The sequence below is a fragment of the Papio anubis genome, chromosome 12 (genome assembly GCF_008728515.1).
Source record: "Papio anubis isolate 15944 chromosome 12, Panubis1.0, whole genome shotgun sequence".
Lineage (NCBI taxonomy): Eukaryota > Metazoa > Chordata > Mammalia > Primates > Cercopithecidae > Papio > Papio anubis.
Genome location: NC_044987.1, coordinates 57,984,414 through 58,038,722, shown reverse-complemented (window position 1 = coordinate 58,038,722; position 54,309 = coordinate 57,984,414). Strand labels below are relative to the sequence as shown.

Here is a 54,309-nt window from a genome sequence, read left to right as displayed (position 1 = left end):
AGTGACCGAGGCTAGCTCCCATGGCCATGGCGTTATGGAGCCACCACCCTGGCCGAGGCTGGCTTCCTCCCCCAACCTCCACTCTAAGAGTCCCCTCAGGGCAGAGTGTCAGGGATCAAGCCCCTCCAAGTCTGGGCACTTGCCAGGCTGCGCACAGAACTGCAGGTCAATCATTAACTTCAGGACCCAGTCCGGGAAATGGAAAGCCACTCAAACTCCGTCCCAGTGGTAGGTTTCTCCTGCCCTGCGTCTCCCCAGAGCCACGGGGCTCCCCAGCCCCAGCCGCAGACACAGAAGATCATTCGTTCCTGTGTTTGGGTGGCCTCCGGCAGGGCTTTGACACTGGCCAACTTTCAGCTGGGCTGGAAGACTGGGGTTGGCTTCCCAGCCCCTCCATCATTCTGGGTGACCTTGAACAAGTCACTCAGGCTCTTGGAGCCAGTTTCCTCATCGGTAAAATGAGTGTAAAGGTAGCTGTCCAGAGGGAGGTTGTGAGCGGGGAAGGGAAGAAATGGAGGTGAAAGTATCTGTGAGCTTTCTGCTAACCCCTGAGCATCTTCATCCATGCGGTTCGGGCACAGGCTTGTTGTCTGTCTGGTCTCAGGGAGGCCATCCTTCCCTCTCCTCCACTCCTGAGGGGCAGATGTCACGGGAGGCGCGAGTGCACCAGCAGGGTCCTCACTCCACCACCTGCTGGCCTGCCGCTGCCCTCCCAGAGCTGTTGGGTTGTTGGTCATTGGGAAATGGTGAACTCATTCTTGGAAGCTGACAACAGCTTTCTCTGTTAAAATGAAAATCTGTTCTAGACTTCTCATGAGACCTCAGTTGAACTGGTGTCTTCACCTCTCAAGGGTTGGGATGGACAAATTGAATGGTCTCAAATTTTCTTTTAAAAAGCTATGGAATCTTTAAACGAATTTATTGAATGCAGCTGCACCAGTGGAAAAGGGAGAAAGGCATTTGCAGAACTGCCTGGCATCAGTGGTAGGCCTAGCAAGGCTTCAAGGAGTGGTGGCACCTGAACAGCCCTTAATGATGGCTGGGATTTGGCCAGGGGAGACGTAGAAGGGGCATTCTGGGTGGAGGGACATACTTGGCCAAAAGCATGGGAGCGAGAGGGCAGGTCTGTGGGGAGGGGACTCTGAGAGCCTGTGCGGAGGGAGATGTGCCTGGGGTGGTGGCTGGGCTGGAGCCAGGTTTAGTGGGTCCAACTCACCAAGCTGGAGAGGGCAGGGGTGGGGTGAGTCCTGGAGACATGGGGGTCTCCACCATCCAGGCATGTCCAGTCTAATGAAGGAGACAGATCTGCATCCACACAGGATGCTCAGGGGTCTAAACGGTCTCAGGCAAAGCACAGGGCGCTGAGCCCCATTTGGCTGGGGAGACCTGGACCAACTGGCGGTCAGGGAAGGCTTCCTGGGGAATCTGTGTGTGCCTGTGCTGCCTCCTAAAGTGGGTGTCTGAACCAGAGGCTGTGTACACTCAAAGGGAGGTTCTAAGCAGAGAAATGCGGTGCCCTGCCCTGCCCTGTCCTCCCCCTCCCAGCTGGGCCTCCATGTGTAGCCAGGCTCCCTCTACTCACTGCCTCCAGCCTCGCCCCTCCCAGTTCATTCTTGAAGCCCCTAGAATTACCTCTCTTAATTCCAGATGAGACCAGGCCCCACCCTGCTCCACCCTCCAGGTTCCCCACTGTCCCCAGGGTCAAGTCCAGGCCCTCCAGGCTCCCCACTGCTCCCAGGGTCAAGTCTGGGCCCTCCAGGCTCCCCATTGCCCCTAGGGTCAAGTCCAGGCTTCCCACAGGAGGAGGGGAGACCGAGGCCTGCAGGATCTGAGCCCTGTGAGCCCAGCTTCCAAAAGGAAAAGAAAGGTGAGGCCAGGGGCATGGGGGCCTAGCTGCCTCTTCCGGATGGGGCAGGCGGAACTTCCCGAGATAAGGGCAGCCCACAATGGGGGGCTGTGTGGTGCGGCCCATCTCCTGGCCACAGGAAATGAGTGGCCTCCGCACCATTAATCTGCCACTGCCCGCGGCATCCTCTGGAAGGGCGACTCAGGTTGGGGGGGTGATGTTCCTGTGCACCCCACCTGCCGTCTCAGCTGGAGGGACTGGCCCTGCCACTCCAGGCCTTCCTTCCAGGATCATACATACAAGAGGAGGCTGCCCGGAGGGGCGGGGCGCGGGGGCAGGCAACCTGGGCATGGGTACTAGTTCCTGGGTCTGCTGCCTGACTGAGCCCCAACCTGCTGTGGAACCTGGGCAAATGCCTCACCCTTTCTGGCCCCCTGGCCCCTCATGGGTCCCCAGGCTCCTTCCTTCTTGGCTGTTCTGGGAGCCTGAGGACAGCACATGCCTGTAATTCTTGTCTTTCTGCCCCTCTCATCACAAGGGCCCCTGGATACATGCTTTACCCAAATATGGGGGCTCTCATGGGATTTTAGGCGTCAAGTGAGGCTGCCGGGAAGAGGTTTGGGGCTTTGTCAGTTATCTGTGCAGTGCAGCTGAGGTCAGTGGGGAGAATGCACAGCCCTGCACCATTCTGGGCCTCAGTTTCCACTTTGCACTGGGAGGGGTGAGACCCAATGACCCTGTGCGGGGTGAGCTGCTACGGTCAATGACAAGAGACATGACACCATGGAATTCTCACAGTCCCTGAGTTCCACCTTAGCTACAGACCAGCTGTGTGAGTCTAGGCAGACCCCTTCTTGCCTTGGGCCTTGGTCTTCCTGTCTGTAAAATAGGGTTCCTGCCCAGCCAGCTCAGAGGAATTCTGTGACAATGGGTGGAGATGGGGCCCTGTCTGCTACACAGGGAGCGGTTGCTGCCTCTGAAGTGACTGAGCTGGGGATCCACTGTGAGGGGCCAGTCTACAGGCCAGGGAGCGCAGCTCTCCTGCCCCTCCCCTCACCATTTCCCACCTGTTGTGCCCCCAACTCTTGGATGACCAGCCTGAGGCTGGCCTTGGTTGGGAAAGAGGTCAAGCTTCCCCAACCCAGGTGACATTCAAAACAAAGGAGAGGACCTGGGGAGCCCCTTAGATACTAGGGCCAGCTCACTCATTGTTCAGATGGGGAAACTGAGGAAACAGGTGGCGAGTCTCCCAAAACCACAGGGGCTGCGAGTGGCAGAGAAAAGCCTGCACCACAGACCTCCTGCTTCCCACACCTTCCCTGCAGCTCTGGAATATTAGGGCTGGAGGGGCCTGTGGGGCTCAGGAAACTGAGTTCAGAAAATAGAAGGAGTTGCCCAGGGCCACCTGACTTGAAAGAGTTGAAGCAGCACTTCCCGCTCTGCCCATCCCAGAGGTGGCTCTACCTCCTGGTCTCTGATAGGCTGAGTGGCAGTGCAAGGGGAGAGCTTTCTCCTAAGCAGAGATAGGGATTCTCTTGGCATGAGGGAGTGAGCCCCCACCCCACTGGAGCTTCAAAATGGGAATGGCAACATTCCATGAAGGCCTGCAAGACCTGTGTGTGCATCTGAATCTGTCTCCAGCTTCAAACTCTGTCCACTCTAGAGCAGCTGTGCCAGGGGCAGCTGATGCAGGTGGACAGAGCCCAGGAGAGTGGGCCTGGCAGGAGAGAGGGCTAAGGGGCATCAGCACTTGGTTGCTGGCCATGTGAGGGCGAATGACGCGGAGCAGGCAGAATGAGAACAGCCAGGAGTCGAGGGAGGAGTAGGGACCCTACCACTTCTGAGCAGAAGAGGGGGATCCAGTGACCTGAGAGGCAGGAGGGAGCCAGGAGAAGGGGTGTCTGGAGAGGCACGGCAGTCGGGCATCAGGGTGCATGAGGGAGGGAGGGCTGGTGAGCCAGGCCTGAGGCTAGGGCAGAGGTGAGGCCAGGGGGAAAGGGGAAACGGATGGAAGGGGAGCACAGTGAATGTGTTTCCATGGAAATGGCGGGGAGTGAGGACCAAGAGAGGAGGTGTCAGGGTGGGGGGCGGGGACTGCCGGGTGGAGAGGGGCCTGAGACGGAAGAGGTGCCCAGGGATGGGGTGTTGGAAGTCTCTTCTGTGGGACAGGGCAAGAAGAGGACAGAGCTAGAATGAGAACAGCTGCAGGTGTGTGTAGGGGAGTGACACAGGACATTAGCACCTGCTCCCTGTTTAGCAAAGAGGGTACTGTCTGATAAGAGTGGTGAGCCGTGAGGGCCAAAGGTTTGCTGCTGGGGGAAGAGGGAGGGGCTTACCGGAGTACTTAGAAAATGTTACCCTGCAGACCAAACACAAGTGGGCCCACAGCGCCCATCATTGCTAACACTTAGCGGTTGTAGGAGTTCTGGTAGCCGGCCTCGAGTCCTAGCTGTTGCCCATCACACTGTCCTCCTGTACAATGGCTGCTCATGTTTATAGAGCTCTTACCACATGCCAGCAGCACCCAGCCTTTCATGAGTGTGAACTTGTTCAAGCCTCCTATAGCAACCCTATGAGGCAGGTACGACTACACACGCGTGTGAGCTTGCGGGCACACACACACAGATACACAGACACAGGGGGTTCCTATCCAGCCTGGGAAAGGAACAGGGCAGGGGAAGGTGGGAGCAGTCCCTGACTAAGAAATCCCTCGAGTTCTCCAGCTTCCACCATTCTTCCCCTCCCCACCCCCATTCTCCCATCTGTATCTCTCTCAGGTGAAGATTATTTGATGGTTTTCGGACTCTCCTCCCTTGCTCCCCAAGCCCCGACTTATCCACTGTGAGAGTTGGGAGGACTGAGAAACCAAAGTCCCAGGTCCATATGATAGAAGGTTCCAGGCCCCCACCCCACCCCACCGCAAGCTATCTTGGGTCACCCCCTCCCCGACGTGTCACCTGCAGCCCGAGCCTTCCTGGGTGAGTGTGGCCAGCTGAAGCAGAGTGAGATCTTCCAGTATTTGACTTGGTGGCTTGAGAGCCCTGGCAGATGCCACGTTCATCCCTGGGCAGTGCCTGACTAACCAGGAGAAAGGAGGCTTCTGCAGCACTGCTTTCTCCCATGGGGCCCTGGCTTATCATGGAGGCCCTTCCACCCCTTCTTGGACCCCAGAGATCACTGGCTGCCTCTCTTCCTACCCTGGGGCCACCCAACCGTGCAGACCAGAATCTGCTTCAGTGCCACCCCTACCCCCACTGGGCTGCACTGATTCTATCACATTTTCAAAATTTTCCTGGCCTCCATCCAGATCCAGTCCCTGCCCACCCAGCCAGCCATTCACCATCTACTCAGCTGCTGTGGTCTTAGTATGTCCCATAAATTCACATGTTGAAACCTAATCCCAGTGTGATGGTATTTGAAGGTGGGGCCTCTGGAAAGTGATTGGGTCATGAGGGTGGAGACCTCATGACAGGATTAGCACCCTCATAAAAGAGATCTCAGGGAGACCCCTCATCCCTTATGCCATGTGAGGACACAGCACAAAGGTAGCAGTCCCTGAATCGGATAGTGGGTCCTCACCAGACACCAACTCTGTCAGCACCTCGATCTTGGACTTCTTAGCCTCCAGAACCATGAGCAATACATTTCTGTTGTTTATAAGCCACCAAGTCTATGGTATTCTGCTATAGCAACCCGAAGGGACGAAGACATCATCGTATTGTCCTTTATAAGACCCAGCATCCATAAGAGGGGACCTTACCAGATGCCCAAATAAGTGGCATAGATGGAAAACTTCTGCCCTGTTCCCCTCCCAGAGCTGTGGTGAGGTTCAAATGAGCTAATGGTCATGAACATTCTGTGTAAACTGCTGGGATCTGTGATATTACTCATTTCTAGAGCACGAGAGCACTGTGAGGTGAGTAGCATGAAGGCTTGACACCACCTGGTGCCTTCTGGGAATGGAAGGATTTCCTCTGGCTGAAGCCCAGCGGGGAGGAGGAGAGGGAGTTGGGGTGAGGCTGGAAGTGAAGACAGGGCCAGGTGTGAGGGCCTTGGGGGGCTGGATTAATGACCTTCAACTGTGTTTTGAGGGTGATGGGGAGCAAAGAGAGGATCTCCAGTGGGGAGTTCAGGTGGTGTGGACAGCCCATGGCATCTCCATCAGGAATACAGAGACCTTCAAAGAAGAAGAGACCACTGGAAGTGTGGATGGCTGAGCCCCATCAGCAGGAGGAGAGGGAGCTCTGGTGCCCCTCAGAGTTGGAGACTGGAGCCATAGACAGGAGCTAAGCTGGAGAATTCTGGAAGGCACATAAACCTAGGCATGGTCCTTCTGCCTGCCCAAGCCCCACAGGCCCTCCTGACACAAGAGAGGATTCTGGGTTGGTCCTGAGAAGGGAAAAAGGGGTGCTGGGGAGAAGGTGCCTCCTGCCCAGTATGTCTAGGGAAGCCTCACATTAGAATGGGACTCAGCTGGGAGGGGAGAGCAGAGAAGGCTGGGCAGGGCCCAGTTGTGCAGGGTGTTCACTGCACAAGGGCACTGGTTGAGGGGGTGAAGGGGTGAAATCCTGGCACGGGGCTGTGACTGCCCAGGCGGCGCACCTTTTTCTAACTTTCACAAAGGCACCACAGAAGCTTGATGGGCCCTGTAGCCATGGGAGAGCAAAAGGGGCCCCAAAACAGATTCAACCACTGAGAAGGCAGGAGCCTAGTAGGGCCCAGCACAATCTCTCTGTCTCTTGCTCCCTCAAAACACAACCCGATTTTCCTCTGGGTGAGGAGAGGAGCTGAGCCTTCACCGAGCTCCCTGAGGACCCAGGCTGCGAAGATGGTGCCTTGCTAGAGGCCCTGGCCAATTTGGGCACTGGGAGGCCCTGTAGCAGAGCCATGTGGCTTGGCCAAGAGAGGGGAGGTCTGGCATGGCTGGCCCCCAAGCTCTGCTGCTGCTCTGCCAGGCGCTGTTCGGCAGTCCCCCAGGTGACCTGTTTGAAACAAGATGGTGACCGCACTGACGAGTGACTACAGGAGGCAGCAAGGAGTGGGGAAGGGGCCAGGCCTTGTTCGGCTCCCTCTGTGGCAGGTGGTGGCACATCACTGTCCTCCTCTGCAGCTCAGTGTCCTCCACACAGGGATCTGCTCCCAGAGTCTGGGGATATCTCCCGGCCCCCTGGTGCCTGGCGGCTGCTGTCAGTAGGGGCAGACATTTTCATGCCCTACACAGGAAAGCCAGTGGGGGGTGGGAAGCCAAGGTGAGACCCGAAGCTGGAGCAAGAAGGGGTTCGGGAGGCAAGGACCCATCACCCTAAGTGGGGATGCTTTCTCCTCCTTCTCCCATGACTTCCTGGGGTTCCTACCTCTCCCACACCTCTTTCCAGCCCCTGCGCACTCCCAGCCACTGTCCTCTGCACACCCCAGATTCCAGAGGGCCCAGTCTGTGTTGCCAGAGCCATGGCTGCTATCTGGAGAGCACTGGCCACCCCAGGCTCACTGTCAGCACCACACACACACCATCTCACCTAAGTCTCGTGACAGCTCCACAAGGGACAGAGACTGCTATTCCCAGCTTATAGATGCAAAAACAGAGACTCCAAGAGGTTAAGTCACTGCCTCATATCACAGTAAGCAGATGCTGCCACAGGAACACAGCCATTCCTAACAACTCTATCATCTATGCTGGCCATCTATAGCCAACAGGCTGCACTGGGCAGCCCGGTGTCTAACTCTCAGGGCAGATGGGCCAGCCCTGGGCCTGCAAGGACTCCCAGCACAGAGCCAACCTTGTGCTGTCTTCTGGAGCCACTCGGGATGCTGGCCCTCAGGCTGGAGGCACAGGAAGGTCACCCAACCGGCTTTCAGTCTGGGATGTTTTCTGCACTTCTATAGACCAAAAAGAAGCCACTGATGGCTGGGCATGGTGGCTCACGCCTGTAATCCTAGAACTTGGAAGGCCGAAGCAGGTGGATCACTTGAGGTCAGGAGTTTGAGACCATCCTGGCCAACATGGTGAAACCCAGTCTCTATTAAATAATACAAAAATTAGCTGGGCATGGTGGTGCGCACCTGTAGTCCCAGCTACTCAGGAGGCTGAGGCAGGAGAATCACTTGAACCCAGGAGGCGGAGGTTGCAGGGAGCTGAGATGGCGCCACTGCACTCCAGAGTGGGCGACAGAGCAAGGCTCTGTTTAAAAACAAAAAAAAGAAAAGAAAAGCCCCTGATGGATGTGGCGTAGAGCCTCAGCCTGGAAGGGCTGCAGACCCCAGACTGTCCCTGCGGACCCTGGAGTTTCCATTCCCCTGTTCTGTCCTGTCCCGAGGGAAACCCCATCTGCACACCTGGAGCTGCGTCCTCCTGCTCCCTGGGGACCAGCCTTTGCATGGACGGATACAAACAACTCCAATTACTGAGAGTGTCTAGTTCGGACTTCCCCTAGTCCTCCCTACCTCAGCCCTAGTCTCAAAGCCCTGTGATTTTTGGGGAAAATCAGTGCTTGAACGGCCTTGGGGACCCCTGAGTCCAACCCTACTATCAGAAAGAGAAGACTGGAGCTCTGTGAGAGGCCCAGCCTGGCCCAAAGTCACGTGGCTTGGGGACCTCTGTTCATTCCCTCACCCTGTGCCAAGTCCTGCTCCCTTAGCTCAGCCCTCAGAGGCTCCATGATGGGGCCCAGCATGGTTTTAATGCCCAAGAATGATGAGGCTCCCACCCCACCCCAGGATTTAAGTCCAAGTTCCTTGGCCTGGCATGTCAGGATCTGGGCCTGCCACCTGTTCCAAATGGGTCCCCCATGACTGCCACCCCTCACACCAGCTGGGCTTAAGCTACATGTGCATCTTCCACATCTCAGCTCCCCACTCCAGCACTACTGACCACCCATCAACAGGCCAGTGTCTCAGGTCCAAATGTACTTGAGTCACATGTCCTCCCAGGTCCAGTCACCTATGGCCATGTCACATGGTCACCATGATTGCCAGGACCACTAGGGGGCAGTTCTCAGAGGAGGGGTTAACATCGCAGTGAAGGCAGATGACTTCTGACAGGGCAGACCAGTGAGCACTGGATGGCAGAGCTCCTTGGCCTTCAGGGTTATCTAATCCAAATTCAGCCTTGTTAAAGCCAGGGGCTGGGACCAGAGAGGGCCAGGGACTCACCCGAGGCCACACAGCACATGGGTGATAATACTACACAAGTGGTGTATGGGGAGCCTTCATACCGGGTTCCACAATCGATGAGGCCCTGTCACCCCCAGTGCCTCATGTAATCCTCAGAATGACTATACGAAGTAGCCCCTAGAATCCTTATTTCCAGTTGGTGAGTAGGGAATTGGAGGGCATACTATGCAACTATGGAGTGAAAGAGCCAGGACTGAACCCAAGTCTCCATCTGAAGCCAAAATCTAGGGCTCTTATGGTTGTACAACATTGTGAATGTTATTAATGGTGTTGAATTATACACTTAAAATGGTTAAAATAGCAAACGTCATGTTTATATATATATATATATATATATATATATATTTTTTTTTTTTTTTTTTTTGAGACGGAGTCTCGCTGTATCACCCAGGCTGGAGTGCAGTGGCGCAGTCTCGGCTCACTGCAAGCTCCGCCTCCTGGGTTCACGCCATTCTCCTGCCTCAGCCTCCCAAGTAGCTGGGACTACAGGCGCCCACCACCACGCCCGGCTAATTTTTTTTTATTTCTAGTAGAGACAGGGTTTCACCGTGTTAGCCAGGATGGTCTCGATCTCCTGACCTCGTGATCCGCCCGCCTCGGCCTCCCAAAGTGCTGGGATTACAGGCATGAGCCACCGCGCCTGGCCATGTTATATATATTTTACCACAATTTAAAACAGTTAATAATGCAACATACCAAAAGCCATTAATTGTACACTTTAAATGGGAGACTTGTATGGCATGTGAAATATATCTCAATAAAGCTGGTTTAAAAAACAAAAAAAATGTCTTGGGCTTTTAACCAGGATGTTCTGCAGACTCTTGTGTCAAGGAGCTCAGAGAGTAGTGGGGCAGACATTCTCCAAATGGGGAGAAGGAGCTCTGATGGGGAGCACAGGCTGCTGGATCCCAAAGGGGTTCTCAGGGCAGGTTGCAAGCCACACCCACCTGTGGAGCTTTGTAGCTGCCCAAAGGTCCAGACTCCACCCCCTGGAGATTCTGCCACTGACTACACTAGGGTTGAGATCACTGCCCTTCCCATGCAGAGGTGACACTAAGAGGGTTTTGAAGGATGACTAGGAGCTACAGGATGGAGAGGTTTGAGGGAGAAAAAGGAGTCCAGATAGAGCACACAGTGTCTGCAAAGGCCAAGAGGTGTGAGCAGGAGGGGCTGGGTATGTGTAATCAAACCCTGCCTACCAGCTCTGGAGAACGGTGTCAACTTCTGCTCAGGGGCCAAAACCAACAGAGGTGTGGCTTGCGTCCTGTGCACCCTCCCTGCCACCTTCCTCCCTAACCCCCACCATCACCTGAGGCCTTTTCAGTCCATCAATCAACAGGCTAGATTTACAGGGTAACTGACCAAGACTAGCTCTGAACTGACAGCACACTCCCTTCCTTCACACATACTAAGGAAAGAAGCCCAGAGCCACTGGAGGGAGGCATCTGTCTCAGCCTTGAAGGTGCCAGTGATGGTGGCAGCAGCCCGTCTGGAGCAGCCACTGTGAGGACTCCAGCCGTAGCAGGGGAGGCACAGCCAGGGCTGCAGGTTCCATGGAGCCAGTGGGGCCAGGAACAGGTGGGGGCGCCGCACTCTACTGAGTTGGCAGAGTGGGAGCCCCATGCTCCCAGGCGCAGCTACAGCCACCCAGTCTTGGCTCCCAGCCTAGGCATCCCTGTGCTATCAGGGGCCTGCAGACTTGGAAGTGCCTGCTCCCAATGCCTGCTCTGATTTTGAAGCTTTTGCTGCAGGCACCAGTGTTTGGATAAGGGAAACATGATGGCACCTGAAAGCTCAGAGATGCCAGGAACCACAGAGCCCCAAAGAGGGTGTTACAACATGTCACAGCCCTGGCTCTGGGAGCCCCAAGTCTGGGCTCCTACAAGGGCCACAGCTTTTCTCTCCTTCTCATCACGTGCAATGTGGCAAGCGGGGGGTGTGTAGCCAAGCCCAGGCACTGTTGTGACCCAGCTGGGTGTGCACATGCTTGGGGTGGTACTGACACGCCAGCCCCCTGCCACCTCAAGCCCCCTCTGAACATTGGGTGAGGAGTGCTAGAGGAAGGCTGGGGGCCAAGGGCAGCTCAGCATGAACCTGCAGATGCCCTTTGGTGTGAATAGCATGGGCATTGTGAATGACATGTTGATGGCATCAGGAGGCAGACAGGTTCCTAGACAGGAAGGGACGGGTCCCTGTGAGGCCCCACCTTCAAGCCAGGGACAACCTGAAGGCTGGGGGCTGGGCTGCCAGCGACCGGGGAGGCCAACGTGGGGAGTGAGAACTTCATTGATGACTGTTCGGCCAGTAGGATGGTGCTTTTTCCAGACCCACCCATAGCCACCCATGGACCAATCACCACTTCCTTTACTCTGAGCACATAAAAGCCCCAGACTCAGCCAGACTCATACACCTGCTTGGATGACCTGCCCTCTACAGATCTCCTCTCCACTGAGAGCTGGATGCTCACTGGGATGACCTGCCTGCAGAATGGAGCTGCCTACCTGTTCTGTCACTCAATAAAGCTCCTCTCTGCTTTGCTCACCCTCCAGTTGTCCAAGTACCTTATTCTTCCTGGGTGCGGGACAAGAACTTGGGACTTGCTGAATGGCAGGACTGAAAGAGCTGTAACACAGACAGTGCTGAAACACACTCCTTGCTCACCATATTGTGGGCGATGAGGAGAGAAAAGCTGCAGCCCTTCTGGGAGCCCAGACTTTGGGGCTCCCTGAGCCAGAACTATGACATGTCATAACACCCTCTTTGGGGATCTGTGGTTCCTGGTGTCTCTGAGATTTCAGGTGCCATCATGTTTCCCTTTTCCAGACGCTGGTGCCTGCGGTGGAAGCTGCTTGATACATCTAGTCCAACTACAGCCTGGCACAGAGCTGACACCTGGAGCTGACCACCCCACCACAGCTGGCTTGGCTATGTGCAGTGGCGGGACTCTGCACTCACTTGCTCACACACCCCTCACTGCTCCATGCTTGGCTTGACCTTGGCAGGACCTGGGCCAGTAGCAGGAGTCAAGTGCAGCCTGTCAGGCTGAGTGGGTGGAACAAACTCAGCAGGCACAAGCAAAATCCAAGCAGAGGCGCCACCAGCCACAGAAGTTCCCAGCTGGTGAACCAACACCCTAAGGATCCTGTGACACCAGGAAAGGGCTTGCGGGGAGACCCAGGACACACCGCTCTGAAGGTGCTGCTCTGTGGGGAGTGGGTGGGGCCCAGCTGAAGCCAGCTGTGTATGCGTTGATGCACGCATGTGAGCACATATGCACAACCCTGTTTCTGCATCCGTGAATTGGGGATAAAGCATCTACCTCTTTTGTATTAGAATAATCACTGCAAAGCTGTGAAGAGACCAGTAGCTGCCAGGAACTGGGGGAATGGGGAAATGGGGGTTCCTTTTAGGATGATGAAATTGTTCTGGAATTAGACGGTAGTGATGGTTGCCCATTGTGAAATACTGAATGTTACTGATGGCACATTTTTTGTTTTTATTGTGTGTTTAACACACAATAATGAGTGGAAGAATGGAAAAAAGAGCCATGAGGACTACTGGGATGGAAAATGGGAGGCGGTAAGAGCTGTCATTCACTGAACACCCACTGAGTGCCAAATGTGGGATCTAGACGTGTGAAATGGTGGGTAGTGGAACCAGTGGCCTAGTCAGTAAACTCTAAGCCCTTAGGAGAAAGGGGTCTTCCTAGAACTGGCTGAAGGGCAGGGAGGTCCAAATATTAATTGATGGAATCCTGCTCACAGGCACAGGCCACACAGTATTTCAGGAGGACGTCAAGACATATGTCGTTTTGCTGCCCATCTAGCCCCATTCCTGTTTGGGGGTGTCTTGGCAGAAGGCAGGACTTCAGGTCTGCTACAGAAGCTGGAGGGTCTACCCGGCCCTTCTTCTCTCAACCCCACACCGCCCTGTACTGAGGGCATGATGTGAGATCCAGCTCAGCCAATCTGGCACCCTGGCCGGGGCTTTGCATCTTGAAGTGACCTCAGTGATACAGACACAGTGGGGAAATTTTTATGGGAGGTAGATGGGAAAAAGGTGGAAGGAAAGGTGGTGAGCAAATTCATTCATTCAGGAAATTTTTACTGAGTGCTTATTATACATGAAGTACAGAGTGAATCAATGAATGAGGGAGAGAATTAGTGGGTGGGTGTGTATGCGAGGGCCCGCCCTTGATAAACCTCAGGGGGCTTCCAGGTGGGGCTGAGGGGCTGGCAGGAGACCCGGGATGGGCATATTAGTGAGTGGGGCTGGCTTAGATCACAAGGATGTTCACTGGTATTCTCTTTCAGAGGCCAGGCAGGGGGTAGGGTCCCTGACAGGCCACCCGCCCCATAAAAGCCGTGATTTATGCTGCAGCCGCCTGCTGGCCATGATGTCGTCTGTGCCTTGTTTATTTATTTGTGAGACCCAGGTTGGGTTCTGGCTCCTCGGTTCTTCTGTCTCCATGTGTTCTAACCCCACATGGTGAAAAAGACGAATGCCTTGGAATTATTTTGCATGAAATTGCTGTGGAAAACTATTTGGCCCGCATTTGATTTCACCTCTTGTTACAGGATAATTTGTTATCCTGAAACGTGCAGCAGCTGGAGGCCTGGAGGAGCAGATGCTCCTGGGGAGACGCAGGCTCCCCAGGCAGGGGTGGTGGCTTCGTGGAGCAGGAGCAGAGCACTGCTTCTGCCAGGCAGGCCTGGTCCTGACCCCACCAGTGCCCCTTCAGACTGTGGGAAGCTCATGGAGCCCTAGCTGAGCCTTGGTTTCCCTGTCTATAAAATGGGGATAAAGCCACCTACCCACCAGAGGTAAGGACTGAATGAGGTGATTCACAGAAAGCACTTAGCACACAGTGCCTAGCCCGTGGGAAGCCGTCACAAAGGTTTGTTATTATTCCTGAAGAAAGGATTGTCCAAGAGAGGTGTTGAAGAATGAGCAAGATGTGAACTGGGTAAAGACTTGTTTTGTGGCACAGCATAAGCAAAGACATGGAGGAGAGAACCACAGCTATCATTTGGGGTTCCCAGAACCGAAAGAAGGCAGAGAGCAGTGCGAGAGGATGCCAGAGAAGGTGGTCAGATCAGCTATGAAGGGGCGCATGGAAGCCAGTGAAACAGGGAGCCAGAGAAGAGTGGTGAGCTGGGGAGGGACGTGCTTTGATTCCCCCACTACAGAGAGCACTCAGGCCAGGAGGGCAGCTGGGTGAAGTCTGCAGCCAGCTGTACAGTCTCGTATTACTTTCCAAGGGCTGCCATACACAGTGCCACACGCTGGATGGCTTAAAACAACAGAATGTATTCTGACAGTTCTGGAGGCTAGAAGTCCAACATCAAGGCGTTGGCCGCACCATACTGTCTCTGAAGGTTCTTGGGAAGAGCTCTCCTTGCATCTTTCCAGCTTCTGGTGGTAGTTAGCAATCTTTGGCACTCCTTGGCTTGCAGCTGGATGGCTCCAGTCTCTGCCTGTTGTCCCATGGCATTCTACCCTGTGTCTCTCTGTCTTCTCTTCTTAGAGCCCACCCTAAAGCAGTATGACCTCAACTTAGCTAATTATAGTTGCAACGATCCCATTTCCATGTATGGCCAAATTCACAGGTATTTGGAGTCAGGACTTCAACATATCTTTTGTGGGGGGTGGGGAGTAACACCAATTCAACCCCAATACTCCCTCTGACCTCTGCCCCACAGTCACTAAGGAACCCAAGAGCTCTAGAATCCCAGGACTCATTCACTGAGGAATGTTCCCTGCTTTTGGTTGGAAGCAGGGTGGGGAATCACCATCCTTGGGGGACATAACAAGCCCTAGGGGATAAGGAGAAGGTGAAGCCAAGACCAGGAAAGGAGGAACAGAAGGGCTGAGGTCATGGCCCACAGTGGAGATGCGAGGCCAGAGCTGGGGCAGGCTCTGGAGGTGGAGTGGAAGGTGGCTCTGAAGTCCTCGGGGAGGGAGGGTCTCACAGCCAGCCCTTCTGGGCACAGCAAAGCAGAGGTGGAGAGTGAAGGCTGGATCCTGGGGAGCTTAGGCAGGATAGAAGCCAAGTGAGCTGAAAAAGCTAGTAACGGAGGGACTCTTTGGAAGGTCCTCAGCCTCCTCTCTGCAGTTTTAAAGGCAGAGTCCTTTAGAACTGACTTCCATCTGTGCCACAGTAGAGGCCCAGAGAGGACAAAGACTTTCCCAAGGTCACACAGCGGGTCCACAGCAGGAAATGCCTGGGGCCCACACTTCCTGCTCCAACCACAGCTCCCACCACCCAGCTTACAGGTAGACCCTGCCCTGAACATCTTCGGAGTCTGCCCCATCCATAGCACAGGATGGGGAAGTGGTGACATCAGTGGGAGGGATGGTGGGAGGCTGGCCAGTGCCCCCATGCCCCAGAGGTGAGGGCATAAAACTGCCTGTGGAATGAAAAGAAATGTCCATTCTTCTAACCCTGGGCAAGGCAGGAATCCTGCAAAACCAGGCATTTCAAGGGATGCTGGGAGTTGGGGAGGGGAGTGGGAGGTGGTATTGGAGCTTGAGGCTCTCTGGAAGGGGGGGTGGCTCCAGATGGGGGTAGGAAGAGGGTACATCTGGAGGAAGGGCAAAGTGGTAGGTTTAGGGCATGGGAACAGGTGTGTGTGCAGGGGTGGGGGTGGGACAGGGCCCTGAAGGAACGGGGCACCTAGAAGAGAAGGTGGTTTCTACTTGTGGGAAAGACTGCTATGCCCCTCCAGAGAGGGGAGGCCTCAGGAACGACAAAGCTGAGGGCTGACTGATGCAGGAAATTCAGAGAGGAGGCTGTGGGATTCAGTGCTTCTCCCAGTGTGAAGTTGCAACGAATCAGCTGTTCTGTTAGACCCTCAGGTATGCTTAGGCCTAAAGAGCTCTATTCCCCTTCAGGACACAGTATGTCCCCTGGTACTCTTGATAGGATAAGGGCCAGCCTCAATCTCTTGGGGTCTAGAAAAGCAGCCAGGAACTGAAGTGGGCTGGATCAGGGCCACACAGCTGGCCTCCTGGACTCATGGTTGGAGGGCAGATGCCCCACAGCCCTTCCTGTCTGTTCCTTAATATCAGGCCCACTCGGAGACTGGCTGTGGCTGGGATTGACTCTAAACCCCAAACCCCAAATTCAGTAAGATAATTCAGCTGGACCAGCAAGACCTGGGCCAGCCCGGGTCACGTGTCCATATGTCGGTGGATCCTCAGGAGTCAGGCTCTCAATGAAGCTGCATGGCCTCACCCCTTGGCGGGGCTGCAAGGAGAGGTTCTGGGGACTAAGCTGGTCCCCAAAGGCATCTATGTACCAGTCAACATCAAGGATCGAGCAGATTAAAAGGGGAAAACAAGGCCGAGTGTGGTGGCACACACCTGTAGTCCCAGCTACTTAGGAGGCTCAGGTTGGAGGATCCCCTGAACCTAGGAGGTCCAGGCTGCAATGAGCTGAGATCATGCCACTGTACTTCAGCCTGGGAGATGGATCAAGACCCTGTCTCAAAAAAAAAAAAAAAAGTTCACAATGACAAAAGGAGTACACACATGACGTTAGAAAACCAGGCCAGGCGTGGAGGCTCATGCCTGTAATCCCAGCACTTTGGGAGGCTGGGGCAGGAGGATCACCTAAGGTCAGGAGTTCGAAACCAGCCTGGCAAACGTGGTGAAGCCCTGTCTTTACTAAAAATACAAAAATTAGCTGGGCATGGTGGTGGGTGCCTGTAATCCCAGCTACTCAGGGGGCTGAGGCTGGAGAATCTCTTGGACCTGGGAGGCAGAAGACTGCAATCTATATGTACCAGTCAACATCAAGGATCGAGCAGATTAAAAGGGGAAAACAAAGCTGGGTGTGGTGGCACTCGCCTGTAGCTCCAGCTACTCGGGAGGCTGAAGTGAGAGGATCCCCTGAACCTGGGAGGTCCAGGCTGCAATGAGCTGAGATTGCACCACTGCACTCCAGCCTGGGCAACAAGAGTGAAACTCCGTCTCAAAAAAAAAAAAAAAAGAAAAGAAAGAAAGAAAGAAAAATTTAAGCACCGAGGGAATACCAACTAGCATAAAGAAAAAGCAGCAGCCACGTTCTAAAGCCCCACCGCAAGCAGCCACGGAGGCCCGCAGCGAAGCCTACCAAAGGCTAGCCTTCTGCGCCAGTGGTCAAGGGAAAAGGAGCAGACAGCAGAAGCCCGGGCTGCCTGGCCTAGTGGGCCACACGTACAGCCCCTGGGCATGACCCCTGCCTGCAATCTGAGCATCTGTCAGAGCTACCACCTCTTCATCTGCCAAATGGGAGCCCTAGTCCGCATTGCCTCTGGGGCAGCGGGAAGGGTTCAATGAGGGGCTGGCCCAGGGTCCGAGGAACAACAGGCACACAGCGTTTGCCGGAACTCCATGCTTTCCTCCTACACCAGGGTCCCACAGGCCCCACAGGCACGAAGGACCTGCCCCTTTGGCAAAGATCAACCCTAAGGTGCTTCTTGGTACCCTCATCAATGTCACAGCCTGGTTTACCTTCAACTGCTAGTTCCCTTGGAAGCCATAAACACATCCAACTGTGAGCACAGGCGCCGGCCTAGAGTGCCCAGCTGAGCATTAGTTTTGCTGAAACCAGTGCCCTAGGAGGTGCCGGGGCCCTGCTACCATGGGTTCAATGTGTCCGCACCATTCCTGTCGCTAATCTGGAAGCAGTGGTGCTGGCCTGGCCCCCTCCCCGCCAGGGCCCCTGGGAGACAGCAACCCTCTGTGGATGTTTGTCTGACACATGTAAACACAGGCCCAGAGTTGCTCTCCCCCCGTGGCTGGTGCTGGCTCACAGGACAGAAATTCCATCGGCCTGGGTCTCCTAGGGAGAGCCGTTCAGCACCCGCCTGGGAACCACATGCCCCTGAGGATCCTGGAGCCCTGAGTTAACTGTCTGACCCCTCCTTCTTCCAGCCTAGCCTGGGGCTGCTTAGGACACCCAGTTCCTCCTGGAATCTCTGTTTGGGTTTGGTTTGGGGTTGGAGTTTGTTTCCATTCAGGGCAACTTGATCTCAGCCCAGCCTCCAACCCCTCACTGCCCCCGGCATCCTTGCCCCTCAGGAGGGGTCTTGACTTTGCCCACATGCTGACAGGGCAGGCTTCTCTAGACCTCCCACATGGGCACTGAGAGCTCTGGCTGTCTTTGATGTCCCAAAAGGAGATCCGCCAGCTTCCACAGCCTCAGCCCCCTCTCGCTCAGTGCTAAATAAGTCAGAGACTGTGAAGGCCAAATGCCACCCTATGGAGTGGAACAAAAAAGAACAGGTTTGGGGGACAGAAGACCTGGGGTCTAGATACCTGTTGATCAATTCCTTACTAGTGGCCTAGAAGAAGACATCCAACCTCTAGGGGAGGTGGCTGAAATGGCAGCATTAATAGCTCACCCGGATGAGCATGGTAGCTCATGCCTGTAATCCTAGCACTTTTGGAGACCGAGAAGGGAAGATTGCTTGAGGTCAGGAGTTTGAGACCAGCCTGGGCAACATCATGAGACACTATTTCTAAAAGAAAAAAATTTAGCCAGGTGTCATGATGTGCGCCTGTAGTCCTAGCTACTCTGGAGGCTAAGGCAGGAGGATTACTTGAGCCCAGGAGACCAAGGCTGCAGTGAACTATGATCCCTCCACTGCATTCTATGAGGTGACAGAGCAAGATCCTGTCTCTAAAAACAAACAAACAAACCAAACAAACAAAAAACCAAAACCAAAAACTTGATCTGTGAGCTGTGAGAAGGCTCACATGACAGATGGACTAGGTGACTGCTCCAGTCCCTTCCAACATACAGTTGATTTGGGGTTTTTTGGTCATTGGTTTTTGGTTTTGGGAGACATGGGGTCTCACTTTGCTGCCTAGGCTGGTCTCAAACTCTTAAGCTCAAGTGATCCTCCTGCTTCAGCCTCCCAAAGTGCAGAGATTACAGGCATGAGCCACCACGCACAGCCAACATTCTTTGTTTTTAACATGCATTGTGTGCCTCTAGCCCATTCTGGGCTATAGATGAAAAAGGGAATAAATTTTAGCCCTGCTCTCAGGAACCTATAGGCCTGGAGACTAAGGTTTAGATGAGTCGACTGAGCATCAGAGAAAAAGATGTGACATGCCTAGGGACTGATGGGACTGGACATCGAACCAAGAATGTTGCTGTCTGTACTTTACAGATGAGGAAACTGAGGCTCTAGCAATGACATGAACACCCCATTGTCAGGGAGGGTTTGCAGGGTGGAGACGGATGCCCAAGAAAGGCTTATCCAGAAGTCTCATTTGTGTCCTTCCCTGGCGGGCCTGAGACTCAGTATCCTCAGTGCCAGCTTTGTCCCAGACACTTGCTTTTCCTGCACCTCCGAGTCCTGTCAGGTCACCAGAGCTTTTCAGAGAGCCCAGCCCTGTTCAAGACCCTGCACGCCTCCTATCAGGAGAAAGATTAGAACACTGATAAGATACAAGCTAACAGTTTCTTGATCTCCTAAAATTATGATGCCCTTGCTGCGATGGAACTGGAGGTCAGAGAGGTAGGTGGCTTGTCCAGGATCGCACATGGAGGGACCGGCAGAGTTGGGACCAGGCTTGGGTCTGTTCACCCCTTGAGCCTCCCTCCCACTGAGGGGGAAGTTAGGCTCTGATGTCGGGCAGGAGCTCGGCTCTCACTCGACTGTGATCCTGGATGGAGGGGTTTTCACAGATACCATGGGAGGGGGGCCCTTGGGTGCAATCTGGCATTTTCAGCACCAAGATACTGGGGATTCTAGGATTCCATATGCAGAGATTCCATGCTGCAAATGGAACCTCTGGTTTTTACATAATACTAAGATATCATTATTGTGGCTCTCTGTGATTCAATAATTGTAGGATTCTAGGATGACATCAGTCTAAAGTTCCATTATCCTGTGATTCCATGATCCTAGAATTCTAAATTCCTCTGAGAGCTTGGGCTCCGAAGAATAGGAAAATCTGGCTTGGAGGGTAGAAAGGCAGCTTTTCCATCCTGTGGACTTTTCTAACAACGACAGGGCAATGTGTGATGTTTGATTTTCATTGTGTTTAAAGGAAAGCATGGGGCTTGGCCAAACCACATCAGAGTGAGTTCACCTGCCCCTGGCAGAACAGCCTATGGAGCTGGAAGAGGAGGAGGAGGAGCAGGAAGAGGAGAAGAAGGAAGACATGAAGAGTAGGAGGAGAGGAGGAGGAGGAGAGGAGGAGGAGGAGAGAAAGAGGAGGAAGAGCAGAGGGGGAGGAAGGAAGATGGAAGGAGAGGAGGAAGAGAGGGAGGAGGAGGAGGAAGGAGGAGGAGAGGGAGAAGAAACGAGTAGGAGGAGAGGAGGAGGAGGAAGACAGCCAGATAAGGGGCAGAGGAGGAGGGACAGACAAGGCAGATAAGAACAGGAGTGGGCAGCACAAAGTAGCTGCTGGAATACGAGGATGGGAAAGGCTTCCTGCATGAGGAGTTGAGGGCAGCAGATCAGCCAGGGAACGTTGCCCCAGGAGCTGGTTCCACATTGGTGGAGCCTAAGGAGGGCGGTGGGAAGTGACAAGAGATTGCAAACGCAACAGGGACCAATTCATGCAGGGTCTTGAATACCTTGATGAAGAGATTGAACTTAATTCTGATTGCAATGAGCAATGAGGGAAGGTTTTTGTTGGTGCAGGGAGGTCCCTGGGCACCCTGAGAATGCCAACTATGAGGAGGCCTGAGGTCATGTGTCCAAACCCTTACTGTACAGTTGAGGCCCAGAGAGGAGGATTGCTCACAATCCCCCCACATCAGCCTGAGCTGGGGAGATCTCCCAGCCCACCCCTGCCAGAAGATTCTGGCACAGACAACCCTGGCAAAACAATAAGATGCCCCTGAAATCCACCACTCCTTGGTGCACCGGCCCAGAATCCCTGCACAGGCCTGTCCTTCAATCACAGGATGCCCTGCGAATGGCCCCATCTGTGCCTCCTTGCCTCACACCCAGCAAGGTGAGGTCAGGCCAACTCAGGTGGCCCAGGCTCTCCAGTAAGACTCACACCCCTCACCACTGAGCCCCCAGGCCGTGCCAGGCCAGGATGGCAGATGGCACCAGCAGAAGAGTCTTTGTTAAAGAGGAGAGAAGAACAGAAATTCAGTAAAACATCAACACGGAAGTTGAGGCACAGAAAGCAGGCAACAGCAGCCCCAGCACGGCCTGTGTGGCATGTGTATGTTTTACTCTGAGGCTGAATGAGATGCGGTTAACTCATCCTTGCCAGCTACTGCAAGGCCTGGAGGACAGGAATCCCTTCCCCTGGGTTCATTGGCACTCACAGCTCCAATGAGGGGGAAACAGATAGGAATAACTGGTTCCGAGACAAGGAAAAGAAGGAAAGATCTGAGAAAAGGAAAGTGGTTAAAATACAGAAAGGTCCATGGAATACTACTCAGTAATAAAAAGGAATGAACTATTGATACATGAAGCCACTTGGATGGATCTCACAGGCATTATGCTGAGTGGGAAAAAGCCAGTCTTAAAAGGTTGCATATTGTAGGGTTCCATGAAACATTCCGAATGATGAAATTACAGAGATGCAGAGTAGATCAGCGTTGGGTAGGGGTTGAGGATGGTTAGGCCAGACAGCAGAAATCTGGCAGCAGGGGTGGAACCACAAGGGGCAGCCAGGCCTCCAGATGCAGGGGAACCGTGATGGGGAGGAAGGGACAAGACAGGGGCGGTGTGTGGGCAGCGTGCCTGTGACTCTAAGGGGTAGTTTGGGAGAGACATTTGTGGTGATGGAGTGAGTGGATTCTGTACCTTGATTGTGGTGGGGGTTGCGTGAATCTGCTAAAGATGCATTTATGATAAAATGACAGAACTATACACCAACATTATGCCATTGTCTATATCCTGGTTTCGATATTGCACTATAATAATTTAAGATGTCACTGTTGGTGGAAATTGGGTGACGGGTACATAGGACTTTTCTATACTACCTTCACAACTTCCCATGAATCTACAATTGTTTCAAAATAAAGAGTTGTCTTAAAAGAATCAAATAGCCATAACTTGCGGCAGTCTATTTGCAGCCTCTCTCTGTGGTTCTATTGACCTCTGTATACGGTTCCTTCAGTAACACACAGTTCTGATGACCAAAGTCTTTCAATCAAACAGGTCATTCCTCCCACTTCATTGTTCTTTTTCTAGATAGTTTTAGCCCAGTTTCTTTACCTTTCCATATACATTTTAGAATTATCTAATCTATAGAAAAAATCTTCCTGAGATTTTGATTGGAATTGAGTTGAACTTATAAGCAAACTTCTATGAATCTGTAATTACTTAAAAATAAAAAGTTAAAAAAAAATTTTAAAGGCACAGAGAGGACCCGGGGGTAGAAGGAGGAAGGAGAGAGGGCAGAGAGGAGGAAGGAGCTGATGTCCACTCCAAGGGCCGTGCAGTCAGGAGAGCAGCACAGGGAGAAGAGTTTTCTGCTGTTTTCAGGGTCTGCAGTGTGTGGGGGCTCAGTCCTCTAACACTCCACATGTTTCCTGGTGATGTGGCAATGGATGTGCAACTGCACCCTCGCATGCATTTGGGGTAACATTAAAGTGTCCTGCCTTTGTGCAGAGATCACTGTGCTGCTGGTGCAAACCGGTCAGAGACACTTCAACGGGTGCCCACCCTGTCCCACAGAGCCCAGTCTGCCCTGCCTTCCCAGGCACTGCCCAGAAACCACTTCCTAGAACAAAGATCAGCCAGCAACTTTGGCAGCCCAGCTCTCTGCTCCCCACCGGGCTGTCTTGGACATAGAGGCTCTCACAGACCCTGAGCCTGTGACCCGCCCTACCCAGTTGCCCATTATGCTTTGAGTTATGGGAACATCTCCCCACAAGCTCAGCTTGGCTACCAAGGCGTCCCTAAGACAGGATAGAGCCAACCTGGGCCTTCTGGGATATTCCACCTGCAGAGGGGGTGGCCTCTTCATTCTCTCAGTCCCTTGCCAGATGCCAGGGTGCTGGAGGAGGTCACCCCTCCCCAGACTCCTTGGCTACCTGGGAAGCCCTTTGGTGTTAACTGAGTGAACAGGAATGGGAGTTTGTGGACTATGGGAATGGCATTGTTAACCATCACATGCAGTGCAGCTTACTGGAGAGCTGTTACTTTCCATCCCTTAGCCAGGATGTCCCTGATGAAGGGCAGGACCCAAGATAAAACACACTTGGCCAAACTTTAGGCAGTTGTCCTAGCACTGGCTGTCCTGGCCAACAGATGGTTTCATCTTCACATTCATTATTAACCATTGGGCCATTACCTAATAATGGTCCCCTTCAAGATAAGATATGCCTGGAATCTCTTGCCTCACAGAGACCCAAAATATAAATCAAAATTACCCACATCTCTACATACTTAGGCCACAATACAAGGTCTTGCTAGAACACTCCTTATTCCCTTTGGACTTCCAGACACCACTGGTGGTAAGCAAGACGCCCATTTCCACTTCTCAAGATATACCATGCTGGGCTTTTGGGAAAGGCATTCAGTAGAGCTTTCACATCCCTAATAGGTCCCAGATAACCGGTTTAGTTGAGAGACATAATAGTCTCCTCAGACAACTCCTTTTAAAATTCCAATCCAGCAAATAAATCCCTAAAATGAGTCTCTTTCTTGCCCCAGGTCTTGGCTTATTTTTATACATTTTCTGTCTTGTCCCCATCCCGTAAAGGCAGGAGGCTGGATGGAGGGTGCATACTCTCCTAGGACCCATTAACCAGAGATTGTCCTGCTGGCCAGGCAGCTGCTCATGGGATATGGGACCCATTTGAACCTAAACTTCCACCAAAAACAAAAACACAAACCTGTCAAGTGCAGCTGCCCACCACTCTGGTGACTACGGTCTTATGATACTGACTTGGGTGCTTTCCATAGATTTACAATCCGGAAGGACAAACCCTTACAGTGAGCCATTGTTTCAACCAAACATGGTAGAAGCTGAAGCCTACATTAACCCTAGTGGTCTCTCTCGGAAAGGATGCTTCAGGCCCACATCCCACATGACACTGACTTGGCTTAGATGCTTACCCCAGGAGATGACATTGCCTCAGAAGACATCCCCCAAACCTGAAACCTCACTGTTGGAAATGACCTCTCCCCTGGCACTGGAGAAAAATTCACTCCAGACACTCAATCACTTCTATATATTTAAAATCCTTTGGATGATAACTGAGACATCCTGCCACTATATCCTGCTTCTAACTCCCCTCTGTCTGTCACTTTTGGGTTGAGACACATTGGTTTCTGATCCTTGTCCTGGCCACACCCACTCTGGACAGCCTCTGGCTACTCAATGGGTATCTGTCTTCCCTGAATGCCTCCTGTCTGTCTAGAGTCCACACAGCTGGGCCTCCCAGAGCCCTCCTCTCTGACTTCTGGACCTGAGTCACCAGACTTATTGGGGTCTAAAGCAGTTGTGGCCACAGAATCTCTTGGCCACTTCTATTCCCCAAGGGAAGTGGTGTGTTTTCCTACAAGATAGGGCTGAGCTTATCTGATAGGACTTCACCCAGGTCTAGAGAAACTGCTCATCTGTTCCAGACCATCTGCCTCCTGGATATGGCTTGATCCAACCATATAATGATGCTGTAAAGTCACTAGTTTCTGAGGATGATAGATAATCTAGCCCTGATGACCATTCTTCTAGGGGACTTATGGGGACAAAGTCTGACCTGGAGAAGCAGCCCTAATGGGGATAGATAGGTAGATAGGTAGATAGATAGATAGGTAGATAGATCTCTCTCTCTATAGAGAGAGAGAGCAGGCAGCTGCCTGGCCAGGTAGATAGATCTGTATCTACCTATCTATCTGGCCCTAATGGTTATATATCTATATATAGATATATATATCTCTATGTAAAGATATATATAGAGAGATATATAGAGATATATAAAGATATATCTCCCTATATAAATATACATTTACATAAATATATATATTTACATATATAGATATATAGGGAGAGATATATTTTCTCTCTATATAGAAAGAGATCTATCTCTATATATATCCATATAGAGAGAAAGAGAGGAGGCAGATACTTTGGCAACAAAATATATATATTTTATATATAACTATATATCTATATATGAAAAATATATATGTAATTATGTATTTGTATAGAGAGATATATCTCTTTATATACATATATATATACACACAGAGAGAGAGAGAGAGAGAATGACAGGAGACACAATCATGACACGATCATGGCTCATTGCAGGTTTGACCTCCGGGGCTGAAGTGACCGTCTCACCTCAGCCTCCTGTGTAGCTGTATAGTTGGGACCACAGGTGCACACTACCACATTTGGCTAAGTTTTAAAATTTTTTGTAGAGACAGGGTTTCACTTTGTTGCCAAGGCTGGTCTGAACTCCTAGGCTCAACCAATCCTCCCGCCTCAGCATCCCAAAGTGCTGGGATTACAGGCATGAGCCACCACGCCTGGCCCCTAAAGGTGACATTTCAGGTACCAGGGCAGGCCAGAGAAGAAGATACTTTTGAGGCTAAGAAGTCACCAAAACTCATAAAACGACATAATAATAGCAAAATGTCAGTCATGGGTGGAACTTCAAAGCACATCTCCATCCGTGATCTCACTGAAATCTCCCAGCACATGTTCTCCCAGACATGAATTTTCCCACCTTACGGAGACCGATACCTAAGGAGGTATAGTGACTCATGGGATGTCCTGTGACAAATATGGCTTGGTGCTAGGGACGGTGAAAACCATGGGCTATGGGCAGACAGACCCAGGTCAAAATCACAGCCCTGGGTGAACTAGTCACTTCACCTCTTAGGGCCTCAATCTCTCCATCTGTTAAATGAGGCCAGTGATCCTCACATCCCAGGACTCTTTGGGGGATCCAACCAGCAAGCCTGTGAGATGCCTGGCTGGTTTTCTGGTGGCTTTGGAATGGCGGTCATTCTGAGAACCCAGCTTCCCTTGCAGCATCCGCACTGGCTGCTTAGACAGCAGGCCAGAGGGTCTGGGACTGGGAAAGCCCTGTGCCTTCCAGCTCTGCCGACGGGACCCCCTGGCAGCCAGGTGACCAGTGATGTCATGATGGATATGACCAGGTGCCCTCCTCTCAGACTCAGAGAGGCTGGGTTCCAGGACTCAGTTCTGTGCCCAGGGTGAGCGTTCTCCTCTAAGGGTTGCCTCCATCTCTCCATGGTTGGACCTCAGATTCCTGCTCCAGCTGAAAATATCTTCATGGTGTGGCCCATCAGCCCCTGGGTATGGACTCTGGATCAGTTATGGGATCCCTGGATATGTTGTTATAACTCTCTGAGCCTCAGTTCTCCTACCATTTGAATAGGAAATACAAAACCTAGCTTTAAGGCTGTTGTGGGATTTAAATGAGAGAATGCATGGAAAGCGACTTAGCTCAGTATCTGGAACATGGTAAGCACCGAAGTGTTTGGTGACTGGGCACTCAGCAAAGTCTTGCTGAATGGATGAACATCCCTAGACCATTTTACAGAACAGGAAAGCAGAGGCTCAGGCCAGGAAAATGACTGGCTCACACCAGTGGCTAGGATCTTAAGAGTGCTCAGAAGTCAAAGGTCCGGCCACATCTTTCCCAGTCTTTGTTTCTTCCAAGCAGGTCCTTTCTGATTGGATTTTGAGGAAAGCTTTGGTCTCTTTGCCCACTTGACAAATTCCAGACAGTGGCTGGATCCACCCACACAGCTGTGAATGGACAGCGTAGGGTAGGGGAGAAGAGACACAAATCCTGGCCTCTCTCCAGCCCGTCCCCACTTCTGGACATTCTGGAAGCCACACCCTGTCCCCAAGCCTCTCTGGAAACCCTGGCAGCCTTATCTTCAGAGAGGAGGAGAAGAGGGTCTGGGGCCAGCCAGTGAATGTCAGAGGGAGGAGGAAAGCAGGTCAGAGAGGGATGGAGAATATACCACGGGGCCTCAGCCACAGCTCTTGAGCACTCGCTGTCCTCCCGGACTGTAGACAGCCAGCAGAAACTGGCTTCCAGCCCTGACCCTGTCCTGAAGATGCTGGGTGACCTTGGGCAAATCATTTCTCCTTTCTAGGCCTCGGTTTCCCTATCTGTGGAATGAGAAGTTGAACTAGAGCAGGGGTCCTCAGTCCACCGGTAGGAAGCAGGGTTTCCAGAACAAGGCCCATGACCCCTGTGCCCCGTGGGCCCCACACCCACCCACAAGTGTCCGAGAATTTGGCTGTGGTATTTTATGTATCATCCCTGCGCTTCACAGGTACCACGGCCGGCAGGCAGATTACTCAACAGACTTATGACACTCCTCGGTGACTAATAGATTCTTTTTCTGTTTGTGTTTTAAAGCCATAGCAATAACATTGGCTCCCAATAACCCCACTGAAATCACCATTATTCAGCCTGCCCCTACCTACACGATAAACAGACCAGCAAAAACATCTCTCCTTAGAAAAGGAGGGCCTCTGCTTCTCTTGCGGGGGACCAGTTTCTTTGCTGATGAGGCTGGTGTGTGTTGGGGGTGGGATGGATTTATGAACTGGTTAGAATCATAGGATTAGGTCACTCCTCTCATCCCTTCCAGCTCTGACCTACACACTGTACCTCATCAGAGGGAGGGGCTAAGCAGATACCATCTTCCTGTGAAAGTGGAAGTGTGGAGCTAAGAGTCCCGTGAGGAGGCAAACAGCCTGGCTTTTGGTGCCAGCTGCACCACTTGCTGGGCTAGGTGACCTTGGGCGAGTCCTATCCTCTCTCTGAGCTTGTCTTCTTATCTGAAAAAAAATGGGGAAACTAAGATGACCTTCCCCTGGAGGTGGGGGGTAGGTAGAAGGAAGTCATTCAGAGAAGCACTTGGCACAAGTCAGAGCTCAAAAACTGGGAGCTGTCCATATTAGATAGATGCCGAACCCCTGGGCAGTGGGCAGGAGTCCAACAGGGTGGGGAGGGTTAGGACTGACTTGAAGGGGGACTTGATGGAGGGTCAAAACACCCAGGATGACAAGTCAAGGGCTGGTCAGTGTCAAAGCCACTTGGTCTCGCCTTTTCTTTTCTTTTTTTTTTTTTTTTTTTTGAGACGGAGTCTCACTCTGTCGCCCAGGCTGGAGTGCAGTGGCGCGATCTCGGCTCACTGCAAGCTCCGCCTCCCAGGTTCACGCCATTCTCCTGCCTCAGCCTCCCAAGTAGCTGGGACTACAGGTGCCCGCCGCCTCGCCCGGCTAATTTTTTTGTATTTTTTCAGTAGAGACAGGGTTTCACCATATTAGCCAGGATGGTTTCGATCTCCTGACCTCGTCATCCGTCCGTCTTGGCCTTCTAAAGTGCTGAGATTACAGGCGTGAGCCACCGCACCCGGCCTGGTCTCTCCTTTTCTGAGCAGTTTTATCTGTCAAAACTACAAAGAACAAAATAGCCCAGCACAACCCAGTCTCTCCAGCATCTGCCATGCAGAATTGCTCACTGCTAAATTCTTCAGAGAAAGAGAACAGGGATTATCTCTAGCTCCTCTTCCTTGTGGGAGAGGGGGCAGAGCAGAATCTTCCATGGTTGACCCCCCCGTCACAGGTTCTCCTCTCCGGGATTCAAAGCTCCCTGGCTTCCTTAGAAGCCCACTTCTCATCTGCCGTGGGCGGGAGAGCCTCACCTCCATCACCATCCACGGGCTCATTTCCCTCCATCCGTGGTTCTCCGCCCTGTGGGCCCCTTTACTGTACTGAAGTGATCTTCGTAGATAATATAGCCTGCCTCCACACACAATGAAAAAAGCCCAGCGGTGAGCTGGCAAACATTTAACAATCTCTGAAGGATTTTTTAAAAAAGCTTAATTTATATCATTCATCAACTTCTGTTGGGTAAATACTTCCATCATGACTGATTTCAAACCAACACGCTGACACGGAATGCGGAGTGGAGAGAAATGAACACAGTCTGCTCTTGTGGGACTTGGCTCCAGCGCAACACTGAATAGAACTGAAATGAAATACATGGAAAGGATCTTATAGTAAAAAAAATACATTTCTCTGTTTTCGTGCCCAGGGCTGACTACTCTAGAAGACATAACAGAAGGGTCCGTAGGGAGGCCCACCGTGGTTGCAACTGCTATGTGTGTACACGGGGCCAGGTGTGCCACTTTAGTCCTCAAACATCATGGGAAGCATTGCCATCAGTGATGTAATTTTTGGGAAATAGTGAATGAGTCTCTACAATGTTTTGAACAAAGGACTATCTTCCTTCAATTTGCAAGGTGGTTGTGTTCTTAGAAAACTCAGGGTGTATTAGAATCATGCTAAAAATAATTTATGCTTATACATAAAACCGAGTTAAGCTAAAGACACAGGACTTTTATTCACCAAAATGTCCCACAAGATTTTTAAATGTCCCCACTTGCAAAATGCCTGTGGAGACCCTCAATCATCATGACATTAAAACCCACTCCCGTGAATTTCCAGAACAGTCTTTGGTGCGGTACTTGGCACCTGTTGAGATCACTGCTACAAAGGCACACACCACTTCACTCCAGGAAGACCACTCTCTAAGACTCCCACCATGCTGTGAGCTTTGCTAATTTGCTTGTGAAATTAGCTTCCACATGGAATTCTGTCTTCCAAATTCCGACCTAGAGTTTAGCCACCCATCACCCATCCAACCAACCATCCATCCATCCATCCATCCATCCATCCCTCCATCCCTCCACCATCCATCCACCCATCACCCATCCATACATCCATCCACCATCCTATCCATCACCCATCCATCCATCCATCCATCCATCCATCCATCCATCCATCCATCCTGCATCCATCCTCTATCCGTCCATCCACCCCCACCCATCCATCCATCCACCCATCCCTCCATCTATCATCCATCCAGCCACCCATCCATCCATCCTCCATCCATCTGTTCATCCATCCATCTACCCATCACCCATACATCCATCCATCTATCCTGGCCCTCTGTGCCAGGCCCTGTACAGTACAGGGACTTAAGGACCAAGGATGAAGCCAGCCTGACCTCCTATTCTAAGGGATCTGTCAGGTAAGTGGGGAGTGAAACATATAGATAGACATCATAGACAATGACAATGCAATGGCCCAAGTGAGATGACAGAATGAGGTGTGTTTGGCCATGCAGCTTACAGGTAAGACTACCAACTTTGGTCTTGAGCACCTGAGTTTGATCCTTACCTGGGCAGGTACTCACGGTGTGACCTCAGCAGAGTGGCGTTAATCTCTGGGCTTTGGTTTCCTCTGCTATAAAATCAGAGATTAAAAAACCTGAAAGTCCCAAGGTTGTTGTGCCAGTAAGTTGGGAGAAAGATCATAGTGGGTCCACATGTCCTGGTAGGGGTCTCAGAGAATCAGAATTGGCCAGTCACTGGCTCCTTCCTAGCAGACCTACATAGCCAGCTGCTCTCACCTGACGGTACACAGGCTGTTCTGTGGCAACCAGGTTGGGCAGATTTCTGCTGACGGGATGATTCGTAGATTGATTCAGAGTTCACTGAACTTCCAGGGCTGGCCCAGTGTCCTCACTGTGTCCTGGCCTGGCTGGAATGACCCTGCTCTGGGCGGGATGCTTGGCTGGGGGAAGGCGGGTGAGTCAGTAGCTGCTCAGAGGCCCTTCTGGGGCCTGCCACTCACCAAGCTGAGCCCCTGCCATGGGCCAGCCCCGAGTATCCAGTGACGCTGGAGGACATCAAGATGAACAGACATTCCCTGACCCCAGGGAGCTCCCAGTCTGGTGGACAAACACACCATGGACACATCTCATCCTTTTAGCGTGTCCATATTACCCTCAGTGACTTCCACATTACTAGATGGCTAGTGGCTACGCCTTTGTCCCCATCACCTGTAACCTCTCAGCTGCCTCTGGCCCGCTGACCTCTTTCCTCTGGGGCCCCTGTGGCAAACCCCTGCTCCTGCTCAGAGGAAGACTTCCGACCCTGGTTCCAGCACTCCTCAGCTGCCGTACGCCGCCGCGGGGAGGAGGAAATCACCCCACTTCCCCATCTTCCCCCAGCCCCAGTGTGCTCCCCAGCCCCATGGCCTACAAAATAGCAAACAGCTGCTGTGACCAGGGCTGCCCAGACCCCAGGGGCCGGTGGGGGAAGCAGGCCAAGGGGAACTTGGAGAAAGAGCTCTTAATAACATACCTTCCCCAAGCTGCTTCCAAAGAAACTTCTCCTCACAAATCATTCCATAAACACTTAGCAGGCTCTCAGGAAAGCGTGCACAGCTCTCACCCGGCTATTAGGAGGCTCCTCACAAGTAAATTGAGACCAGGCAGCAGAGGCCTGTGCCAAATCCCCTTTCCCGCCCTCTTCCCACATGGGCGTCCTCCTCCCCCACCCTGGGCCCTTCAGTTCCAAGGGCCAAGGTCTCCTCCCCTGCTGCTCCGGCCTCTCCTCTGACTCTGGCCCTCTCTCCCTGCTGAGCTCAGGGTGCCCTGCTTCCCTGGAAACCAGCCTCCTCCCCAGCATGGCTGCTAGGTTTCCAGAGAGCTCTCCTGGGCTGCTGTGTAGACCTAAATCCTACTGAGACTTCCGAGGGCCACACCACCAGGCCAGGCATGGACAGACTGGGCCAGCCCACGGCCCCACTCTGTCCCAGCCATCCCTCAGCAGAGGCTGCTGGTGCCTCTCAGGCTGTGGCTGCTCAATAGGGAAATAACTCCAGGTTCATCCAAGTCACGAGCTGGAAAATCCCTCCCATCCAACAATCCCCCTCCAGGGAGAGCATTGTGCAACCCACTCAGCTGGATAATATCCAGCACTTGGCTAATAGCCAATGGGGATCGGGGAATTGTCTGATTGTTCGTAGGTTGACACATTTGCTTACAGGTTAGCAGCTTGCTTGTGTAATGACTTTCATTAGGGTCTTGGAGAACAACAGGAGGAGCTGGCACCCCAGTCTAGCTCTTCATCATCATAGGCTTTGGAAAACACTTCAAGAATGATCACCCCTTTTTCTAGGTTTATCCAATATCGTTTTGAAGAACAAAAGGCTCTATTGTAAACAGAAATCATGGGTGAAATAAATAAAACATTCAGATGAAAATAACCTGCAGATTTGTAGGCACTGCAATTAGCGTGGATGGGCTTTGAGAGACAGGCCCTGGGCACAGGTCTCCGGTCAAGTCCCAGCCACCAGTGATTGGAAAGCTGACCATGGGCAGGCCCCTGTAAACCTCAGTTCTTCAACTCTAAAATGAGGATAAATCTTACCTATCTCGAAGAGCTGCCGGGACCAGCTCCTCCTGCTCCACCACCTCTTCACAGGAGGTTAGTGGAGGCCTCCCAGGGAACCCAGAGGCTGGAGGCCTTGCTACAGCACCAGGCCTTCTGCTGCCCCCTCCAGGAGTTCAATCACAGGTCACCCATTCAACCTTTCTTCCAGCAATCATTGAGGAAGCCTCTTGTATACACCAGGCACGGAGCAAGACAGTGACCAACACAGACACAGGCCTGCCTCATGAGGAGCAAGCAGAGAAGGGGGACAAGCACAAAAGGACAAGTGCTGACCTGTAGCCACGGTAAGAGTTACAGTGGCCCTGAGTCAAATGACTGAACGTTTCCTTCCACAGGGCAGGGAGTCAGACTCCAGGCTCCAAGCTGCACAGAAACCGAACTCCAGGCCCAAAGGCACCCGTGAGAAGAATCAGGCTTCTTGTGTGTTGGCTGTAGTGGGAGAAAGAATGAAGGAGGGGGTCTAGACCACTATGCTGCTGCTGCTGCTGAAGGCGAAGATGATGGTGATAGCTACAGTTCTCAGAGCACCCACCTAGTGCCAAGCACCATGCTTTGCTTTCATTGCGGATGATCCTCACCACAACTCTGTAACTACAGATGGGACGCTGAGGTTCAGAAAGGTGATGTGAGTCATCCGATGTCACACATCTTGGAAGCAGAAGGGGCAAAATGGAAGCCCAGGACTGTCTGACGTCAAGAAAACATGGCAGTGGGCCCCTTCTGCGGACCTGAAACAAAGGAGTCACCTCTGGAAACAGTGAAGTGGGCACCACTCCACAGTGTGTGGTCTGCAGCCTCTTCCAAAGCCAGTGTTCCCAGATGTCGGGACCTGAATATCCAGCCCTGGTTCCCTGCCCCTTTGCGCCCACCATTATCCTCCTTAGACATCTCAGTCCCATATACATCCCTGAGGAGTCTTTTTTTTGGTAGGGGTCAGGGGATGGGGTCTTGCTCTGGCACCCAGGCCGGAGTGCAGGGGTATGATCACAGCTCACTCAACTTCCTGGGCTCAAGTAATCCTTCCACCTCAGCCTCCCCAGTAGATGGGACCATGGCCACAAGCCACCAGGCCCAGCTAATTTTTTTATTTTTTGTACAGACAAGGTATCACTATGTTGCCCAGTTCCTGGCCTCAAGGGATCTTAAGTTCCTGGCCTCAAGATATCCTCCCACCTCAGCCTCCCAAAGTGCTGGGGGTTACAGGCGTGAGCCACCATGCCCGGCCCCTGGGGATTTTTAAGTAGAAATTCCTCCACTCAACAGTGAGGTGGTGCTGCCTGTCCACCTGCGTGCCTGTCCTCACATCGCCTGGCTCAATGGGCCCTAGACCGCCCACCTCTCTCCATCACGCCTGCCCTTTCCCTCCCCAAAGCTTTGGCACACATTGTTTCTTTCCCTAAAATGCCCTTCCGGTCTTCTAATGGACTCCTACCCATTCCTCAGGGTTCAGCTCAAACTCCACTTGTTCCCAGAACTTGTGATTCCTCACCTTCTGGGAAGGTGACACAAGAGAGGAGAAAAAACACTTGTTTTCACTTTAGAAAACCTGGCCCTAGCCCTTACCTAATGTACAACAACTGTGAACAAATCACATTTCCTCTCTCTGGATCAGTTATCTTAACTATAAAATAGGGCTAATAGACCAGGCTTGGTGGCTCACGCCTGTAATCCCAGCACTTTGGGAGGCTGAGGCTGGTGGATCACTTGAGGCCAGGAGTTCGAGACTAGCCTGGCCAACATGGTGAGCCCCCATCTTTACTAAAAATACAAAACTTAACCGGGTGTGATGGCACGCACCTGTACTCCCAGCTACTTGGGAGGTTGAGGCAGGAGAATCGCTTGGAGGCTGGAGAATCGCTTGAATCTGGGAGGTAGAGGTTGCAGTAAGCCGAAATTGCACCTCTGCACTCCAGCCTGGCAACAGAGTGAAACCCTGTCTCAAAAAAAAAAAAATAGGGATAATAATTATTACTTTGTGAGCTTAAGATGGTGACTAAATGAGGTATGAATATAAATGTTCTTTGTAAACAACAGAGTGCACCGGGCACGGTGGCTCACGCCTGTAATCCTAGCACTTTGGGAAGCTGAGACAGGCAGATCACTTCAGGTCAGGAGTTTGAAACCAGCCTGGCCAACATGATGAAACCCCATCTCTACTAAAAATTCTCCCTGCAAAAAAGAAAAAAAAAAAAAAAAGGAGCTGGATATGGTGGCATGCACCTATAAGCCTAGCTACTTGGGATTCTGAGGCAGGAGAATTGCTTGAATCCGGGAGGCGGAGGTTGCAGTCAGCCAAGATCATGCCATTGCACTCCAGCCTGGGTGACAGAGCAAGACTTTGTCTCAAAAAATAAAATAAACAAAAAATAAATGACAGAGTGCTAAAGGATATTATTTATAATCAACAATCTCATTGCCACATAAAGTGACAAAAATTGGCTTAGTCAAAAAAAGAAAGAAGGAAAAGAAAAATATCGACTTATCTAACTGCAAAGCCCAAGGGCGTGAGAGTTTCAGGCACAGCTTTATCCAGGGGCTCAAATTCTGTCCCCAGACCTGCTTGCTCCATCTCTCGGTTCTGCTGGTTCCCATGTTGGCTTCATTTTTAGGCTTCATATAGTGAAAAGATAACTACGAAATTAACTTCCAGGTTCAGGTTCAGCCAAAAAAAAATTTTTTTAAGAGTCCTGCTTTCTCAGTAGACCCAGCAAGTATTCAAATATGTAACCCATTTCTTCTAACGGGTCACGAGTCCATCCGTGAACAAGTCCCTGTGGCCAGGAACATGTGATGCTCTGATTGGTTGGGCCTATGTCTCACAGCCAGCTCTGGAGCTCTGGAGTTGGAGGATGGGGAAAACACTATCTGAAATATAGGAGTCAATGCGTAGGGAAGAGTGGATGAGAGGAACAATTACCCTAGAGCAAAAGCAGAGTCCTGCCACCAGAATAAAAGGGGAAAGGATGTTGAGGACAAGATAATAACTGCCCACACAGTCCACCCCTTTGATGGGCTGACATTCATGCATGCCTTTACTTGCATACAAAATAATACCTTCCCACTTCCTCCCCTCTCTCAAATAGAAGACTCATAATACTGAGTTCAGAATCTCTGGGTGACTTACATTCTTTTCCTTCAGAGTTAGATGTGTTCTGAGGTCCTGCAATCTGTGGTTGAAAGACGATCACTCCAACAGACCATGACTCCACAATGGCAGAGAGAATTGGTTAACTGCAATAACAGTTCCTACTGAAAAGAGAGAAGAAAGAAAAACAGCACACGGCGCTACCAGTCCGCAGCATTCACCAGTTCCTGATGAACAGGGATAGCAAAGTCTTCCTGTCCTGGGTGGAGAAATGAGTTACTTGAATGGAGTGGTAGGCAGCATACGCTCCCCACCCCAAAGATGCCCACAGCCTGATCCCTGGAGCCTGTGAATATGTTATGTTAAATGGCAAAGGGGAATTAAGATCACAGATGGAAATCGGGTGCTAGTCTGCTGACCTTAAAATCAGGAGAAAATCCTGGATTATCTGGTGAGCCACTGTAAGCACAGCGTCCTTGAAAATGAAAGAGGAGGCAGCAGAAGAGTCCATGTCTGAGTGATGGGATTCAGGAAAGACTCAATCAGCCATCGCTGACTTTGAGGAGGGAAGGGAGCCACGAGCCAAGGAGTGTGGGCAGCCTCTAGAAGCTGGGAAAGGAAAGAGGGCAGATTCTCCCCAGAGCCTCTGTAAAGGAGCGCAGTCCTGACACTCTGATGCTAACCCAATAAAGTGCATTTTGGACTTCTGGCCTATGGGATTGTAAGGTAATACATTTGTGTTAAATCCTTGAGTTTGTGGGAATTTGTTACAGTGGCCATAGCAAGACAGCGATACAACAAATCCTACTACCACGATACTCCTTTTGTTCCCACTGTTATGCCTTTGGCTGGAATGGAACAGACACTGCCATTTTTGGTCCCCCTAACAATCTTGGGAGAAGGCATAATCATCCTTAGGTTACAGATGAGAAAACAGAGACTCAGGTAACAGACAACTGCTAAAGGCAACCAGTTAGCAGAAGAGGGAGCCAACAGGCAAACCCTCGCCTGCCTGACTTGGAGCTGGGCTGGGGTCCTCATATAACTTCCTCGCGCAGTGGTCCTCTTATCTCTGCTGAGACCCTCCAGCCACAAGGGCTCACACCCTGCAAAGCCCCAGGCCTCCCTGCTCCCTCCTGGCCTCACGCCCTGCATGACCTGATGGATGGCTGCTAGAATAGCCAGCGGAGGGCGGCCAGAATGTCAGACCCTGGCCAGTCAGCGGGCAATGAATTCAGGACGCAGTTGCCTCGCTGGTGGGCCCAGGCTGAGCATCCCTACTCATAGGCAGCAGGTTCTGTTTATCAAAATCTAGACTTCTGCCCTCCTCTCCTGCCTCCAGCCTCCACACTCCCCTTGGCTGAACTGGGTTTTGGAATGCATTGCTTTGTACTAAATAGAGAAAATGTGGAACTTTGTCTTTCAAGATTTATTCTTCTCTGTGCTGTCACCTCCACTCCCATCTAATCCTGGAATGTCCCTGGGGTGGTTGAGGTGAGGGAGGGCAACTAGTGCTCCTCCGATTTCCTCCTGACAAATGTAAAATGGGCCAGGGGGGCCACAGGGGAGGTAAATCGATCCCAAAATGTGCCTTGTGTGCAATTTGGGGATGAGAGAAAGTTCATGTAGAGATAGGGCTCCAAGGATGCACTCCAGGGGCTGGCCTGGCCAGCTGACGACCAAAACACAGCTGCCTCCCTCCTCCCCAACACACACAACCCGCACACAGGCCCAGGCTTACACCCCCCAACTGAGTGAGAACAGTCAAGATCCCAGAGGCCAGACCACAAAACCTAAAACACAGACTCCAGAGGGCAGATGAGACCCAGGGGAACATCTCTTCCGACCTCTTCATTGGCCCAGAGAAGGGAGATGACTTTCCTAAGGTCGCATGACAAAGTCAGGACTACTGCCTCATCAAGCCTCAGTTTCCCAGGGGTAAAATGCAGGCTTGATGAGAAGCTCAAGCGGGGCAGAAATTGCTAAGTGAATGTGAGAGGGAAATAATAACAGCCCAGCAAGGATTGGGAGCAGTTTTCTTTCTTAATGCTGTGAAACTGAGGCTCAGAGAGGACCTTTTTCAAGATCACAAAGCTGGCAAGTGGCAAAGCTGAACTTCGGACTGGCTCTGTCTGACTTCAGAGCCCACTGGTGCTACCTTTCACCACATTGTCATGTCACATGTCAGCATCACAGTGACCCTTTCCATACCTGAAATCTGTTCCAATTTGCTGAACCCAAGACCCAAGGGAGTGACTGGGAGGCCTGGAAGCCTCTGGGGAGAGGTGTAAGTCTGAACAAAGGTCAGACCCCGGCTTGACTGCAGTCCCCAGTCCCTCAGTTGGTCCTGTGTGCCAGGGTATACCCTGAAGACCAGCAGACAGCCCTGGCAGGGGGTCTCTGGGTGGGCAGAGCGTACATCATACACACTGTGGGCTTGGGCCTATGGGGGATGCCCTTCTTGACCCACCTGGGCATTTCTGATGTCCCTGTATCTGTCTGAGGCTTGAGGGGCTTCTTTGGGTGCAGGCCCTGAATGGGGTCCTCAGGTGCTGGGCACACACAAGGGGTCACTCAAGCACTCAGCAAATGCCTGGCAGGCCCTGTTCCGGGTTCTGTGTAGAGACCATCAGACCCAGTCCCTTCCCTGGAGCAGTCCCTGAGCAAGTGCAGGAGAGGCGGGAAGAGATAAATGACAGAAAGGGAGCTGGCACCTTCGCACATCCACTAAAGCCACCCCCTCCTGCAAACACAACGTTGTCTTAAAAAATATACAAATTCCTGTTGACAGTCATGGGCCAGGTGGCCCCCAGAGTGGTGCAGGGTCAACCAGCACAGCGGCCTGGCCCCCTGCACCCCAGATCTTCAGGCCAGAACCTGAATGGAGGGCTCTCTGACTCCAAAGCTGTGCCTTCCTCACAGCTCCACAGGAGGCCTGGCCACCTCCACTGTAGCCCACACCCTCTCCTATGCTTGCTGCTCCCACACCCCGGCGGCTTCCTGTCCAGGCCTTCCTGCCTCTTCTGCATAGACGGGAGCTAGATGGGGGAACCCCGGCCCCCAGCCGCCTGGGATGGTCTGGCATGAGTGTATGCAGAGCTGGCCCTCGAGCCAGGGCAATGGTCCTTGACGCGCCTGAGAGCATTCCTCGTCAATGTGACGTGACCACAGGGGTCACTTGGAAAGGGCGGGACAAATGGGTCACGGGAGAGAACAGGAGCATAGCAGGAGCCCCTCCAATCTGCACAGTGGTTTGCCCCTTACGAATCCTGTTTCCATACTGTGGCTCCCTGAAAGAACCACTACAAAGGAATGGGTGAAGCAAGGGAGGCTCAGAGAGCTCAAGTCACTTGCCCAAGGTCACACAGCCACACCACAACCCAGTTGAGCCTGCCTGTCAGCCTGCCCCTCCATCCCAGGTCTCCTTCACCACCCCCAGCCCCTCTCTGGCTCACGTGGGTGGGCTCAGGGAGGCAGAGGGCTGGGCTCTGTGGCTGGGCCCCACCATGCGCACTGAGGCATTGGAGTTGGAAATGACGATGGAGCTGCCAGAGCTGCTGTCTGCCGGGAGGTGGTCACGGTCTGCAGATGCCACGGTCTGTTGGCTTTGCGAGCAGGATGAACTGGGGAGGCCCACCTGGCCCTGGATAGGTTGGGGTGCTCTCAGCAGAGCCAGGGGAGACGGCAGCTCCACCAGGGCCCTCTTGTTTCCCTGCTTCCCGCTGGAGTGTGGGGGCAAATAGCCCATCCAAGCCTCCTTTGCAGGGCAGGTGGAGTGGGTGGTGCACTAGGTGAGGGGTGCACTGCAGGAGACCAGGGGGACCTCAGGCCAAGGGCAGCATTACCTGTCCCCCTTGGAAGCCCAGCAACTACCTAAGCATGGGCACTCTGGAGCCACACTTCTGGGTTCAAATCCCAGCCACCTGTGTGTGACCGTGGGCAAGGTCACCTTCACCTCTCTGTCCCAGCTGCCCCATCCGTATGATGATGCTGATACCAATGTTTACCTCATAGGGTTGTTATGACAATTAAATACTGACCCTCATAACCAGCAAGTCAGGCAAGGGCTGGGATATGAACGTAGGATCCCTTTCAACAAAGGCACAGCGTATGCATGGGAAAGGCTACCCTAGAATTGCTTCAAAAGCCTTTTCCCCTCTCCAAACCTCAGTCTTTCCGTCTGAAAAGTGGGTGGGTCAGCCTACTAGGTCTCCAAGTCTCTGAGGGGTTAGCCACCCGATGTCCTGTGCCCCCTGAGCGCTGATGGAGGATGGAGAGGCAGCAGGATTAGGCAAGTGACCGTCAGGTCTAGGGCTGAAGACAGTCTGTCTTCTCCACTCTAAGGACATTGGGAGTAGTGGCAGAGGAGGGGATCCATGTCCCCCATCTCACTTGCCCAGCTGACTAAGGCCAGGCTCCTTAGGCAATAGGGACAAGAGCAGGATTGGGGCACCCCAAACTGCTCCCCAAATCAACTTCCTTTCTTAAAAAAATCTTTCTCTCTGGTGTGGACTGACAAAAATTACAGAGCCATTTATGACCAGACAGACATAGGTTCCCAACCCGCCTCTTCCACATAATGCTGTGTAACTTAGGCAAGACACTCAACCTCTCTCTGCCTTCAATTCCTCGTCTGTAAAATGGGGTTTATGGTCCTTCCCTCACAGGCGGATGACAGGTGGGAGAGCTCCCTAACCAGAGCGGGTGCTCGGAAGATGCTGGGCCGCTGGGTCCTTCTCACCTTCATTTGGTGATTCAATCCAACTACCTCGATGCCACCTAAAATGGACTAGGCCGTGTCGTGGGCTGAGGACCCACATAGACCAGCGTCAGTCCTGCTTCCAACCAGCAAAAGGGTCCCAGGAGAAGCCAACGCTGTGACCAAAATGTTGAGATGTGTGAAGGCTTCACGATGGAGGTGGAGGCAACTGGATGTTTTACCATGATTATTGAAGTCAGATGATCCAGACGTGGACTTTACGACACTATTCTATACGATGTTGTGTTTTATGAATCACCTAAAATGATCTCAAATACTATCGTCCATATGTAATAGTCTCAACAACCAGATGTCAGGAAGCATTGGAGGATCTATCCAACTTTGCCTCCCCTGGACAAGCTCCAGTTTGTCCATGGAGCCCAAAGTAGGCGGTTCTCCAAAGTAGAACATTCCTTCAATGTCCTGCTTTGGAGAAATGTAGGGTCCCGGGCCCCACATTTCTGGTGATACAGCCAGAGATGATAGTGGTGTCCTTTGCAGCCTGCCGCTGTTGGCTCATGGCCACTCTCCCCTCTGCTCCTATCCTGGGTGGCCTGCAGGTGGGCTGAACCACAGGTGGCAAATATTTGCTGACCGAGGGAATGTATTGTCATTGAAGACCACTCAGCAGGTGTCTGCGTGTGAGGGGGTGAAAGAGGGGGCAGTGGCTGGGGAAGGAATTGCCTGAAGCTTCGCACCTGTGGGGCAGCCCAGACAGTGGATGACCCAGCCCCAACCCTGGTCAAGTTCAAAGGCTGAGGGAGAAGACAGGGGCTAGATCAGATGCTTGAACAACAGGGTGCAAGAAGTAAAGATGTCATCAAAGGCTGAGGTGACAGCTCTGCAGCTGTGCTGAGCCAGAAAGAGCTGGGCACAAGAAGACTGGTCCGGTCCCCACAGCAGAGTGAGGGCAGGGCACCAGCAGCTCCTGGGGTAGCCCACATATTCAGAGACACCCCCTCGCAAGGAGAGGGCAGGGTTAAACATGAGTGGCCGGGTGGAGTGTGGCATATGAGCGTCAGGACCCCATAGAAAGCCAGATCTACCCTCGAATGTGTGCAGCCTCACAGGGCACTCCTGCAGGCGGGGATAGCAGTAACACCCCCTTGAGGTGTTCAGGGCGGAGTTGATGGTGGGCTGACACTGGGGGTGGGTGCTCGGTGGAGAGGGACTCACCTGCCTCTAAATCAGGACCAGCCCTCAGCTCCAGGGCTGCTCCTAGTGAAGTTGGCCCTGCCCACCACTTGTTTAAAAATATTCAGAATAATACTCAGCTGCATCTTGTCAAGCATCTGCTAGGTGTCAGACACTTGCTGAGTGCTTTGTAGGCCCTGATACATGGCAACTGCATGAAGTAGGTGCTACCACTTCCTCCCTTTCCAGGCAAGGATACTGAGGCTGGGGAGCTGAGGAGACTGCCTGAGTTGCAAAGCCAACATTCAACAGAGGGCTTTGGGGACCGCCAGCCAGGCTGCAGGGCCCTGCTCGTCCTGTGACCATTCCTTCCTGCAGCTTGCCACCTGGGCCACTCAGCTAGCCCAGAACCACCTGCTGCCTTCTGTTATCCCTAGAACAGGGAACAGTGGGGTTCCTTAGAACAGACTGCTGGGGTGCCCACTGGTCCTGTGGGCGGAGAGAGACTCTGACCACTACCTTAGGTCTCCCACTCCCAGCACGGAGAGACTCGGTGGCCTCATGCCCTGTGGAGAGATGAGGGCCTGGGTTGGGGGGAGTGAGAATTCGGCCATTGCTGGGCAGGGGTCCTCAGAGCAGCCACGAGTCCGGAACTTAGAGGGGAACTCACACAGCTTGCCATACCAGGGGCTGCTGAGGACCCCGGCCTCCTGCTCCCAGCCAGGTTCTGGCCACGTCATGGAAGAAGGGGAGGCAGGGAACAGGAACAGCCAGGTCTCCCGTGATGGGGCCAAGGCATTGGAACCTCCCTGCTCACTGTCTGGGATGGGGGCTGAAGAAAGAGCACAAGGGCCTGGAAACTTGGGACGTATGGAGTGGTCTTTGGAGAGCCCCTTACCCTCTCAGAGCCTCCGTTTCTGCCCAGTTGACCCACTGGCTGAAGTGTCCAGCAAGACAATGTGTGTGAGTGTCCTCGGTGGTCCCCTGCCCAAGCTTTCTACCACTGCTGTTGATACATGACCTCGGGGCACCTGTGTGACTGTCCTGGCCAGGGTCCAGGTGGGAGCGGAGCTGTGGTCTGCTCAGATAAGGAGCCCCTGGCTCCCAAACAGGATGGCAGCGGCCCCACTGTGTGATTTTAGGGACCATCATAGCAGTTAGGCAAACCAGGAAAATAATACTAACCCAGCCAGCTCCTTCCTGCTGCCAGAAATCACAGACGGGAAAGTGCAGGGTCCATGGTGGGCGGGGGTGCTGAGGAAGCCAGATGCCCTTGAGCCCGCCTGCCCTGGCACTCTGTGGGATGTTTCTGGGAAAGGCTGGGCAAGGGGGCTGGTCTCAGCTACTTATGCCCACCCCTCCCCTAGGTGGGACCCTGGTGTGGGGGAAGGGGCACCAGAGGAGGTTGTGCTGGGCTGGACTGGGAAGGCCCTGTCCCCGCCTCCATGTGACCGTGGAGGTCCCTGGCCCTCTCTGGATGCTAGGATTTCCATCTACATCAGGGGACTTCTTTCTGACTCCCTGTGATGCTGACAGTGGCTTGGGGGTCACATCTGCAGGGCCCTGCGGCTGACACAGGCCCAGGGAAGGGTTGGAACTCTGTCTCAGGCACTCCCCACTCCCCATCTCCCTGCAGCCTGCCTCTCCCATCCCTCACCCAGACTACCCAGTTCCTCCCCTAGGCTCCCCACCTCCGAATCTGCCTCACTCATTCCAAGGGGATGCAGACATCACCCCCAAACAAACAGGGCTCCTCAGGATGAATCTTTGATAGGTGCCTGGCATACAGGAGGCACCTAGGAAATGTTCGCTTTGGGGAGGAAAGTTCCGGGCAGAGAGAAAAACACACTGAACGCCCGAGGAGACCCGGCCCATTTGGATGCCAGGGTGGCCCATGGTGTGGCTCAAAGACCAAGATGCGTTGGGGACACAGTGGCGGGAGCGGAGGCTGGATGAGGCGCGTGGGGGACAGTGAGGTGGTGAATGCCCGTGAGGTCTGTGCTGGGGAGGCAGCAGCACCAGGCCAAGGAAGAAGGCAGAGAGACCAGGGCGGCAGGCCTGGGGAGTGTGCTGGGGTCGGGGAGGACTCCAGAGCCTTGACAGAAGCATCAGGATGGCCCAGAAAAGGGGTACCCACCCTGTGCATAGGAGCCTGGCTGGGCTCCAGGGTCTCCCATTCTGGGGCAGGGGCTGGGAGGGGTCTGGTGTTCAGTGGCCACAGAATGTGGGGCCTGGTGTAGCCTTGGGGTGTGGACAGGGCTTTCACGAACTGCAAGAAAGAAATTTCTGTTCTCTATAAGTGACCCAGTCTATGGTGTCCGTGATAGCAGCAAGAGATGGCCTCAGACAGTGTCATAGACTGTGAGATGGAGTGAGGGTGCTCTAAGTGTGCGTGTTCAGCACTCAGTATAGCAGAATTCCCAGGGAGCAGCCGGTCAGCTCTACCCTAAAACAGGCTTTGGGCCAGGGATGAGCAGCATTCTGTGTGTCAGAGAACCCACTGTCCTCTGCTAGGGACACGAAGCCGGACCCTGGCTGACACCCCTAGGGGGTCACCCACTCTGAAGACAGAGGTTGGACTCCTGTGCACGGGACTCCTGGACTCCTCTGCCTCAGCACAGCCCTGGCCTCAACCTGGCCCGTGCCGCTAACTCTGCTGACTACCCTGGGGGCAGAGGGGCTGGAGAGAAAGGTCTGGGGGAGGACATGGGGATGGGGAGAGGGGACTGCATCCAGGGCCTAGGGTTTTCCTATAACTGCAGGCAGCTCATGAAATCCTTGCAGCAGCTGTCAAAGGAGGCAGGAGAGGTGAAGTGGGTTCCCCAAGGGCATAATGCAGGAAGCCGCAGAGTGGACTTGACCCCAAAGCCCTCACCCTTTCTCTTTCAGGGCTGCTGCCCCCAGAAGGAAGGTGAGAGGTGAGAATGAACTTACCATACCATGTGGCCTACCATGGAGTTGCCAGCGCTGCTCGAGCCAATGAATTGTTAGTCTCAGGAGGGAGGAGAGGAGAAGGGGGAAGGGGAGGGAGGGATGGAGAGGGAGTGGAAGCGTGTGGGAACCCCTGCCTGGCTGCCTGGCACTCAGACACTGCTCCAGGGAGCCAATCCCACCCTTGTGAAGCCGATGGCGTCTTTGCCCTGAGTTGATTAGCCTCCCCCAGGGTCTGTGGGTCCCAGTGGGAAAGCTCCATAGGGTGCTGACAAAACACTGGGCTGGGCGCAGTGGCTTACACCTGGAATCCCAGCACTTTGGGAGGCCAAGGAAGAAGAATCACTTGAGCCCGGGAGTTCGAGACCAGCCTGGACAACATGGCAAGATCCCATCTCTGCAAAAAATGTAAAAAGTTAGCTGGGCATGGTGCTGCGTGCGCCTATGGTCTCAGCTGCTTGGGAAGCTGAAGCAGGAGGACCGCTTGAGCCTGGAAGGTCGAGGCAGCAGTGAGCTGTGATGGCACCACTGCACTCCAGCCTGGGTGTGAGAGGGAGAGGGACCCTGTCTCGAGAAAACCTGCTGAATCAAGGGCGCATGTCGCTGACGTTCTGAGGGGCTGTGGGTAATTCATGCCTCTCTGAGCCTCAGCTTCCCAATCCATGCAATGGTATGATGATCACCACTAGGCCCATCCCACAGGCTGCTGCGGCCCAGTGAGCTCGTGGCAGTGAGAGCATGCATGGCCCTCTCAGCCTCCTGCACAAGGAGGGTGTCAGGACCGGTCTCCTAGGGGCAGGTGCTGAGTGTGCTTGGCACCCGTGGGATCTGGGTGAAAGGAGGCTGCTCCCTGTCTGGTCTGTGGTTTCATCTCAGCCACCTGCACCCCAGGGCCTTGCTCAGCCGAGCCCAGCCCTGTCCCTCCCTGCCCGGCCCTGTCTGTCCCAGGAGCCCCAGTTCCCTAGGCCCCTATTGTTCTCCCAACCCTTCATCCTGTGGCCCTCCCAGCCTGGAGTTCTGGAGACAATTCACATTCCATTCCGTGAATTCCACAGCCCCCACCCCTGCCCTCAGCCTCCTTCAAAGTGGCCGCTGGGGCTGGGGTCTGTCTTTGCAGAGGTGCCAGGCCACATGCCCCGCCCACCTCTGCCAGCTATGCCGCCTCTGAAGTTCCTCCAGCAACACTGAGGAGGGGCCCTGTGGTCAAGGGTGCAGCCAAACGAGGCCCGACCAGGTGATTGAGCTCAGCTTGGCTGCTGCACTTGTCTTCCTTGGACCTGCTGGGCACCCCCAGGTAAGTCACTGCACGATTGGACCTCAGTATCCCCCTCTGTAAAGTGGGGCAGAGACAGCAGGGTGAGACCGAGACAGCAGGGTGGGGAGGAGACAGCAGGGGGTGGCAGTCATGAGCATGGGCCTTGGAGTCAGACACCCTGCTCCCTGCTTTGACCTGAGCAGGTGGTCAGGTCTCTCCATGCCAGGTCATCCAGTGGGGAGGACACCAGTACCTACCTCAGAGGCTGTGGGATTTAGATGAGTTCCGCAGGTCCCCACCGTGATGGACTGCATGTGTGTCCTCCAAATTTCTATGTTGGAAACCTTAACACCCAGTGCAATGTTATTATGGGGCCACTTGGAGGTAATTAGGTTAGGAGGACGGAGCCCTTGTGATGGGTTAGTGCCCTTATAAGAAGAGACTCCAGGGAGCTTACTTCCTCTCGCTCTGCTCTCCACCATGTGAGGGTACAAGGAGAACATAGCCATCTGCGAACCAGGAGGCAGGCCCTCACCAGACACCGACCTGCGGGCACCTGGAGCTCAGACTTCGAGCCTCCAGAAGTGCCAGCTCGTTGTCTAAGCCACCCAGTCTATGGGGATCTGGTGTAGCAGCCTGAACAGACTAAGACACCACCAAGTTCAGGGCCCAGCCGAGATGAGCCTCGAGGGGAACAGCTGTTTCTAATGGGCCTTCCAAAAGCCCTCTCCCCAGTGTCACTTCCTGCCATTCTCTGCCCCGACACTGGGTCTCCATGTGGTGCTGCCATCTTGCCTTTCCTCATACTGCCCCCCGCATACCAGGCTTCTCTCAGCTTGTCCAATCCTCACCAGCACGCACATGCCAAATGGGAAGGGCATCCGTCTTCCCTAGGGACCTGCTGGGCCCTAGCCACGCTAATGTCTCCTACCTCCAATCTTCCCACTTTCTCATTCTCTCTGTGGAGCCTAGCGGTGGCCTGGCACTGTATGCCCACCACACTCCCTCAGACAGGAAACCCCTCCAGCACATCTCCTTGGCCAGGTTTCTGCTAGACAGAGACTTAATTTGCCTTACGATTCAGCTCCCCTCCTGAGCTCCTGCCTGGCCTGTGAGCTGCCCTCAGGTGGCTCCCAGGCTGTTGGGGATGGCAAAAGGTGACACCCTCTGAAACACAGTGATCTGAGCATATAGGAGGCTGGGGTGTCCAGGGAAGGGGATCTAACTCTGTGGGAAAATGGGCTAACCAAGGAAGGCTTCTCAGAGGTGGTGGCACTGAGCTGAATCTTGAAAGATGAGTGGGATTCATCAGATGGACAGGGGAGTGGGGGTTCCTGCCTCACAGTGGGAAAACACACAAAGCCCCAAAGGCTGAAGCCACCAGAAGGGCTGCAGAATGACACATCTAACTGTTCACTGGGAGACAGCATAGGGTGGAAGGGCAGGGAGGGCACTGGATTCTAGAAGGGGCCAGAGAGAGCCAGGCTCAGGCACGGTGGTGCTGCTGGAGAGATGCGATTCGTTGGCGTTGCAGCAGGGCCCTCCTGGCTGCTGGCAAGGATGACTTGGAATGGGTGAGACTGGAGGCCCAGAGCCCAGGGAGGGGCAGAGGCCCTGGTCTGCACAGGAACAGGGAGGTAATAAGGAGGCAAAGTTTCAGGAGCGACTCAGGCTCTGCACTGAGCCCTTCTATACTCTCTGGCCGTTTCTCCTGGGCAATCTTTATCTCTACCTCTCTATGTATCTTAGGCCTCTCTTTCCAGAGCCACATGGACCACCTGACATCTCACAGGTTCTTCTACCTTCCAAGACCAGCTCATCACCTCTGGCACCCCTCTCTATAGTTGCCTCCCAAAGTCTCCCATCTCATACCCACAGCCCCCTTGGCATCAAGCTGGACATCTGGGAACGACCTTCAGCACCAAGTCCCCCCACCGGTCACCTGGACTTGCAAAAGTCTCCTTACTGGTATCCCTGTTATCCAGGAGCCATGGTGAATTATTTAAAAATTCTTTTCTTCAGCCGGATGCAGTGACTCATTCCTATAATCCCAGCACTTTGAGGCTGAGGCGGACAGATCACCTGAGGTCAGGAGTACGAGACCAGCCTGGCCAACATGGTGAGACCCTGTCTCTACTAAAAATACAAAATTATTTTTATTTACCACAGGTGTGGTAGCGCATGCCTGTAATCCCAGCTACTAGGGAGACTGAGGCAGGAGAATCGCCTGAGGGAGACGGTCATAGCCTCACAGATGGCCACCATGGAGACGGCTCTGCAGGGAGGGGTGGAAGAGAGCGAATTTGTCAGAGGAGGAGCCAGGGGAGGGCACCCCAGGCAGAGGGAAGAGCTTGTGGAGGCTGAGGCAAGAAGGAGCAGGTTCAAGGCCAGTGTGGCTGGAGCGCAAGGGCCTGGAGAGGGGATGGGAGGTGAGGCAGCCATTCTGTGTAGGGTCAGAAACCCTTGAAAAAGAGAAGCAGAGATGACCGAGTGTGCAGTTCTCTGTGCCAGGGCCTGGACTGTGCAGCAGGGTGATGGGCAAGCATGCCCTGGCCTTGCTCTAAGGCTGGAGAAAAGATTTTTTTTTTTTCAGATAGAGTTTTGCTCTTGTTGCCCAGGCTGTAGTACAATGGCCCAATCTCAGCTCACTGCAACCTCCACCTCCTGGGTTCAAGTGATTCTCCTGCCTCAGCCTCTCCCATGAGGTCGAGGTGGCAGAAAGCAGCACCACTCAGATCTCAGAGCAAGGCAAAGCAAGCAGGGAGCTGCGCCTGCCTCGGGCCTAAGACTTTGCCCAGGGCTGTGTTCAGAGCTCCTCTCCACCTCCCGGGCAGGGCGGAGGCTGCTTCTGGTGGGCTCAACACGGAGAACCATCAGGGGCTAAGGCAGAACCAGAACACAGGGATTTGCTCTCCTGCCAGCCCAGGCCTGCAACCCCCTCCTGCCCCTCACCTCCTCCTTAGAGTTCCCTGGGGCCTGAGAACCCACCCACAGTGCCCTGGAGGGTCACTTCCCCACCTGCTCCCCTGATGGCCTCCTACACCTATCAAGAGCTAACTCACAGCTTACCCTCTTCTGAAGCTGTTGCTGTGCCTCAGGCAGGGCTGGTCACCAGCCTCAGGGCACCCTGTGTCATTAACTCCCTACTAGTCAGCCTCCCACCCAACCCCCTATGCACACACCAGGTCTGGAGCCCCTTGGAGTCAGAGCCTGAGCCTGCTCCATCTCCATCTCCGTGTCTGCACTCCCAGCACGGGGACCTCAGTTGGGGTTGGTGTGGAACAGGGTGAAAGGTGGAAGGAAGGATGGATGAATAGCAGAATCGAAGGGTTACTCTGATCTCTGAATAGCCCCAGCCAGTTTTCCTCCCGCTCTGGTACCTCCTGCTCCACCTCCCAGGCAGGACAGCAGCAGACCTGGCCCTCCCATTGCCAGTCCTGATTTGTGGGGTCCCTGAGGTGGTGAAAGGAGTCTGGGCCCCTTTCCCCTTCCTGCTTGGCCCATGTGCACCTCCTGGACTCTCTGAGCCACAGAAACCCCCTCTGGAGGGAGGCATCTCTCAACAGTGTCAGGGAAGGGACACGGTCAGCTCGTTTGTCAGCCCTGCTGGTCAACACCTGCCCGCCTCACAGGGAGGGGCTGGCGCTGGCCTCCCCTCCGGGGCCTGTTTCCCTTGGAGCCCTTTCCCAGAGCTGTCTAGAGCTCCCCATGAGCAAGTCCTGCTCATTTCCTTCTGAAAATACAAACCACTTCCTGGCTTCGCAGAGAACTGCTCGGGTGAAATGGGCCATGGTCTCCGAGTCGTCTATGCACCACCCCCACGACCCAGCTGGTCAGAGCTGTGCGCCCGCCTCCCCGACCACACAGTCAGCCCATCCACAGGCTCCCTCCAAGGCCTCCTGTCTGTCCAGCCCTGCACGAAGGAGCGGGGCAGGCACAGGATGTTCTTTGATTCAACAGACCTCCAGCGACATCTCTGTGCCAGGACCTCAGCTGGCCACAGGGGAGCCGAGTCAGCATGCCCTGGCACTGCCTATGGCTCTGCCAGCCTGGACACTGTCATCCCAGATCCAGGTTTGCATCCTGACTCGGCCACTCCCAAGGCCATTTGGCCCCAGCAAATGCTTGGACCTCGGCCCCAGGTTCAGAGAGAACAGGGCTGCGGGAGGAGCAGAAGAAGTAAGGTGTTTCTCACTGCAAAGCCCTCAACAAATCTTAGATAATAAGCAGGTGGCGAGGCCACAAATGCTTGGGGCTCAGCAAGCGGTTCACTCTGGAAGGGGTGAAGAGCTTCACAAACCATGATGTGGAGGAGAACAGGAGCCTGTAGCCCCTGGAGACCAGGACCTGGAGGTCTGCCCCTCACAATCTCTGCCCAGGATCCCAGTGTACAGAAGGGGACACTGAGGTCCAGAGTGGAGCATGACCTGTCTCAGGTCTCACACTGAATCATGGCAGCGCCTGGGGTGGAAGGGACCATCAAAGCCAGGTTCACTGCAGGTGCCCTCACAACCCTAGACGCAGGGGAAGAGGAGGTAGAAGGGGGAGGCTATGGAGAGGATGGGGGCCAGGAGAGGCACAGGGGTGAAGCCTGGGGCAGGGATGAAGGGGCAGCAGGTGAACAAATATGCGACGCACACACACACAGCTGATAACCCCTGGATGTCCCCAGGCCCTGCAGACTCCCCATGCCCATCCATCCTCAAACCTGCTCTCCCCAGGTTGTCTCAGAAATGGCACTTCTGCCCTCCAGAAGCCCAGCCAGACAGTGGACATTCCCGTGAATGACCCGCCTTCCCCTTCCTCCCAACAGTGAACTTCTCTACACCTCACAAAAACCTCTCCATGATGACAATGTGAAGCACCTGGAGCTCACACATTGCTGGGGGAGTATAACTAGGTAAAAATACTTTGGAACACTGTGTCACACTTAAAGCTGAACATCTGCTATGAACCAGCAATCTACTCTTAGGGACATATCCAGTGGTGTGCTGGTAAATGTTTAACAACCAGCTCTCAAAAAAAAAAAAAAAAAAAAAAAAGGTTGGGCATGGTGGCTCACGCCTGCAATCCCAGCACTTTGGGAGGCTGAGGCAGGTGGATCACCGGAGACCAGGAGTTCGAGACCAGCCTGGCCAACGTGGTGAAACCCTTGCATGTTTAAATTATTCTTCGGGATAATGGCATGAACCCGGGAGGTGGAGCTTGCAGTGAGCTGAGACAGCACCATTGCCCTCCAGCCTGGGCCACAGAGTGAGAGCTCATCAAAAAAAAAAAAAAAAAAGAAGAAGAAGAAGAAGAAAGAAAGATTTGTAGCATTTGCCAATTTCTATGGTGTCAATAATCCCACTATGGCCTATTTGAAACTACCAACGTGATGCCCCAGAATGCAGAGTTGGGAAGAGATGCATGTAATGGACTCTTTTTTTGAGATGGGGTCTGCCTCTATCACCCAGGCTGGAGTGCAGTGGTGCGATCTCGGCTCACTACAACCTCTGCCTCCCGGGTTCAATCAATTCTTCTGCCTCAGCCTCTGGAGTAGCTGGGATTATAAGCGCCTACCATCACGCCCAGCTAATTTTTGTATTTTTAGTAGACACAGGGTTTCACCATGTTGCCCAGGCTTGTCTCAAACTCCTGATCTCAAAGTGATCGGCCTGCCTCGGCCTCCCAAAGTGCTGGGATTACAGGCGTGAGCCACCATGCCCGGCCACATGTAATGCACGTGGCTCCAGCGTATCGCTGAATGTATCCTGTATACTTGTGGACAAATGCACCCCCATAGACAGGTTCTGGCATGTTCAAAGTAGCACTGTTCCTAAAGCCCCAAACTGGACATTACCCAAATGCCCACCAACAGTAAAAGGGAAAGTCAATTGTGATCCTTTCACACAACAGAATGCAATACAGCAATGAGAGTGGCCAGCCACTGCTACTACATGCAGCCCCATGGAGGACTCTCACAGATACAACACTGAACAAAAGAGGCCAGGCACGAACAGCACAGGTGGAACTGAGGAGTCCCAACCCAGCGCAGGAAGGGCACAAGAACATCGTCCTGTTTGTGGACTCACCTGGTAGTTACCCGCGTGTGTTCACTTTCAATAATTTATTGAGGAATATTTTTATGATTGGTGCACTTTCCTGTATGCATGTTATATTTCAAAAACAAGTTTTCATGAAAAAAAATAAACAAACAAATACCAATGATCTCTGCTGCCCCCTCCTATCCTCCCATGCCCTTGCCCTGTGCAGGCCAGCACTGCCTCCCCCGGGATGGCTGCCCTGGCCTTCCTCTCCTGTATCCACCTCCCCACAGCTCCCACTCCCACTGCAAATCACAGCCACCAGGCTTAGCAATAAAAGTACACTAATGCCAAAAAAATTGTTCACTGTTTATCTGTAATTCACATTTGACTGAGGGTCCTATGTTTGACCTGACAACTCTACTCCCGATGTGTGTTCAACCCCCGCCTCCTGAGAGGTCTTCCTCAAAGGCAAATTGGGCCACGTCCCTCCACTTCCCCTGTTCCCCTCTGGCCTAGGACTCACCAAACTCCTTAGTATGATCTTTAAGACTCTCCATTTCCAGCCCCCGCCCGGTGTTTTCCAGTCCCATACTCTAACTACACCAAACTTCTTCTCATGCATTCATTCATTCAAAAGATGTTTGCTGAGTGCTCGCTGCGTGCCAGGCCCTCTTCCTAGCCGTACCGCTCCCTCTAGAGGACTGTCACTCTGCAGGTGCTGTTTTCCCTGCCTTAGGTGCCTTCCATAGCTGGGCACCCTGATGAACTCATGTTCAGAATGCAGGTCAGGCCTCCGCCTCCCCCAGGGCACACCCCCAACCTCCTGATCTCGGTCTATGTTAGGGGCCCCTCCCTGGGGTTTCTCTTTGTCCCAGCTCTGAGCACACCGCTTTGTCATTGTCACTGCCTGTGTCCACACCTGTCTCCCCACCAGACTGTGACTTCATCCTGGATAAAGGCCAGGTCTGACTCATCTTGGGGTCCCCAGCCCCGGCCCAGGGCCTGCAGAGGAGCTGGCACCAGGAAAGGTGCGTGCAGCACGCGGGGGAATCAGTGATAAATGAGCACAGGGAGTGGAGCCCCGGAGTTTTCAAGACGGTTCTGATTTCGGTTTCTGTCCAGTTGCTCCCATAAGAAGCCAGCTATGGCCAGATCACATGTCTCACCTGCTGGCTTAGTCTCCATCTACAGGAGAGGCGTGGGGCCTGGGGTGTTATATCCTGATGCTCCAGTTCTGTCTCTGCCTCAGGGGCTCCCTGCTCCCTCCAGTCCGCAAGCCTCAGTCCCAAATCAGTGACGGGGTCTGGGAAGACTGGGAAGTGTCTGAGGGTCCTTGCCATGCAGCCCTCTCACCCTCACTTGTCTTCTCTGAGCTGCCTCTGCGCCTCACACTCAAGCGCCTGTGGCTCTGGGAGGTGAGACTGACGGCAGCAGAGGTGAAACCCCGGGTGCATTAATGGAGCCCGTGTTTACCCAGGCTGGGCCCATAAAATGCCTCAAGCGGAACTGAGCTTGGCTTGCAGTTCCTGGGCATTGTCCGTTCCGGCTGCTGAACCTTGGAATGGACCACCCGGGTGGGCATCTCATTCCCTTGACACCTTAGAAAACTCCAAAGGGAAGCTTGGGAATGCCTTGAGGCAGAGGAGTAGACGAGGATGGGTTGCAGGCTCGGGACCCTGAGAGGTTGGCCTGTCCAGCTTCCTGCCCTATGCTGCATTATGGCCTGGGGCAGAAGGACTTGGACTTTTTCTGCATGCTGCCTCTAAGCAGAACCCTGCAGGAGTACCCAGTAGACATGGCTCTGTGACTTGTCACCTCTGCCTGGTGTAGGTCTTCTTTCCCTACACTATTGCTGGGCCCTGAGGGCAGGGCCTGGGGCACTTCACCTCTCAGCCTCCCAGCCTGGCCCTTTTCTGAGTTCCTCTTCTCTGTCCTACCCTGTGCAAGGGAAGAATCAGACTCTGTCTTGCCTTTGGGGAATTCCCTGTCTGAAAACAGCTAGCAGCTGAGTACCTAGTAAACTAGAGGACGAGGCAGGCGTTCATCCGTCCATCCACCCATTCTTGCATCCATCTCTTGGCAACAGTCCCATCAGCTTCTGGGGAGCAAAGTTACAAGTGCGGCCTCGGGGGTCACGTGGTTCTGACTTCAAACCTCTTCCCACCAGTCACATGACTTTTGGCTTCTCTGTCTACCTCTTTAGATCTCAGTTTCTGCATTGTTTAAAAAAAAAAAAAAAATCCCACCTCACAGAGTAGTTACGGAGATTTCCTGAGACAATCAATGCTCATCCACTGATTAGAACAGGACCAGGCACCAAGGCAGACATACCCAGAAGCTAGTAAAGTCTATACTTCAGTCTCCCTTGCTTACTGCTGTCCCTTCTCTGGGAGATAGATACCCTAGCAATGCATTCCCATGGTCATATGTTTTTGTAAAACTTTGCACAAAGCAAGGTATTCTAACCGCAAAGCGTTGATACCGCTGTTTCTTTTCACTTTTGCTTCCCCTCCTTCCTTTCCTGTCAAGGGGTGTTGAGTGGCTGAGGCATTTGGAGGATTTAGCTGAAGGGAAGCTGAGCTGAGGATACATTTACAGTAATTTGGGATTAGTGGTGCATATTTATATGGTTCGCGGTCACTTACGGGTAGAGTTATTACTAGACGTTCTGGTATAGGAACAGCTTCCAGAATGAATACCCGTAGTGCCTGCCCACCGTGCCGACTCATTTGGCATCATAGCTGTGACCGGCGCTGGAAGTCTGTGGACAGTGGAGGAGAAACAAGGTTTGAAATGTATAGAGACTGAAGCCAGTCTGTGGAGTATTCTTGCAGGCATTGGATGTACCAAATTGTAGGCAAAGAATTTGGGCCTC

General features: G+C 53.3%; 3 long non-coding RNA genes across 7 annotated transcripts; 2 read left to right on the top strand and 1 right to left on the bottom strand.

The window, feature by feature from the left end:
* Positions 1–28,275: 28,275 nt before the first annotated feature.
* LOC103877749 lies at positions 28,276–34,081 on the bottom strand. Of its 4 annotated transcripts, XR_004177433.1 has the most exons (6): positions 34,039–34,081; positions 32,774–32,969; positions 31,832–32,670; positions 30,411–30,574; positions 30,179–30,244; positions 28,276–28,964 (listed from the first exon to the last, which is right to left on the bottom strand). It is a non-coding gene; the product is annotated as an uncharacterized LOC103877749 (long non-coding RNA). The 4 variants fall into 4 exon arrangements; XR_004177434.1 differs by having other exon boundaries at positions 30,179–30,268; positions 30,411–32,670; XR_004177432.1 differs by having other exon boundaries at positions 30,411–32,670.
* Positions 34,082–37,508: 3,427 nt separating this feature from the next.
* LOC103877750 lies at positions 37,509–40,370 on the top strand. The gene is made up of 2 exons (XR_637559.4): positions 37,509–37,629; positions 39,994–40,370. It is a non-coding gene; the product is annotated as an uncharacterized LOC103877750 (long non-coding RNA).
* Positions 40,371–45,183: 4,813 nt separating this feature from the next.
* LOC103877751 lies at positions 45,184–51,615 on the top strand. Of its 2 annotated transcripts, XR_001895011.3 has the most exons (4): positions 45,184–45,444; positions 47,155–47,524; positions 50,219–50,305; positions 51,304–51,615. It is a non-coding gene; the product is annotated as an uncharacterized LOC103877751 (long non-coding RNA). The 2 variants fall into 2 exon arrangements; XR_002517130.2 differs by lacking the exon at positions 50,219–50,305.
* The last annotated feature ends 2,694 nt before the right edge of the window (positions 51,616–54,309 follow it).